Genomic DNA, 72,089 nt, shown 5'->3' with positions numbered 1-72,089 from the left:
GGACAAATTAAAGGTCCCTTTGCAGACACATCTAAATCACCCCTCTCTCCCTGCCTCTATCTTCATCTCCATTTTAGTCTCTCCCGATGTTGGTACAGAAATACTCCCCAGCTCCTTTGGATAATGCATCCTGCCCCATCCCCCCCCCCCCCCCCCAGCACAAACCCAGTGACACTAACAGGCTGCCCAACACTTGTCCTATCTTGCCAGTGACGGGCCTGGCACAGTAATAGGATTTACTGTCCAAGCGAGCGCTCGTTTTGGCGATCAGTTGATGTGATCACAGTAAAACACTCAAATTGATCCCATGCGGTGATGTATGTGACCACAATGTCCCAGTCCCACTGGCACAGGGCTGTACAGCATACATCAGACAGAAACCCTTGGAATAGATACACTGGCAAACAGCACATGCCTTATAAACTGTTTAACGTTTCTGGACATTTTTCCTGAAGTAATCTAAGGTCTGTTTGAACATTTAAAAGCCCCTAAAATTTTTATTCTGATCATTCCTGGTCACAAGCCCAGGACGGTAACTCCTGTTCTGCTTGTTGCTCTGTAAATCTGGGCCCGTAATTCAAAAATATGAAGTGTGCCCATAATTAAAACCGCGCGTTAACAGCCTTGGTAGGGTCGGGTGATATTCAAGGTGGGGGGGGGTGCTGCCGCCTCCATGGGAGATCTGCAGCTTTGTTGGGGCGTGTGTTGATGATGTCATATCGACTGTTTGTGGGGTCTGCCTGGTGGGGGGGGGGCAGCAGTTGCATGCGTTGGAGTTCTGCAGTTCCTCTGCAATGCATCAGAGGCTCCACACTCATTTCCCCTCCCCCTACCTCTCAATCTCCCCTTGCTCGACCCCACCCCCGACTAGCCAGGAGGTCACACGTCGGCAGCACCGAATCACAACATCAACGGTGTGTCAGGGCCCCTGGGGAGGGGGTTTCAGTGTGAAGCGAGGAGGGGAGCGGCGAGGAGAGAGAGGACTGCGTGCGCCTACCATAACTCACCCACCAGCTCCTGCTGCGTACCCAGAGACCTTTGCCAGCCAGCAGGCACAGGCCAGCGGCTGCTCCTCTCACAGTGATGATCCTGGATTGAGGATCCTGTCAGCTACGCTACGCTACGTTAGTCAACAAATATTCTCCAGTCGTTTGAGCAAAAATGCAGGGAAATGGTTGTACAGATAAATACCCATTTCACGGCTACTAATGTTTGTGTTACATCTAAATTGGTTCAGTTACACGTGTCACCAAATCAAATAAGTGTAAATAAATGTAAGCGCATCGGTTTCCAGAAAACTTACACCCAGGATATTAAGTAGCAGAATTTGTTAATGCGTGTGTGACTCATACCGTATCGCCGCTCTTGTGTGCCGAGGAGAAACATTTGAGGAGAAGAAAATCATGACCCAGGGGGTTTCCAGGGGAAGACAGGCGCCCACCCCCCACTGAGGACAGCGCTGATATTGCCCTCCCGCTCTGTCGAGATTGGAAGGACAGAACAGGCTTTATTTATTTATCATACCTGATGGATGTGACCCCCGTCGAGGGGAAAATCTGCAGTACAGAGGGGGCTGGCAGAATTTACCAGCTGGAGAGTATGGCAGTCCTCAGGGTGATACCACATCAGCGGGACCCGGCACAGCCCCCCCCCCCACCTGATGGGGGCTTGGAGGCTCGTCTGGGGAGGCAGCTTCTCAGCATTCCTGTCAGCCGCGACCCAATCGCCTCGGGCTCTGGTTCTATGCCAAACGTGGCGCTCAGCGGAGATCAGACCGCAGTCCCGCCTCTGGGGACCACTGGGCGACCTTCTAAGTCTTCCGACTGTTGGACCGTGCTGGCATCTCCTGTAGCATTGCGGCTTCTCTGGCACCATTCCGGGCCTCCAATAGCATTTCGCCAGGGGGGGACAAGAGGTGGAGATGACCCTGGCCTCACTCAGCTGTGGTGGGCTTAGAGGGCCGACTGGGTGAGTTTTTCCAGTGGCTTAATTTAGAATGTCGAGGTCAGCTAAGGGGGAACGGACAAGGCAATCAGCCCTCGCGAAACCTCAGACGCCAAACGGACGCTTGACGTAATAATTTTCTGTCAGTGCCCTCGTATGCAGGATGGATAGGCTGTCCCGCCAGCCTGCGCCACAATGCGTCGGCATCTCTGTCATGTACGGCTTCAAGGTTACAGGGGACAAAAAGATGCTTCTGCAAAGCGTGAGCCGGTGTGAAGCGGGCATGTTCGCATGACTGTAAAATGGTAAAAGGAATGAAAGGTGAGGTCTGTCGTGCAATGATCAATCTTCCATATGGCCCTACTTTAGAAGGCGGGGGGTGGTCAGTGTATTTTTAAAAGCCTGGTCCAGGAAACAGCATGGGGGGCACAGAGGTCGTGAGAAAGGCCACAGAACACCACAATGCTCTTGCAAACCGACTGGGGAGTGGCTGGACTATGGGCAGAGAGACAGATATGCAGTTCCTCTCTGTTGTCCTTGTCTGTGGGTAGAGACACAAATAAACACAGTCACAGATACACACACACACACCCAGTTACATACAAACACACTCACAGACACACTCTGACACACAGACACACACCCAGTTATAAATACACTAACAGACGCATAGTCACAGACACACACATGCACACTCAGAGTCACAAATACAGTCACAGACACACACGCAGTCACAGACACACAGTCACATACATAGAGTCACAGACACACACAAAGAGTTACACAAACACAGACACACACATGCACACTCAGAGTCACAAATACAGTCACAGACACACACGCAGTCACAGACACACAGTCACATACATAGAATGACAGACACACACAAACACAGACACACAGTCACAAACATAAACAGACACACACAGGCACAAACACGAACGCACACACAGACTCACACATATGCGTGAACACACACACGCGCACGCACGCGCATACACAAGCTTAAAAGCTTAAAAGTGAAACGTTTTACCACACTGTGGGGACATTTGCTCCCCACAATGTGGTAAATACAAACCCCTACACACAGCCAAACAGACACAGAAACACACAGACACACACACACACACACATTGTGTTTGTGTATCTGTCTGTGATTGTGTGTCTCTGTGGGTCTGTGTCTGTGTGTGTGCCTGTCTGTGTGTTTGTGACTGTGTATTTGTGAGTGTATGTGGCTGTGTATGTCTGTGACTCTGTATGTGTGTGACTCTGTATGTGTGTGACTCTGTATGTGTGTGACTCTGTATGTGTGCCACAGACACGCACAAACACCCAACTACCCCTCTCACCTCGGCCCATGTGATCAGTACGCTGACATTACATTACATTACATCCCGCAGACCCCCCCAGCCCCACCCCCACACGCTGCTGAAGCAGAGCCCACATTAGTGTCGGTAAATCACGGCAGCCCGACGCCTGGCTCTGCTTCAGCTCTGCACCAAATGCTTCCTTTTGAGAGGCCAGTGGCCGGCCTGCACTCTCAGCCAGCCTGCCCTCCCAGCCGGCCTGCACTCACAGCAAGCCCACTCACAAAGCAGGCCTGCACTCCCAGCTGAGCTGCCCGCTCAGCTGACCTGCCCTCCTAGCTGGCCCGCCCTCTCAGCCAGCCTGCCCTCCCAGCTGCCTCTGCAGCCCGCTCTGCCTGCCGCACCTCCACATTTTTCTTTGATTAACAAGCCTCACTGCTAAGAATGCACACACACACACACACACAAGCACAGACACACATTTGTGCATTCAACTCTTAGCAGGTGCTATGATATAGGGTGCCAGGTCTTACTGGCCAGGTTTCTAAGCACTAGTGGAGATCTGGATTACAGTGTCTGCTGATTAACATGGCATTAATATTGCAACCGACGTGTGCTGTGTTCCTTTAATGCTTGCTTACGTAACTCACACTGCACAAAGCCCCTTAACTGCAGCTCTACCACTTGCATGCTATGATCTTAGCTCTTGTTTCCCTGCCCTTCTCCGTTCAGTTATAAACCACTTCAGTGGTGAATGACTGAAACGTGAAGCCAGCGGCCCTTACAGCATATGTTTCTGGGTAGGTATGAACCACAGGCTGCAGGAAAAACCATGTCAACCTCCATGGGAACAGAGCCCTCACTTCCTGTGTTTGACATGAACACTATGCACTGGAGGCTTTGGCGAGGTCTTGTGTTATGCTGTATCGCAACGGGGGGATTGATTCAGGCATGGTTTAGCATAAACACATATTTCTCAAAGACAGATGCTCCCTGGGTTTTGATGGGGTTACATTCTGCTAAAACTATCGTCATGCGAAAATATCATAAGGCAAAAATGCATTTTAATACATTACACATAACCTAACATCACACATCATTGCAGAGCATACGTTAAACATGCTTAGAACACTTACATTGGCCTACAGTTGGGCAGAATCATTAACGCAACATCGATTTTACAATAAAGTGTTGAATATCTCATGTAATTTATTGAATAATGCGCTGAAAGTGAAAAAACAGAATGGAATTGCAACACTCGTCGTAAAGTCGAAATGTCATAACGCAGACCATTGTAACCCGGAGAGCGTCTCCAAGTCCATTTTCATCAATATGCATTAGAATATTTTGGGATTTTTGGTCAAATTAAAAGTGAAGGTTACTCCTGGCCGCCCCTGACAGGGTGCTGAATAATGAAACGGCCCTGCAATGTTAAATCATTCATACAGATTTCGATGGGGCCATTCTAGCAGTCACTGTGCGCTCACCATGTGTCAGGTCTCCCTAGTGGGCTTTTGGACACAGACATCAGCATTTCTCACTGCCGTGTGGGCTGATCACAGTCCTGCTGATGATTTTCCATGACTGACTACAAAGCTTTTCGGACAGTGTGGGCTCCTAGGGGAACAAACACCCAGGCAGGACAAACTGAGGAGGAACTACAGTCATTTCAGCCTCATGGGAGTTTTACTTGTGATTGGCTATCTCTCTGATTGGTTATCTCTCTGAACCAATCATTTTTTGTTCTGCCCTCAGAACTTCTTTGTGTAAGTAAAACTCCCATGAGCTCATTTCAGACTGTGTGTGCACACTGGGGGGGGATGTTATTGTCAGTTATATCTGCTGCTTGGCAGGTGTCTGTCCTCTGGAGGTGACATTGTGCACTTGGCCGTTCTTCAGGGGACGTTGTCGCGCCTGCTGGCCTGTGACATCAGCACAGGGTGGGGGACCCTCTGCAAAGGCAGCGGGGACAGACTTCGACGGGGGCACGGAGAAAATGCCTTGTCAGTATCAACGTCACACACAGAGACACAGACACACACACCACATACATGCTCAGACAGACCCTTCCGGTTGGTTAATAAAAGCCACACTACGCAGACCTTCAGAATGAAGGCCGTTAAGCTTTTTTCCGCTGGGGAAGCAAGTGGCCCCTCCCTGTATCTTCGCACCCCCCCCCCCTTCACACCAAGCCCTCACAATTAGCTGAGGCCAAGCCAGCACATCGCATCCTGCTTACGTCTATATTTGGTTATCGCTTTGCTTTGCTGATGCTTTTCGCGAAGCTGCTTACTTAGTAACTTGTAACTTTATAAAAATTGTACGTATTCGCAGCCGGGTTTGTTCCAGAGGCGGCTCATCTCAGGCATGTCACAGTTCTGCTCCGCCCTCTCGCTACATCACCGAGAAGCCCAGTCAGGTGTTTCAGGTGAAGCCCACGCTTACCTTTCGGCCCGGAGGTAAAGAAACCCGCAGAGTTGTGTGTCTGTATGACAGATCTGGTCATTTGACAGACTATGGAATTCTTCTATGGGCCGAATGTATGTCTGAGGTGATCGCTATTCCCGAGTTGAGTTACCTTTCTCTAAATTACTTTCATCTTTTCTTTCTGTGAGCCGCCCACCAGCTGGGTCAGCAGATCTCAGCATCTCTGATTAGGCCTGCAGTGCGAGCACCAGGAGAACAGGAGCCCAGGTCACATGGTTGAAGGGTCCATGGCACGCAAAAGCGTTTGTTTTCATTAAATACTCTTGCAGTCAGAGACGCCGTCCTGAGGAAGGACAGCCGAATGGGATACCCCAGCCTGCAGGGAGATGCGGGTGTGATGTGTTGCTAATGGCCAGGGCCCTAATTAGCAGCACCATGGTGGGACATCAATCCGGAGACGCCCCACGACACACGAATGATTAGTGATGAGAATGGAGGTCTGTCCTTCTCCTTGGTGAGGAAAACTGAGGTTTTAGTTGTAGGTGGAGGTTACAGGAATGGGAAGAAGAGAGATCATGGCGTTTATAGGGGCGTACTGACAAATTCTGAGCCCCCTTGATAAAATGTCACCTTGGGGCCAGTGCTCAAGGCTCCTGTGACGTGCCAGGCCCCCTGAATCTGCCAGGGTACACATGTCCCTCTGACCTCCCTGGGTGTGTGTGTGTGTGTGTGTGTGTGACAGTGTGTGCTTGTACAGCTGCAGATATGTACTCTCCATCATAGAAAGGAACAGGTTTGGACGACCTGTCAAGACGGAATGAAACTCCAAAGCCTGGAAACATACACACCTCCAGCTCCTTGGCATGTCGGTTTTGCAGTTGATGTTCTCCTCAACATTGTCGCTGGAGTGAGACTCTGCTCGATTGCCTTCCTGAGTTAAAGTGGGGGAGGGGGATGGGCACCTTATGGCACCTAACCCAGGCTGCGGGAGAGTGCCGGGACTCCACAGGGGGGGTTGTGTTCAGGCCGTGTTCAGGCGTCAGCCTGCCAGCCCGGCTGTGCGGGCAGAGCAGTCGGAGCCAGAAGCTCACGGCCTGGACTCGGCACTCGCTCTGGTGCCCAGAGTGATTCTCCACTCGCGTTAGACAGAGACGTCCAGCTGAGGCTGCAGGCTCCTATCGATCATCCATGAGGTTATTAGTGGATGAGCAGCAGCGTCTTTTCCCGCGGGACATCCTCTCCCCAGCCTCTATTTAAAACATGTAATTTATTCAAACCTGTTTACAGCCATTATCTATTTACAGTGCTGGCAGTATCACTGGCGTGGCAACTCAGGTTAAAAACGGGGCTCAAACTGGCAACATTCAGGTCAGGAAGCCATGTTTTTAGCTAAATTAAGAGGATAAAAAAGGAATTAAAATCACAATAGAATTAAAATCACAAAAAAGTGACACAGATAAAGAACTGCAGTGTGATGGCTGCGTTCTACACTGCAGAGAAGGGAGTTAACCAGCAAGATTTCTGAGCCGTGGGTGGGGTGGTTCCAAAGAATAGTGCAGAGGCCACATGCTGCCCTCTGCTGGATGTGCACTGCATAGACAGGTGATGCAACCCGAAGCTCCTGCCACTGTAGACTCCTATGCCCTATGACAGGTGCTGTCAAACTTTACAGCATCTCGTTACTTTATGCTCAGACTGACAATTAAATTCAGAGCAAAATATTCCTGCAAAATCCCTGCTCTAATACCGATTCATAAAAAAGCCGTTCCGAGTGATTAAAGCAGCTCTGCACTTTGCAGTCAGTCTCCATCTCTTCATGTACACATTGCCTTACAGGACTTGTGATATTTTTTAAATTCTGTATTCACAGTTGAAAAGCAGAAGATGCCATTGTTGCACTCAGCCAGTTTGGAAAAGAGATACAAGATATAAATAAAGATAAAGATTTTTTTCCTCCACTCGGCAACCTCCGGTGGGGATATCCAGGTCCTCTGGGGATGCCTCGCCCTACTTTTCCCCAAATTCTCGTCCCAGAGGTGCTAGAGATGCAGGGTGAGTTGGGGTCGGTAGCCATACCTCCATCACAGAAGCTTATCAAGTATCTTCATGGCTGCAGGAAACGGAATAGTGGACCAAAGCATGGAAAGCGAGTCACCGATTCACAGATTCTTGTTCCCCGGTAGTGCTTTTGTGGTAGAAATGGTTTCAAAAGTCCATGTCAAATGTGGGGAAAATTATGCAGCTTTAAACTCATCCAGGCTGGAGGGCGAGTGCCCTGATGCTGCAGTGAGATCAAACACTGGTCTCAGCTCCAGATGGCTGCATCTGCATCCAGTCGCTTAACTGATTCTTTGATGTTCATATACTGATTAAGTCGGTATTAACCTTGAACATAATGGTTTCCTTTATTATGCCAACATAAAAATTGAATTTATAATGGCTTCAAAGAAGAAAATAGAGCTCAATAACGCAAAGGCATCCTCTGATGTGGATTACGAAGCTCACCCACATGCATGCCTATTGTGTTGTTCTGGTTCAGGGCTGACCGCCGTCCCCTATACCTTGCTAGAGAATCGCCCTGGGTATCCGGTGTGCGATCCGCTCCCGGCTGCTGCATTGCTGAAGCCAGGCCCGGCAGGGCGGCCCTGCTGAGCCGGCAGCGTCTGCGTCCCTCGGCCGGCGGGCTGCCAAGGCCTTTCATCAGAGGCTGCGGAACAGCCCGGCTTTGAATCCCTGCCCGGCACGGCAGAGGGCCCAGAGTTCGCGAAAGCTCCGCTGCAGTGCTGACCTTGCGCGGGCGCATGGTGCGTACAGGCTGCAGAGCACACAGAGACTCGGGCTGCAGAGCACAGAGAGACTCGGGCTGCAGAGCACACAGAGACTCGGGCTGCAGAGCATACAGTGACTCGGGCTGCAGAGCACACACAGACTCGGGCTGCAGAGCATACAGTGACTCGGGCTGCAGAGCATACAGAGACTCGGGCTGCAGAGCACACACAGACTCGGGCTGCAGAGCATACAGTGACTCGGGCTGCAGGGCACACACAGACTCGGGCTGCAGAGCATACAGTGACTCGGGCTGCAGAGCACACACAGACTCGGGCTGCAGAGCATACAGTGACTCGGGCTGCAGAGCACACAGAGACTCAGGCTGCAGAGCAAACAGTGACTCGGGCTGCAGAGCACACACAGACTCGGGCTGCAGAGCATACAGTGACTCGGGCTGCAGAGCACACAGAGACTCGGGCTGCAGAGCATACAGTGACTCGGGCTGCAGAGCACACAGAGACTCGGGCTGCAGAGCACACAGAGACTCGGGCTGCAGAGCATACAGTGACTCGGGCTGCAGAGCACACAGAGACTCGGGCTGCAGAGCATACAGTGACTCGGGCTGCAGAGCACACAGAGACTCCTGCACGAATGCTATCATTCACATTCACTTATTTGGCAGCCACTTTTTTTTCCACCGACAATGGAGGGGCAGTCGGCCTGCAGAAAATTGTCACTCTGCTAGTCACAGGTCTCGAACCAGCGGCCTTCCGATCACAGGTGCAGAGTGCTAACCCACTAACCCGCTGTCTCATACACACCCAAACACGTTAATTTGCACATGGCCACACCCATCCTGTCACTCATCTAGCCTAAGAGATCCGGAGCTCTCTCAAGTCGCAGCCATGACGGATGACCGTGCCAGAATCCCTTGTCGTCCTGGTCTTATTAAGTACTGAACATTTGAAGCACAGCAATTAGTGCGTGAAATTTGCTGTGCTGTTCCACCCAGCCCCCCTGCTCCTTCCTCCTGCCACACCGTCATTATTTTAAGGAGTCCTTTTGGGGTGTGACAAGGAGAACATGAGCCAGCTGTAATTAAAGTGCCATCCTAATTAACATAGCTGTATGGCTAAACAGCAGTGCAGAAACTGTTCTGAGCCGAAGCCCACCAACAGGACACGCCCCCTAGTGTTCTCCTTAAGCGGAAGGGCTCACCGTCTGGGAGAGGGACAGTGCATGGATGAGCGGCTGTGTGGAATTCGACCGAGTAATGTCCATATTTATATCCCTGAGACATCGCCCGCTCTACTTTCTGCTAGCTAGTTTAGAGAATTTAGTTAGATCTGATCCCGCCCCCCCACCTATAAAAAAACCTGAAAAATCTGGAGTCCATGAATACAGGAAGAAATGTCTGAGGAATTACTTGGTTATCACTTGTGCGTGTGTGTGCGCGCGTGTGTGTACGCACAACTGTGTGCGCGTGTGTACGTGTGTGTGTGTGTGTGTGTGCGTGTGGCAGGCACCAGTTCACAATGCCCTCTGTATCCTGGAAACGAGCAGATTCTCTCCCCATTTCCAGCTCAGCCTTATCTCATATCTCTCCTTGTACTATGCTCCCCTGGCACTCCGTGTTAATATTTCATATTGCATCAAACATTAACACTGTACGATGGACTGGTATCACGGCCAGGATCTACTCCAGCGCCCTGCTGCCTATGCAACCCGGGCCAGACCACCCCCCCCCCCCCCCACCACCAAGCCCGACCAGGAAAGGTGGATGAAGATGGATGGATGGATTAAAACAATGGCCAAGCGAATTATACTGCCAAGCAAAAGTGACACCAACAGACACTTAAAACATAAATTTGGTGTTTTATGAAGCTACTTTGACAACTATGAAAAACAAGCAAAGTCACAACTTTAAATGGAAAAATCTGTTGCAACATTTATCTAAGAGCAAAAATTAACTGCACGGAAAATTCCAGATGTTAATAAAGCTCATCTGGCCAGCGTTTAGGCCAGGTTAGACACTATATTAGTCAAAATTTAAAAGGGGATTTTACACAGAAAATAACTGTTAATGTTTAACGACAACATAAACCACAAATTCAACATAAAACACGGTTGTACAGTGATATATTTTTTCGAGTGATAACTCAAACACTTTTATTTTTCGGTTGGTATTGCTAATATGTGTATTGCTTCTATTCACTATTATCCAAGAAACGCCAGGAGAAGGAATTGTTCATCCGATTCTGTGGGGCTTCTGACTCGCTGCTTAACCCTCAATGGTTCCTTGGGGTGCGTTCTGCACCCCCTGCCCATTTCTATGGCTACTACCATGTTGTTATTAAAATTACAGCAGTTATCCTCTAGGACATTGTAAGTGCACCAGTTTTACATACGGTCATGCAGAAAATGATAGAAAAAGTGTTGACGTCAATTATCGCTGGCATACTTTCTTCGGGGGTGCAAAATGCACCCCAAAAAAAACTTAATTTATGACAGATGTCTGTGGAGATTCTCAGTTATCCAGGTCATGGTTATCCTAAAAAAGGGTTATGCAATAGCAACTGGACTTTGTTTTTCATAGAAGAAGTGTTGCACTCCATCCAGAGTGCTTTCTCAATTCTGACTGACTGGTTGGCATAGCAGGTTGATGAACCCTGTAGAATCCTCAAGTCGTTAGCACTAGATGGTCACCTGTGGGTTGTTGTTGTTCCCCCTGGCTTTCATGTGTTTCACTGATAGCACCTGAGGCTGAGCGTGAACGACTGTGGAAGCGTCTGGGCAAAGTTGAAAGAACTGCATTGTAGGTAGGTGATAGACGTCTTAGGCCACCTCTGTTCAACGACGGTCGTTCATTTGAAGCAGTTGTCCTCCCGGTCCACCTACAATGCAGTTCTTTCAACTTTGCCAAGACGCTTCCAAAGTCGTTCACGCTCGGCCTCAGGTGGTATCAGTGAAACACATGAAAGCCAGGAGGAACAACAAAAACCCACAGGTGACCATCTAGTGCCAACAACTTGAGGATTCCACAGGGTTCATCAACCTGCTATGCCAGTCAGTCAGAATTGAGAAAGCACTCCGGATGGAGTGCAAAACGTCTTCTATGAAAAACAAAGTCCAGTTGCTATTACATAACCCTTTTTAGGGTTAATTTATGACATTGATATGATCGACAAATTCAGTTAATTAGTGATAATTGCTACTATAATTTTTTATGTAATTATATTCTAGAACATTTTCGGATATTAAAAAAAGTCAGCCATTTTGTTTTGTTTACATTTCAACTGTTAGAAAAGATATAACACCATGGCTAGGTATTCCACAGCTGAAGCTCTTCGACACATTCTGCAAGAGGATACAGTCGGAATGTGCATTATATGACCAGTCTCCTCTGCTGCCCCCCCCCCCACTGCCGCAACCCCTTTAACTGCACTATCTCACTGCGTAAGCTGTGCAAGCATCATGCAGTTAACTAATAAATGTATCTTAACTTTAGTTAATTGAATTTGAGCTTGGTACCATTGAATTATATATGCCAATGGATAGGGGTGCAACTTGAACCCCAAGGACCTGGAACGTAACTTTCTGACAAGGACCCATTGAGGGTTAAACTGTACCAGTGTGAGGGCATCACGCAGCCTGTCTTTAGCATAATCGCCCTTTTCCACCCTGCGCTCTTTTGCACGCACCCCGTCGCAGATCCGTACTGGGGCACCGCCCTGCACTTACAGCCCCCCCTGCTTGTCTCTTCTGTCTGCAGCGGGGGTTGGGATGAGTCTGCGGATATACGTGCCCGCTAGTGACATTTTTCAGCTTGCTGCTGCACCGCGCCCCGGTCGCGCGCACGCACACGCAGACCCGCCCCCTCCGCTGCAGTGACACTAATAACCATCGTGCGCACAATATCGGCAATAGTGAGCATTCGTGATTTAAGGCGCAGTCCTTGGCAACATCCAAGAAGATACTTTACAGAGTTTATATGTAATAGAAATAAATAAATAATAATTTCAAAGGCTTAAAACCTGCCTCGTCGTGGATTCATAATGAAAAATTGCAGAATCGCACGTGCGAATTAAATGGCAAAGGCTTTAATAATAAATTCTGAGTTTAAAGCACACTCCCATTGCAGGCCCAGATGGATCTTGTGCTTCAGGAACTTATAAAGCGATGCAATAGGCGGTGGTTTTCATCCGAGGAGGTTTAAAATAAGCGTGAGGATCCTAGTCTCTGTCGGCAAATTGATCATTCAGTATATAACAGGCGTTGTGATTTTGCTCCCAGATTGCACACACATCTAAACGCTGCTCCCAGATTACACACACATCTAAACGCTGCTCCCAGATTACACACACATCTAAACGCTGCTCCCAGATTGCACACACATCTAAACGCTGCTCCCAGATTGCACACACATCTAAACGCTGCTCCCAGATTGCACACTCATCTAAACGCTGCTCCCAGATTGCACACACATCTAAACGCTGCTCCCAGATTACACACACATCTAAATGCTGCTCCCAGATTACACACACATCTAAACGCTGCTCCCAGATTACACACACATCTAAACGCTGCTCCCAGATTACACACACATCTAAACGCTGCTCCCAAATTACACACACATCTAAATGCTGCTCCCAGATTACACACACATCTAAACGCTGCTCGCAGATTAAACTAAAATTGACAATTTAAGGGATGAATGTGTTGAATGGTTAAAACTTACCATATTTGTTTTTGTGCACGGCCTTATTTATTAAGTTACTTTGCTTATTTATTTATAGCTATTTGTGTGTTTGTTTTGTAAACCATGGGTCCTTAGACGTAACTTCGAATTCTTTGAATTAAGTATAACTTCAGACTCTACTTAGCAAGGACTGCTCAAAGAATGCAAAATACCATCACATCATAAGATTGAAGACTATGGGTTTGTGCTGTAGATCTGGGATGGCAGATTAACTGGATTCAGTTTCCAGATGGCCACAGCGGAGTTGCCTTTACAGTAAAAGAAGGGGAAATAAGGCTGATGTGTGGAGGTAAGGCGATATTCCCCAGGCTCTGGGCTCCTTTTACCTGGGAATTGGCTGCTTACTGTACTCTCTCATTAATGAATCCTGGTCAATATTGCATACTAGATGCTGTATCATGTTCGGCTATCATATCGGGGTAAATATAGTCTTCGGAGGAAAGATACGTATTGCTCAGTCAGCTACTCAGCAATACATCCAACTGGACTTGGGTGGAAAAAATTAGGTTGACGTGAGGTAAAGACAGGCCATCACATGTATGCAGATTCAAGTGAAATTCAATTGTCCAGGTAAATGAAATCCAAGCTCAAGATAAATAAACCAGAAACAAAAGGGCAATATATTTAATTACTGTCTGGAAGGCTGTGGTGCCTGTGAGCCTTTGCTGGAAAATGTTTGCAAAATGAACGGATTGACATATGATTCTTATGGTTTATTTAATGTACAAAAGACTGCTTCTGCTGTTTTAGCAATGTGATTCTTATGAAGAGAACACTCAGGATTATTGACCGACTTGTACAAGCATATTAAAACAATTGGATATTTACACGTCTTACATGGTAACAGTACAACAGCTCTACATCAGTATATATGTTCATTTTGAAGTTGGGGAGGGCAGATATATAAATAGCACATTACACGCCTGTGGGATGATCATTAAGCACTGAGGTGGGAAAAACTTCCTCTAAAGCCTTTGAATTTCCTTCCTGCACCCCAAGGCTCGACACATTGCGGCACAGTGGCTGTAACAGCAGCACAAAGAGAACTGAAGGAAGAACCCTGCGTGATGGATGAGATCAAAACCTGAGACCCAGAAGTCATGTTTCTCAGAGGCAGAGATTTATTGCTTTGGGAAGACGACTCTGAGCAGCATGTGTCAGTCGCAGGGCTCACCGTGCTCGCGGAATCTGATGGAACCTTATGTGGAATCACTGCAGAGTTACGGTTCTAGGAGAGGCCCCGGTGACTCAGTGACAGGACGGCTGTCTGCCGCGACGGAACCGGAATGCACATCCCCCATGTAGGCATGTAGAGCTGCCACCTCTCCTGCAGTCATGCTGGTGAGGAACGGAGGAGCTTGCGGCCCGTCTGCCTGTCGGGATGCCGCGGGGGAACTTGCCAAGAGGCTGTGGAGACAGGCTCGGGGGGAGGGAGGGCTGCGGCAGGGTGCGATAACGGTGCTCTGGTGTAGGTCGCGCAAGGAGACCTCCAGGGTTAGCCCTGTCAGCGAGGTAACAGTGGGATAGGGTTCTGTTCACCTGCTTTGACCTAATCCAGGTTTGAAGGGGTTCGACCCAAACAGAAAGAGAATCTCAGAGGGTTGTGTATACAGTCATACCACACTACAGGAGCTTGACACGTGACCAAAAAAGCTACAGGTTCCAGTCCTAAGAAGGATTATCCTGGAGGGGAACGACACCTGTAGTAATTTCTGTTAAGGTTTGTGATAGTATACCCTGGGTACTGCCACCCCTTAGAATCCTTAGGTATACTGGGCCTCACGCTCAGAGAGAACCGCCGGAAGCGGGTACCTAGACATCATAGGGTCGACAAAGGTTTTCCTTTGATGAGGTAGGGGGTGTAATAGCGTAATGGGTGTGAGAATTGTTCAAATATGAGAATTCACCCTTCCTTTGATTAAACCAAATTTATCCATTTTCCAGCCGCTCTGTCAGGGCAGGGGACCCCCCCCCAGTCCATCACAGGGGGCACACACTGCATTCACACATACTTTGGTGTCATGATTATATCTCTGTGAACCTCCACAAGTATCGATTTGTACCTGAAATGGGAGAGATCACCGATTTCAGCTTTTCGCTTGAAAATAAAAATGGCTGTATATGAAGTTATGCTTTTTGACTTTACTGTAATCACAAGTCCCCAACATTTGCTTTTTTCTGTTTTTTTTTTTTCTATATATAGCAAGTGCATGAAACACTTGTAAATATGCACGGCGAAATGCTCTAAAGATTCCCGTCTGACCACCTTGTTTGTACTATATTCCAAGAAGCAAGTCTCCACTCAGCTGTGTACATTAGATTTTTGGGAGATTAAGAAATACTCAGTTTGAAAATGGCAGAGGAGGTGGAAAGGATGGACGTGTCTGCTGCTCTCTTCTGGCTTAGATTAGGTTTCTGGTCACGCGAGGAAATAATTGCAAAGATGTGTAAAAGTGTAACAGCTTTAAATCAATATGACTTTAGAATTACTTTAAAAAACAACCTGCTGAGTAACAAAATTATCCCAACGTACGTGAGTAATATAACAATGGAGTACATATTCTATTTTCGTTCCAGGAGAGAACTGATCCATCCATTAATTCATCAATTCCAGTGCTGGGTTGCAGGGTGTCTGGAGTTCATCTCAGGCACTGAGAGACAGAAGGCAGAAGTACCCGGGCATGGTGCCAGTCCATCAGAGATACCACACACACACACTCAAACACACACACACACACACACACACACACACAAACACACACACACACACACACAGGTTTGTAATTATTTCTTTGTCGGGACTCTCCATTCATTTCTATGGGGAAAACTCTAATCCTAACATGACGGCCTTAACCCCTACCCAGCCCTAACCCTACCCATAAGTAACCACACAAAATACGAGACTTTTGCCGTTTTTAGTTTAGATTTTTATAAAATTTGCCTCTTAGGCCCCTAAAAATTACCTCACATTCTAGGGACATTTAGTTCCCACATAATATACAAGTGACCACACACACACACACACACACACACACACACACACACACACACAAAAACTCTTGTATTTTGTTTGGTTACTTATGGTTATGGTTAGGGCAGGGTAGGGGTTAAGGTTGTCATAGTTAGCGTTAGCATTTTTTCCATTTAAATGAATGAGCCGTCCCCATAAGGATATGTTTACCCTACAAGTGCGCACATGCTCGCACACATGCACACACACACACAATGGGGGTGGAATTTAAGGCTCAGCCCTGGAGGTGTGAGAAACCCACTGACCTCCCCCCCCACCCCCCGCAGAAGCTGAATCACACCAGTAAAAGCTGTGGCTGTATGAAACATAGAACTGTGAAGCAAGTCACTTTTAACATAATTTGAACAAACTTGTTTGATAAGCAACTAAGAAAGGACTTCATCGTGTAAACAAATCCTGCTGCTGACACTATAAAGGAAATCGTGGATCACAAGTAAATCAAACAAATCTACTTATCTAGTCTTACATTATACTGTTTTATTATTAGCATTAACAGGAATATAGGGGTAAGACTGAAAGTGATTACCTCGAAAGAAGTACTTTGTTAATATCAGGTATCCAGGTGTGGAGGTAGGCATCACGTCCCCCTTTGGGCTACCCCCACCCCTGCCCATTCCCAGGCTCTGGTGTGGCCACTCCCTACTGTCATCAAAGAGCCAGTACTGATCTCCACGTGGAAAGTATGTGTTAAACATGGATCACTTGCTCCCTCTGGTGGCGAGTAGGCCACATTTCCCGGCCAAAGTCGGTGTCAAAGGAGCTTTCGCACTGGGCTGTGGGAAACCCAAAGGTGTGAAATTAAAAACTCAGCGGGCAGTTTATAGACATCTAACTTCGTGTCATTAGCCTGCAAGAAGAAACCATAGTACTGACAGGAAACTTGCGCGATGAAGGGAGAACGAGCAACTGAACACACAGGTGGAGTTGCAAGGTTATAATGCTACCCACTGACCCAGCGTGCCACTTTAATGTTTAATTTTTCCTTCTATTATTTATGGGAGGAACAATAATCTCATAAAAAATAATTATTATAAACTTATTTACTTCTGTTTTAGTTTATATTGTTTTAACTGTTCACCATACTACACTTTGACTTGGTTATTAATTTTATTTGTTTCTATTTTGTTTCAGATGGCTTTTCACATCTTTTTTTCGAATCCCATTTTTAAGAACTGAATGAAAATGCCTTAGGAACATGCAGCAGGTCGAGTCCCTGGGGGTGGGAGTGCTGTAGCGTTAATCGCCGCAGTAGCGCTGGACTAGGGAGCCGAAGGTGCTTCACCACCCCCTATGGTTGTTTGTGGTATTGCAGTGCCAGTTTTTCCTCAAAGAAACAGCAGCGTTTTGTTAATTATCTCGCAATTCAATGAGAATCGTTGTAACGAACGTTGTAATGGTGTTTTCATGCTTGTTGCCTTGTAACTGTTGATAGCCACCGATGTATTTCACTACACTAATCGAACAGTGTACAACTGTATACGTGACACATAAAACTTGGTGAAAAAAGATAATACAAAAGAACTTCAGTAAAATGTATTGGTCATTCCGACTTTCAGCACTCTAAGCTTAAAACGTGTCCCGCGCCTATGTGTTATCGTCAGGTGTATTTCTGGTGTGTTGAAAAATCTCTGACCCAGTGGAATGAGTTAGGAGCTAAAACACACCAGTCTATCCTTGTGATTGTGGAAAAAAAATGTGCTAAAAGGGAGGCGAAATTGTGCTGTTCGCAGTCCGAAACATTAAAGTAAACACTGATCATCAGAGGAAGAGCTGATGAGTAAGATCTATTTTTTTTTAATCGATTACCATATTTGTCGTGCCAGTCTGAGGGGGATCAAGAGCGCCATCTGGTGGCGAGAAGATGACGGCCGAAACTGCCGTTAGGGAAGAGACACCCAAAGGCATGTCTTTATTGTCGAGCCGACCTGTATGCTCTCCACAGTGCTGCTTGCCCTGCTGAAAGCTGATTGGCCCCAGTCTGCCCCCTCTGCTGTCACTCGCTGATTTTAACACATCATTGGCTAATCAAGAGATTATGCCCCTGCTTATGCCACCCAATCTTACACCCACCAATATGAATGTTTTAATCACAGTGGCGCACTGTGATATGGCACTGAGAAAGTGACGTGCCCTCAGAGAGCTGCCAGTGGAAACAGACCCATATTGCAGCTGGATTTAAAGCAAAGAACCAGGGCAGGATCACAGCCAGTGGTGTGCAGAGCTAGACTAGTGATAACAGAGGTAATAATGCAGGGGTGTCCATTCGGGGCCCTCTGGGCCAGAAGCCGACCAGGAGCCCTCTGTCTCAATGCATGAGAAATATCACGTGATTGCTAAAACAATGAGTAACACAGGATACATGGAAAACATGCACCTTAGAATCATTAATGGGAATTGTTTCAATGATCATCTACCCATTTTCCTTAACTGCTTTTCAAGTACAGTGTCACAGTGAGCATAGGATGGGATGCCAGCCCATCACGAGGTGCACACAACCACAAACCATGGGCATCAAATCCAGGGGCAGAAATTCAGCCATTTTTGAACTGCGGGAGAAAAGATGCATAAACACAGAGAGAATATGCAAGAGGATGCAAATAAACCCAGAGACGGTGATGTGAGCCCACTCTGCCAGTGACTGCAAATTTCGCTTCTCAGGTGAATCTGGTGCAGATTTATGAAATCTGTCACCCCACTGCTGTCTGGAAACCATTACAAAGATGCTGTGGATCTTCCTATCTACATGCAGAATGCAGTGATTAAGAGTCCTCACTTGTAAGAATATGGGCCTCTCTTTTCCATATTTCTGTACTGCCCTGTGTTGTTGTTGTTGCTCAATAATATTATATTAATTTGCTTAATTTTCACCCAGTATCAGAAAATTACAGAAAAGCATTGATGACTCCTGGAGTGCTTATGAACAATAATCAGAGGTGATTCTGTGATTAGGTCTTTGTCTATGATTTAAGTTTCTGTCTATGATTTAGGTTTCGGTCGATCCCCACTCCCCTGCTTGGAAAATTGTATTGTCGGGAGTGCCCCCCCCCCCCCCCCCCCGGGAAATTGAATGAATGAATGAATGAATCAATGACTGAATGAACGTCTACATGTGCAATTTCAATAATTGAATAGTCACTGAAAACAGCAGTTAACATTCTGGACATCGATCTGAACATTTGATTCATCGCCAGAATGACAATTTCATGAGAATGGGTATCTGTATATCCAAAAGGGAATATTAAGGTGTAGCAGACAGAAAGACGGGAGCCACAACGTTTTATAAAAGAAAACAAAGATCAGTAACCTCTGCATAAAAGATAATGACGTACACAGTAAAGCATTTTCAAACAAAATAGGCACAAATGCCTCTCTTACATATTTATTTTGCTTCAGCCGCAAAACATTTGAGCAGGTTAAAGCGCTTCAGTTTTATGGTAAGAAACAAACTGCCATTTATAAAGTATTCTAAGAGTAGAACAGGAACTCATGCAAGGTAGGCTGTGACTTGTGCGGAAGTATACGTTTACCTCTGAGGACGAGATGAAAAGTATTATTGAAATATGTGGAACTATTGTTTTCCCGCGAGTTAACGCCCCTTTGAAGTTAAAAGCCTTGAAGCCATAGTTAAGTTATCCTTTGGTTTTGGAAACGCTGCAAAGATCAGTTTGTGTAATAGCTGGTTTATCTGCATCGGATTTATATCCTTCCCCACAGTTTGTTCTTGAAAGGGTCCCCAATTAATGTTTGGGAGGGGACTCACTTTCAGAAGATCACAGGATCGACTCTAATTACCCTTCTCTAGAGGAAGGAGTCGCGGAAGCCCGACAAGCCGCCAAAAACAACGCACAGCACTATTCTAACAAAACATTGTTAGATATTTAAAGCAGCTAAATATTTAAAAATGTCAGCATACTTTATTTTACCAGGCCTATTTATAAAAACCATTAATTTACTGTTTGGGAAGCAGAGTAGCCACGTGTGTTGAGTTTGCATCTCCTCTCTTCCTTGAGTAGGCCAACTCTGGTGGGCTTCCTTAACCCAAACAGGTGAATTAGCATCTCAAAGCTGCGCACAAGGTGTCGCATGACCTTTATCCTATATCTCCTGGCATAGTCTCATGCACCAAGGTCCCGTACCTGCAACAAATGGAAGATGCATCGATGTGTGAGTTCAAAGTTATGCTGGACCACTAATATAGTTATTATATTACTTATTTGGACACGTTTCGATAACCGAGCTGATCCCTCACATGTTTGGGTGGGGAAAGATTTGGGGCCCTGGCCGGCCACAGGCGGACCTTAACATGACACAGGTCCAGATGTGCCATGAATGGATGGGCGTTGTCTTGTTGAAAGACATGTGCAAACAGATAGGCCTTCACTGTCAGAAAAGAGAGTACAGTCCTAGTACAGTTTTATACCCTACGGTACAAAAATGTTCATCAGAAGCATTATCTGTACCTTAAAAGGAACATTCACATACAGCTACTGTACTATTGGCAGGTGCATGAGGATACAGTTCCAGTGGCAGTGCCCTCAAAGGTACAAACTGGTACTTTTTTTCTGACAGTGTAGTTGTGGAGATTCACAGAAACATATTCACAGACGGTGACTGAAACAGATTATATGTGACTGTTGGGTCTGCAGCCACAATCCCTAGCCAATACACAGTACTGTGCAAAAGTCTTAGGCAGTCAAAGAAAATGGCAACTTAACTTGAGAAAGTATGCAAATTAGCAGTGACACAAGAAATGAGCGAGAATATCTCCTGTTCTCCAGAAAGTTACTGATATCTTCTTAGATGGCTAGATGAACATTGCTTTGGTTCCCAAACCTCTCCTCAGGGTGCTCCCAACCATGTATTTGTTAAATTTCACAAACAGCTCAATTAATTAATGAACTTAATTAGTTCACAAACTATTTGAGTTATTGATTAGCCATACGATGTGGGATAGTGGTCCAGTCAAAAAAAAACTTGGTGTATTGGATGGTTGCTGCAGACACTGGGGTAACCTTAGGAGAATGACTAAGCTGACACACTTTGGCAGACTTAATATAATAGTTTTTCACCAACATGAAGTTCATTTAACCATCCTTTTCTTTGACTGCCTAAGAATTTTGCTCAGTATAGTATATAGTACTGTATAATTAATGCAAGCAGTTCAAAGTAAAATCTACATAAATGATTTTTAAAAACTTTAAATCAGCGTTCTTTTGGACACAGGATATTCCATATCATAATTACTGTAGGTTTTTTTTCTCTCAGCCTCCCTGAAACACATTTTTTCAAATACATTTAACAATTTGTTACATATTTTCGTGCACATTAAATTCCCCCCCTAGCTCTAACTCATTTAATTTTTTTTGCATATAACACTGTTTTAAGTTAGAGTTTTTCCAATCAACTCCTATGTTCATCTTGAAGATGTTCGTGCGCCTCCCTGTGGTCCATATCCGCTAACACTGTTTTCTGACTTTTCTCGCGTTGACACTTGACACTTCTAAAATTATTGTTAGTTATTTGATTTTTTTTTTAACAGGTAAATCCAGAATGTGATCTTCAGCTAGTCTATAATTATGATATAGTTAAAATAGTATGGCCTACTTAATGCGAGTGTCTTAAAAACTATAGTTGCTACATATACATTACCATTTTTACATTTATAAAAGATCTAAAAGAATGTAAATGTTAAGTTTGGAAATATAATGCTTAAATTTATTAGCAATTGAAGTAAGTACAATTTGTACAAATCAAACTTTCAGTACTGGAGGTGGTCGTGAATCCTACAGGTAGCGCACTGTGAGATTTGAGATGCCTTTTAACAAATGCATCGACTCCTGCGCCGGTTTCCTCGTACCCGAAAGCGCGCGCCGTCCCGCTGCTGATTCACGGGACTCTGGCTGCCGGCGCCTCGCGGAGCTGCTCGCGTCGGACCTGCCGCGCCTCCCCTTCCCTCCCCCCCCCCGCCAGTCATCATGGCGGAACTGTGATGTCCGAGGCGAGACACTCCGCGTCGGGACCAGTGTTATTTATTTATTTATTCGCCCACCGAAGCCGTACGCCCCGCGATGACCCGCTGGATCCCCACCAAGAGGGAGAAGTATGGCGTGGGTGAGTGGTTTCACGCCGCGCCGCGTTGAGGCAGCGGCGGCGGCACTTCGCCTGCGTGCCCGTCCCGTCACGTCCCCCACCGAACCTCGGCGCTAGGTAACTTCAGTCACACCGTGAAACTTTTCTGAGGGGGAGCCGAGAGGTACGGCGCCCGGCCCCGACTCCCGCTTGCCAGTCACGGTGCGCTGAACACGGATTGAGCTCCGGTCTGAGGCGCCACTTCATAAACGGGGCTCCTGGCGGTGAGTGAGGGGGAGCGGGGGCGGTGCGTCGGCTCGGCTCCGGCGGGACAGCCGGGAAAGGGCGAGCCCGAGAAGGTGCCGGCCGCTTGGAAGCGCACACGGTGACTTTTTTTAGAGCAAAAAACTTTTTCTCCTCGCTCAAGTTACCGATGTGGCCACGGCGTGCTTTTGGTAGTTAGCAAATGGATAGAAACACATTCTTTTAAGCAAAAGAGTTAATTCAGTGAGGTGGAGACGGGGGCGCAGTGTATGAGGAGTGCGCTCCGCAGCTCCGGCACACCCAGAAGGTAAACGCGGCGGGCGACCGGCACCCGTCATCGGGACTGCACAAGTCGACGGCACGCCGCGCGGAAGCAGACTCGTAAAATCGGGCTCGCAAGTGGAAAGTCCCATCAGAAGCGCCCGGTACCGTGTCACGTTAAACCCCTACATCAAATCCCATTGCATGTCCCGGGTAGCAATCCCACGATAAAATTCGTGGACAAACTCAGTACATCAATGCAGCAACAGATGCATCTAATGTGTCGTTTGATAAATTGCTTTTTTGCAAGGTATAGCATAGAAAAAAAATGCGTTTTAGAGGTATTTATTGTACTACAATTTTATTCTAAAGAACATCATCGCAATAAATCCAACCTTGCGCTGTTAAATCTGTTTGAATATAGACTGTTTTGAGGGAGAGGCAGTCCTTGGTCTTGAGCAGTGAATGCCATACTCGCGGTAAAGCATATCCCTAGGCTATACACAGCAGGACACACGTGGAAAGATAGACGGGTTTATTTCAAAATGTCTATCACGCCTCTCAGTGAAGGTGAGCTGAGGCTTTGCTCTGCAGGCACGCAGTGGAGGTGACTGAGCCATGACCTGCGGGGTGACAAGGGGCAATCCCCTCCTCCCCAAGTGTGACACGTCCTTTTCCAGGTCACCCCTGAGCTGCTGCCCCTCATAATTAGCAGAGCTGCCCTGTTGTTTTTATTAACGTCTGTTCGGGTCATTTCTTCTAATCATTTTACTTTTTAATTTTTTTAGAAGCGTTTACTTCTTTTTTTTTTTAAACTACTGTCATGACTGGTGCTTTCTGATGGCTATAATTGTTTGCAGAAGTAAACATGTTTCCTGCTTCCCAGGTCACTGCACTGTGATTACACATGGCCTCTGCCCCAACCCCCATCCCAATGCATGTCAGTTTGATTCGTACACGCATGCTGTCACTGCGTGGGACAAAGCATCTCTCAGGAGCTGCCCGGCGTAGGGTCTGTATGATGCTTGGGGTGGGGGGCGGGGAGGTGCAGACAGAAAGACCTGTTGCTTGCTGAGATCGGTGACGCGACGCGTCGGCTCGTGCCTTTCCAGGCAATGATGTCAGAAGCAGAGAGGGAACAATGCCTCGAGTGACCCATGTTGGCCCTGTGTGACCAGCGGGGGCGCTGTGGAGTCGCTGTCAGCAGGACACTGTGGGCGTGGCCTGGTCCTTCTCTGGCCTGTGAAGTGGTCCATTGTATCTCTGTGTGAGTGCTGTCCACAATAAAGGCTGTTGTTTTCCCCGATTTTGTGTGTCGATCTCAACCCCGAGGTCTTTATAGGACAGTCAGAAAACTGCTGGTCACTGGAAGAGGACGGCCTTCCATCTTTGAGCTTCTTGCTCTCTCTGGTTAAGCTGATCCAGAATCGCTCGCCAGCCCCTGCTTATTCATAAGCTTACGAACACACTTTTTGGGTTTTTATTTCAAAATGTCATTTTTTTTTTTTTTACATTTAGCTGTTTTTTTTTTTTTTTTACCCAAGTGTAACTTCTCATTTTTGTATAACAGGCGTGCATGATGGGTGATGTGGCTGCATATCAGTGTTAGTGATTTTGGCCGGCATGGCGGCTGGTTTGTTAGGAGGTTCTTTGCTTCTCGTGTTTTTGTGGATATTATTTAGGTGCTTTATCTTCCTTCTAGAATCTGGAATCTGGGCGAGTTGATGTCCACTGGCACTGTCTGCTTAGGGCGTGCCTGCCTTCTCTGTGACGGATGGGAGTTCTGTCCATTGTGTTCACCAGTGCTCCTGGATTATCAGGATCCTGCCATTTCGTGTGAATGACGATGGTTGCTAGGCCGGGAGTAGCTGCACTGGACTCTGATGATTTAGTTCCAGCAAGATGGAGGTGTCTTCGTTTGGCCAGAGCATGGTGTGTGCAGGGTAGTCACACCGCTGCGGGTGGGGGGGGAGAGAGATACTGATCGAATGAGCATGTTGCAGAATTTCCCCAGAGCCCCCCCCCCTCAAGTTCCTGGCCCCCAAAGCCTCTTCCTCCTCGGCGGTCAGTGTTGGGGCTTGATTGTGGCGTTACTGCGTGGTAAACCAGCTGTGCCAGGGACTGATAACGAGTGACAGGACGCGTCTATTTCTGCAAACGGTCTGTATAAGAAAAATAACTTCTTAAAAAAAGGAAGAGATAATTTCCAGTTCTCGGAACAGTTAAGCTGAAGCGCAGCTCGTGGGGTGAAGCTGCATGACCGTACCTGCAGGAGTCATACACGCACTCCAGGCCCCAGGATCCAGGCGCTCCGCACGCTCGGCGCTAGCTGCCTCGGCACGCGGGCGTGTTTGCCCCCTGGCAGGCAGGACTATGGCAGGGCATGTCTGGACAGGGGCTGTGCCTGTGTGTGCTGGGGGCGGGGGATGGAGAGGGAATACCGTGAAGGAAGGTGGCGTGGGAGGGGTTGGTTGGAATTGACGCATAGTTTTACTGCTCTTTGACTCCCACTCGTAACCTTCAGGGGGAGACAGGGAGTCAGGCCGGGGTTCTTGTCTGGGAAAGCTGCACGGGATCTTAGATGCCACAGGGATACGGCGGGATTCCCTGGGAAACGCAGAGGAGCTGCTGACTGTGGTACCAGTTAAACCCCCACCCACCTCCCCAGTGTCCAATTGAAGGGAGATGCCCCCCTGAAATTAGCAGAGTAGGGCCAGTGATGTGGGCTTACAGCCAACACCCAGCACATCCTGTGGTTTGTGACATGTCTCAGCACAGCCAGTTGGCCTGTGTAAACGGGTCACATGGTTGCAAACGTTGCTGTCAGATATCGGCTGTTGTACTCTTAACCTCAGATTTTCCCATAACATGTTTTGGTACAGTATTCTCCTGCATAAATGAGGTATTCTAAAGATTTTTTAGGAAACTTTGAAAATAGCATTTTATTAAAAATTTCTTTAAGATGTCATGTCTTTTAAATGCAGGTAAATATTTTTTTCAAATGACAGGTGTGGCTGCAGTTCATTTTTCACATTCCTAGTTACGGTAATTACTCTTTGGTATGCTTGTGTGCATTTTTGTCCAGTTAGAATTCACCTGTCGCTTTAAGTTACACAAAGCAGGAAGGACTCCTTCCCCCCCCCACCCCACCCCCCTCATGGTCTGAGGCGCATCACTGTCACATAACCCTGCTTGCGGTGTAAGTGGCGTTCACATGCCATGGCTCGCCAATATCTGTCACTTCTTTGTTTCTGAGGTGAGGTGTAAGCTGCTCAGGCTGCGATCAGGTAGGGGGAACTCCATTAGTTAGCTTGTGGGGGGGGGGTGGTGGTAGGTGAGAGCCCCCCCCACCACACACATACACACACACACACACACACACACGCAACCAATCAGAAATATCTTTTAACTTCCTTTCTGATCTTGCTCTTCCTGTCCACTCCCTTTTTGTCTTCCTGTTTTCATTCAATAATGCTCCCCCCATCATGCCCAAACATTATTGTGGGGCACCCCATCACTCACCATGGCTTCCCCTCCCCAGCGATCTACAACTATGACACCGAGAAACCACACGAACTCGCTCTGCAGGTGGGGGACACGGTGCATATCCTGGAGACGTTTGAAGGTGAGAGCTGGGACTCGCCTACATGCCCCTCTCCTTGGGAACACTTGTGCTGGGCTTGCCCTGCAAGATCACACAAGGTTGCTTAAGTTCGCCGCAGTTACATCTGCGGGAACTGGGGGATGGTGATTTCAGCATCTGCATTCTGATGGGGAAGTTGAGTGCTGTTTCTCACTGGTGACAACATGAAGTTCACTCTGGTGCGTCTCTCTTTTTGCCCCACCCCCTTGGTGCTTGCCCAGACTGGTATAGAGGATACACCCTCCGGAACAAATCTCAGAAGGTATCTACGTGACCTTTATGTTCACATAGGTGCGTACTAGACATGCAAGCAGTAACTGACCACGATTTTTATATTCTTTCTCATAGGGCATCTTTCCAGCCACCTACATCCACCTGAAGGAAGCCAGAGTTGAAGGCATCGGGTAGAGTGGGGGGGTGCTGGGCCTCTCAAACTCCTCCTGGGGCTCCAGGGCGATGCTATTTATGCAGCCGCTTAAACGCTCACTTTAAAATGCTCAGGGTCAGCGGTTGGAGGGAGAGGATGACTTTTCCTTTTTTAAGCCAGCAGGTGGCAGAGTGGTTATGGAGCTGGACTTGTTGGATAGGTGCTCAGGGCTCGTGTCCCAAAGACTGATGTGAGCCTACCATCCAGTTATATGAACAAGTCACATCAAAAAATAATGCATTGAAGGATCAGTCTTTGTCATCTAAAGGCATGATTATATGCATTTTCTCGATAATTATTATGGGTTACTTTAATCTTTCAGTCATGTTCAAGAAAGTTTCAGTGTTATTATGAACCTGGGAAACTTGAGGAGACCTGAACAATGTAGGGCTGGATTTACATTTGCTAATGTAAAATTATAATAATTGATGGCCTAATTAATTAATGAATAATGAAGGCAAACGAGCAGATAATTTCACTGTAATGCTAATGTAATGGGCAGATATATATTAATCACCAGTATTGTTCAGCGACTTTTATGTTACAGAAAAATGAAAGCTTGTCCTCCGCTAACCTCTTTCTAAAGCGCCTTTAACTGCTCGACTCAACAGCTCGATCAAAGGAGAATATGTAGGCGAGAGCCTAGTGGAAATACAGTAGTATGAGTGGGTGTGAACTTCATGTACCTGCCACGGAAACACTAGTGCGGGTTAGGGTAGGGTGGAGTGACCTCGGGAAACCATCAGGCCTTTTGAAGGTCACCGTCCTGTAGAGGTGTGGATTATAGCTTTTGAAATGCCTATCTCACTGGTGTGGGTTGGTGTGGTATGGAAATCCTTGCGCTAATCGTGTTTCACGTTCTCTTAATCCTGCCTCTGACTCCACCCCTGACCCACTGACTCTGCCTCTGACCCACTGACTCTGCCTCTGACCCACTGACTCTGCCTCTGACCCACTGATCCCCACCCCTGACTCTGCCCCCTTCTGTGCCTTGCAGCCAGCAGGAAACCGTTATTCCAGCAGATCTGCCTCTAGTACAAGAGCTGGGGGCCACCCTTCGGGAATGGGCACAGATTTGGCACAAGCTCTACGTGGTGAGTACGTCCCCCGCCGTTACAGGAGTGTCTCCACGGTAAAGTGGTAACTGACCCTCTCTTAGAGGCTTATTTGTAGAGTGAGTTCTGTGTTGGATATTAGTGAGCTATTAGTTCAAATACTCCAGGTCCATCGGGGCCTGGGTCTGATCAGCCCTGCCAAAGCAAGGGGGCTTAATGGTCGACGTCGATGTCGTCTTTTCCGTTTGTTTTCCTTGGCAGACGAACCAGACCGCCCTGTTCCGCAATGTGCAGCAGATGGCCTACAGCCTCATCGAGTACCGCTCACAGATTGTGTCCGGAACGCTGCCCAAGGACGACCTGATCGAGCTCAAGAAGAAGGTCACGGCCAAAATCGATTATGGAAACCGGTGAGATGCTAGTTTTTACTTTGTCTGCATAAATGTTGTTACTACATCTTCTGGGACATGGTAACGATTGACCTTAATGGCTTCCTCTTTGTTTTATGGGAGATTTTTTGCTAATTTGTGGTATGGCCACTTAAGATTTTAAACCTTGGCCTGTTCCAGTTCATAGTTGTACCTGTTTTCTTGTAATTGGACGTAGGTCACCTCTATGTTTGGGCAATATCTAATTTTTCATACTGGCATACCTCCCATAGCGTATTTTCAACAGCAGTACTATTCCTGTATTTTGAAATCTTGGCAATAAAATTCTCTGAAGGGGGGTGAATTATGCGATTTGCCAAGATTTCAACATACCATGGTATTTTGGGTATATACTGTTTTACCTTAATATTGGCCAAGCCTCGTCATGTGGTGTACACTTGTTGTCGTGAAATGTGCTCTTTAAATAAATATTACTTACGAGATACTTACTATCTCCTGGTTAGTTCAGTGGTTCCCAAACTGGGGGGCGCAGAGGTATTGTGGAGGGGCGCACCAATGGGATAGCCTCAGGGGCATGTGCCACCCTAAAATAATCTCTTCACAGACTGGACGATTAAACAAATAAAGCAGCGCAACATTACAGTAACTAACAATAAATAAACCACTAACTTACGTGTACTATTAGAGCGTTTGGGAACCACTGGGTTAGTTGAAGGTACCGATACTGCTTTTGAGTTTGTGCATGCTGTGGTTTATATGACCCCCACCACACACACACACCACCTCTCCTCCTTTTTGCTGGGCAGGATACTGGGCCTGGACCTGGTGGTCCGGGATGAGGTGGGGAACACACTGGACCCGGACTGTACCAGCACGATCAGCCTGTTCCGGGCACACGAGACGGCATCCCGCAGCATCGATGAGAGGATTCAGGAGGAAAAGGTCAGCCGTGGGGGAGTTAATCTCTTTGGGCGTTTGGCCAAAGGGAGCTGGCTGTTCCAGAGGCTCGTGCATGGTGACGCTTTCCTTCATGTTTGGCTGTGTGAGGGGTGTGGAGTTTGGGTTAGGTTTTGAGTTAGGGTTAGGGTTAGGGTTAGGGTTAGGTTTTGGGTGTTTCTTCAGGTGGAACACAGTGCTCTGGTGAAGTTTGCAGAAACCAGAGCTGGGTATCGATTTATAATAAAACTGAAACCTTCAAGTAATCTCATAAAGGACACAGTGTGTCCGTCATGCTGTGCTAAGTCATCTCTCTACCTACAGACTCGGCTGCAGAACCTGGACACCCGTAGACAATCCCTGTTCAGCACGGTCCACACCTACAGCCTTTTCATGAACCTGAAGAACTTTGTGTGTAACATTGGGGAGGATGCCGAGCTGCTGATGTCGCTCTATGACCCCGACCAGTCGGAATTCATCAGGTCTGCTGTTGGGGGGGCGTGGTTTCGTAAAGCTCGGCCACCATGTGTCAGGTGCAAGGTGTTGCTCTGTTTCTGAGTGACACTGAGACCCTGTCTGCTTGCTGCAGTGAGAACTTGATGGTGCGCTGGGACAGCACAGGCATGCCCAAGGAGATCGAGAAGCTCAACAACCTCCCCGCCCTATTCACGGTGCGTCAGCCGCCCTCTGGCCCTCTCCAGCCTCCTTTATTTTCTTCTGACAGCCTCCATTTCCCTGCATCAATTGGCTCTTCATCCCCCGAGCCCCTTTCATCCTCTGTTGAGTCCTCCTCTGCATGGTGCCAGTTCATTCCTCTGTAGCTTGCTGCATTTCATTAATGTGCACCTTATCATAAAGCTAGATATTCAAGAGAACAAGTTAGGCATGTGGCTGAGCCAGTGGGAGGCTGAACCTGACCTTCTGCCCACCTCAGACTCTGTTTCCATCCCCAGGACCTGAGCAGCAGTGACCTCATCCGCCAACGACTCTTCCTAGTCTGTCAGATCGTGCGAGTCGGCTGGTTGGAGGCAAAGGATGGCAAGAAACAAACAGCCGGCCTACGCAGGCCCTTTGGCGTGGCTGGTGAGTGCCTCCCCCTTCAGGCAGGGCAGGGTAGTACAGCTGGTTGTCTTGCTAGCATGTAGTCTGACATGCACCATGTGTTTTCTTTTGTACTACACCACGTCATCTGCTTTCCTGTATGCCAAGTGTGGTGTCTGGTGGTCTGTCTTACATATAGTTTAGAAAATGTATTATTTGACTTGTGCTTGTTCAGCGTGTGGTTCATTTAGTCTACCATGTGTTTTGGTCAATGGGCAGTTTGGTGTAATTTTGTTAAACATTGGCTTCAGCGTTTAGTCCATCGCCCAGCATGTATTTACGTGTGTGGTGCAGCCTGATTTGCGTCCAGCATGCGTTTCGGTACATGCTGTAGCCCGTCCACTTTCATCGTCTTTTCTTTCACTAAAGAAACTGTGTTAATGTTTTTGCAAGAAGATGACGTGGAGTTTTAGTTTAGCTTTAGTCACATGCTTCTGCTTTTATGGGCGATGAAGAGGCGGAAGTCACAGTTGTTCTCTCCTTTGACCCTTGGAGGCCCTGAACCCCCCCCGTCCCCTAGGGAGAAATTTCTGGAAATGCGATAAATGGCCCCCTGTGTTCTGAGGGGAGGATCGGATTTCCGTGTGTAGCAGGCAGCTGACATTACTGCCACCACATGGAGGGGGGGAGTAAGTGGACAGAATCATGATGTGATGGAGAGAGCGAGAGCATGATGCTCCCCCCAATGTCTTTCACAGTCAGCCTGAGGGATGTAACTGATCCCAGATCATGTTTGATGAGAGGAGTCACTCGCTATTGTATTTGCCTCCTTTTGTCATGGGTCATGTGACCGCGTTGTTGTAGAGCCTTCTGTGCAGGGCGGCAAAGATCAGCGGTGCAGCTTTGCTCAACTGCTGTAAAACCATTTAGCTGGGTGAAAAATGATCTAAATGTGACTGTGCAGTGATTTGTATTGAGTTTCAAAGGTTCAGTGTGAAAAGATGTTCCCAATTCTGCTCTGTAAGAAACGAAAGGCGTTTTCATGCGGGAACGAGGAAGCACAATACAATACAATGCAACCCAACACAATGTAATACAAAACACGCAAACAAGCCAATACATGATTAACGCAACAAGCAAAAATCCCAATACGGTAAATGTTCTCATATTTGGCAATGCTGGGACCAAACCAGTGCTGAAAAGTTGAGTTGTCTAGATAGTTGTATTCTGTTCTTGAAACCCACTGAAGTGTAACGTCATTAATGAAATTGAATATTCAGTAGAACACAAGATTGCGTGGTAAACAATGGAGTAACAAATGGAGAGACGACTAAAGTATGTCGCTCTGTAGGCATGCACAGGAACTGCCATATGTATTGCGCAATGCTTATAGAGTGGTACCTCAGAACTCGAATTTAATCCGTTCAGAACTTCGGATCGAATCCTAAAAAGTTCGAGGTGTGATCGAATGTTCCCCATAAGAAATAATGGAAAACCAATTAATTGGTTCCCAGCCCCAAAAAATTACACCTAAATGTTTTTTTTTTTTTTTTTTTTTTAGCATATAAACACAAAATGAACCGGATAAAACAAGAACTGTACTAAACACGTCTAAGCACATTTATCAAAACTGTAATTTGTAAAGTATCCAGTGCATCCAAACAATGTGTAAAGTTAAAAAAAAAAGTGTCCTGCCCCGATCGTCTGCTCCTTCCGTGTGCCACGCCCCCTCGTTAACCCTGTGTGGAATCCCCGTGTGGAATCCCCATGTGATCAGCTGTTTGTGGTTGTTGTCATTAGTCCTCTGTATTTAGTCTGTGTTTCACTTTGTTTCCCCATCCATCCATCCATCCATCCATTATCTTCCGCTTGTCCGGGGTTCGGGTCGCGGGGGTAGCAGCTTCAGTAGAGGCACCCAGGCCTCCCTCTCCCCAGCTAACCCCACCAGCTCCTCGGGGGGGACACCGAGGCGTTCCCAGGCCAGCCGAGAGATATAATCCCTCCAGCGAGTCCTGGGCCTGCCTCGGGGCCTCCTCCCTGTAGGACAGGCATGGAAAACCTCCCTGGGTACCCGCCCAGGAGGCATCCGCACCAGATGTCCAAACCACCTCAACTGGCTCCTTTCGACGTGAAGAAGCAGCGGTTCTACTCCGAGGCCCTCCCGGATATCCGAACTTCTCACCCTATCCCTAAGGGAGAGCCCAGACACCCTGCGGAGAAACCTCATTTCGGCCGCTTGTATTCGCGATCTCGTTCTTTCGGTCATTACCCATAGCTCATGACCATAGGTGAGGGTAGGGACAAAGATGGACCAATAGATCGAGAGTTTGGCTTTTTGGCTCAGTTCTTTCTTAGCCACGACGGACCGGTTAAGCGCCTGCAGAATTGCAGACGCCGCTCCGATCCGTCTATCCAACTCCTGATCCCGCCTACCCTCACTCGTGAACAAGACCCCGAGATACTTAAACTCCTCCACTTGAGGCAGTACGTCTTCCCCAACCCGAAGAGGGCAAACCACCCGTTTCCGACTGAGAACCATGGTCTCGGACTTGGAGGTGCTAATCCTCATCCCTGCCGCTTCGCACTCGGCTGCGAACCGCCCCAGTGCCTGCTGGAGATCCCCAGCAGATGAAGCCAACAGGACGACATCGTCTGCAAAAAGCAGCGAGGCAATCCTGAGGTCACCAAACTGGACACCCTCAACGCCTTGGCTGCGCCTAGAAATCCTGTCCATAAATATGATAAACAGGACCGATGACAAAGGGCAGCCCTGGCGGAGCCCAACACGCACCTGGAACACGTCCGACTTATTGCCGGCAATGCGGACCAAGCTTCTGCTCCGTTCGTACAGGGACCGGATCGCCCACAACAGTGGACCCCGGACCCCATACTCTCGAAGCACCCCCCACAGAGCACCTCGGGGAACCCGGTCGTAAGCCTTTTCCAAATCTACAAAACACATGTAGACTGGATAGGCAAACTCCCAGGCCCCCTCCAGTACCCCTGCAAGGGTATAAAGCTGTTCCACGACCAGGACGAAAACCGCATTGTTCCTCCTGAATCCGAGATTCGACTATCGATCTCACCCTCCTCTCCAGTACCCTGGAATAGACATTCCCAGGGAGGCTGAGAAGTGTGATCCCCCTGTAGTTGGAACACACCCTCCGGTCCCCTTTCTTAAATAAGGGGACCACCACCCCAGTCTGCCAATCCAGCGGCACTGTCCCTGACCTCCACGCACTGTTGAGAAGGCGTGTCAGCCACGACAGCCCCACAACATCTAGAGCCTTCAGGTACTCCGGGCGGATCTCGTCCACCCCCGGGGCCCGGCCACCACGGAGTTGTTTAACCGCCGCGGCCACCTCAGCCTCAGTGATGGGCAAGCCCCCCCCAGCACCCTCGGGCTCTGCGCCCTCAGATGTCGCAAAGGCAGTATGCGTAGATGTATCGGAGGCAGGGTTGAGGAGGTCCTCAAAGTATTCCTTCCACCTCCGGATAATGTCCCCAGGTGAGGTCAACAGCCCCCCCCCCCACTATAAATAGTAGGAACCAGGAGCTGCTTCCCCCTCCTGATACTCCGTATGGTTTGCCAGAACCTTTTTGAGGCCGACCGAAAGTCACTTTCCATGGCCTCACCGAACTCCTCCCACGCCCGGGTTTTTGCTTCTGCGACCGCCCGAGCCGCGTTCCGCCTGGCCCGCCGGTACCCGTCAGCTGCGTCCGGAGACCCCCGGGCTAATAATTCCCGGTAAGCCTCCTTCTTCAGCTTCACGGCCCCCCTCACCTCTGGTGTCCACCATCGGGTACGGGGGTTACCGCCACGACAGGCACCAACCACCCTGCAGCCACAGCTCCGTACGGCCGCTTCCACAATGGAGGTCCGGAACAGTGTCCATTCGGACTCAATGTCCCCCACCTCCCCCGGCATGCAGTCGGAATTCTGCCGGAGGCGCGAGTTATAGCTCCAGCGAACAGGAGCCTCTGCCAGACGTTCCCAGCAGACCCTCACTATACGCTTGGGCCTACCAGGTCTGACCGGCTTCCTCCCCCGCCACCTGAGCCAACTCATCACCAGGTGGTGATCAGTTGACAGCTCTGCCCCTCTCTTTACCCGAGTGTCCAAGACAGAGGGCCGCAGATCAGTTGATACGATTATAAAATCGATCATCGACCTGTAGCCCCGGGCATGTTCGTACCATGTCCACTTATGGACACCCTTATGCTCGAACATGGTGTTCGTTATGGACAAACCATGCATTGCACAGAAGTCCAATAACTGAACACCACTCGGATTCAGATCAGGGAGGCCGTTCCTCCCAATCACCCCCTTCCAGGTCACACTGTCATTGCCCACGTGAGCGTTGAAGTCCCCCAGCAAAACGATGGGATCCCCCCGCGGCACACCAAATAGCATACCGCTAAGGGAATCCAAGAAGGCCGGGTACTCCGAACTGACATTCGGCGCATAAGCGCAAATGACAGTCAGAGACCTATCCCCGACCCGAAGGCGCAGGGACACAGCCCTCTCGTTCACCGGGGTAAACTCCGATGTTAATGCACCGAGCTGTGGGGCCACCAATAGCCCTACCCCAGCCCGGCGTCGCTCACCCGCCGCAACTCCAGAGTAAAAGAGCGTCCAGCCCCTCTCCAGGAGATTGGTTCCAGAACCCAAGCTATGTGTTGAGGTGAGCCCGACTATATCTAGTCGATACCTCTCAACCTCACGCACAAGCTCAGGCTCCTTCCCCACCAGAGAGGTGACATTCCATGTCCCGAAAGCCAGTTTTGTCAGCCGGGGATCGGACCGCCAGGGCCTCCCTTGGCCGCCACCCGATCCACAATGCACCGAACCCCTGACATTCCCCTTGCGGGTGGTGGGCCCACCTGGGGACAGTCCCGCGTGCCTCTTTCGGGCTGCGCCCGGCCGGGCCCCACGGGCCAAGGCCCGGCCACCAGGCGCTCGCCAACGGGCCCCTCCCCCAGGCCTGGCTCCAGGGTGGGGCCCCGGTGACCCTAGTCCGGGCGAGGGAAACGGGACTTTGATTGATAACTTTTTCATAGGGTTCTTTTGGATTGCTCTTTGTCTGGCCCCTCCCCTGGGACCTTTTTGCCTTGGGAGACCCTACCAGGGGCTATTGCCCCCGACAACCTAGCCCCCAGGTTCACGGAGGCACACAAACCCCTCCACCACGATAAGGTGGCAATCCAAGGAGGAGTGTTTCCCCACTACGGTAACTGTATTGTCCGTCTGCGTTTTGCCTGCCTTACCTGTAATTAAACACCGTATTCCCCGATACCCTGCCGTCTGCGCCTTTGTCTCCGTTCCGTCCCCGCTCGGCACGACAATATTATTATAATTAAATGTATTAATGGTTTATTAATAATATTAAAATAATTAATATGTAATCTTTATTTTTAAATGTATTTTATTATATAATAATTACTGTTACTGTCTATCATTGTCTAAATGTATTTTTACTGTGTAAATATATGTATTCAGTTAGTGTAAACATGCACGGTGCTATCACAGCGAATGTGAGACTGAGACTGAAGTGTTACCCTTTGTTTCCGCTGAGAGACGTGCCGCGTGACTCATTTCCCCGCGCACAAGTTATCTTAGGTGGCGTTCACGGTTTGACTTCTGAGATTCAGATCGAGTTCTAGGTAATTTTTTTTTCGAACTGGTTGATTTGACTTTTAAGAAATTCGACTTATAAGTTCGAGAACTGAGGTACCACTGTATTTTGATATCTTTACTTCGTTTTATGTACATTTTTAATTGTATAGTGTTGATATTATGAGTTTTTAATTTTTATGCTGATATTTTATAATTCAGTTATTTGAATACCAGATACGAGAGCTTCCAGTGTTTAAAAAAAAAAAAAAAAAACTCACCGATGGGGAAAGCTGGTAATAAGGCATGGGTGAGGTTATCCTGGGTGATGATTACCTATAAGTCCTTGCTTCTGCAGTGATGGATGTCACGGACATCGCTCACGGCAAGCTGGACGACGAGGAGAAGCAGCACTTCATCCCTTTCCAGCAGTGAGTGCCCTCACCGCTGCCTCGTTGTGTGCATGTCCTCATCCAGCGTGAATCACCTCCACTTCTGCTTCGCCCTGAAGAGTCTGCCGAATTTTACCATTTTTATAAAATACCAGTGAATGTTCTGTGGTTTGCTCGGAATAAACTTTAAATTAGTTGTGGGAGTTGACTATGGGAATGTAGCTGATTGTTCACTGACAGTAAGGCCGCAGCTGACATCTGTTTGTTACATTTTTTCAGGAGTGTATACAGGGGCAGGGCCACAGGGGCACTGGCATCACTTGAGACCTGATTTCCCCCCTCCTCTGTCACTCACTGATTCAAAACAAATCATTGGCTAATGATAAGGGTGACCCCTCGGTATAAATTATGACCCCATCTTGAATAATAATCCTAAAATTGCCCCAGTATATTATTTTATCCTAATTGATCACATTATTGGGTGTGGCTTTGGTGGTGTGTGTGGCCCTACATCTCTCCCTTCCTGCCTCAGGATTGCCATGGAGACCTACATCCGTCAGAGGCAACTCATCATGTCGCCTCTGATGCCATCCCGGGCGATCGGGGAGAACGAGCCCCTCACTGCCGTCTTCAACAAAGTCATCTCCACCCGCGAGGTCAACCACAAGGGCCAAGGTGCTGCCCCTCCCCCCCACGGACTGCATCTTGCCAGCGTAGCCATGCTTTGTGTCATCTCCCTTTTATCTCTCTCTGTGGGGAGGGGTGATTGTGCTGTTGAAATTGCTGATGCAGTGGTTTTTGTACTTTATGTCTGCGTGACATCTGTGCTTTGCTCCGAGTGTCTGCGTGCCAGCCTTAGCGCCCCCCCCCCCCGCCTTCTGCATTATCAGGCCTGTTCGTGACCCTGAAGCTGCTCCCCGGTGACCTCAGCCAGGTTCAGAAAGACTACCCCCACTTTGTGGATCGCAGCACCGTCATCGTCCGCAAAATGGGCTTCCCCGAAATAATCCTGCCAGGTTTGTATGGGATGTATTACCCCACACGCACCATCCTGCCCGGCCTCTGATGGTGGTTGTTAGAGGCAGAGACACTTTGTTTCTCATTTTTACATATTGACCTGTTACCTGCCCCCCCCAGGAAACGTACGGAATGATATCTACGTGACGCTGCTGCAGGGGGAATTTGACCGGGGCAAGAAGAAGGCTCCAAAAAATGTGGAAGTGACGCTGAGTGTCCTAGATGAGAACGGCATGCCCATGGAGGTAGGCCAACTCCGCGCCTCAATGCCTGGTCTCTCCACTCCCACCCTCCTGGGCGCTCTCCTCCTTCCGGATGCCCCTGTCCCTCACCCCATGCAAGCAGAGGAACCGCCCCCCCAACACCATCCCCTGAACACATCTTTTGAGGGTGTTTAGAGTCTGTCGCTATTACCTTTAATGTTCTCTTCCCGCTGATGTTTGAGTGATGTTCCTTTTCCTCCTCCACAGAAAGCCTTGTTCCCTGGGGCAGGCTGCGATGGGATCACAGAGTACAAGTCTGTCATTTACTATCAGGTTAAGCAGCCTTGCTGGAATGAGACGGTCAAGGTAAGCAGATGGGTGCATAAGGACCAGCGGCGGTGTTCCGAGGAGGCGGATGCGGGAATGCACGCCAAATGGGATCCCCCGCGTTTTCAGACCCAGTGCTCTCCCGCCGCAGGTCGCCATTCCCATTGAGGATGTGTGCCACTCTCACCTCCGGCTGATGTTCCGCCACCGCTCATCCCAGGACTGTGAGTTGACCGTGGCTTGGAGATCCAGGTTCTGCTTGTGGTCATGCTGAGCTGGCCGGGAATGGATACGGGGGCGGGGTCAGAGGGGCACTGACCCCAGTTGAAAGCCGATTGGTCCAGAGTGGCCCTTCCCCTGTCACTCACAGATTCAAAACATGTCATTGGTTGGCCTCTCTTTGTGAATTATGGCCCCTCTTTTACCCCATCTTAAAAAATTATAGAATTACCTGTGGAGCTGGCGGTGTTTGGTTCTCTCCTCCTGACTGCCTCTTCTCTTCCAGCCCGGGACAAATCGGAGAAGCCCTTTGGTATGGCCTTCGTGCGGCTGATGAAGGCAGATGGGACCACACTGAGGGATGGCAGGCACGATCTCATTGTTTACAAGGTACTGCTGCCTTTGGCACCTTACCGTATTATGTGTCTCTTCTGCTGCTTCTGAGAACTGGAGATGTTCTGAAATTTATCTAAACTACTTTCAGGTTTTATTGTCACGTATGTTCTGAGGAATACTGTGAAATTCTTATGCAGGGTAGAGCATCGGGGAATAGGACAATGCAATACAAGACAATGCAGTGCAGTGCAAGACAGATAGCAGTGCAGTACAAGCCAAGACAGTGCAGGACAAACAGCAGTGCAATTCAAGACAATGCAGGACAAAACAGTGTAATATAAGAATGAGTAAACAATCATTACTATAGTATAGACCTATAACCGTCTGCAGGGATGATGTCACCGGCTGCAGTTTGAGCAATAATTTTGAGCAATAATTTCTCTTGGGCCTTTTAGTTTAACAAACACATGAGTATCTGAAAATGTGGAGGGCGATTTTGTTTTGTTGAGTCAAGCCAGTTGTACTACTCTCTGAAGGTGGATGCAAAGAAATCAGAGGATGCCAAGACTTACCTAACCTTGCCTGGCACGTGCACGGAGGCGGAGGAGAGGGAGAGGCAGTCTGGCAAGGTTCCCCATGTGGGCTCCGTACCTGCGACCAAGGACAGCTTCCAGATCGCCACACTGACCTGTTCCACCAAGCTCACTCAGAATGGTAAGGATTGGTCTCAGCATTGTCTTGATCATGCAGTGCGGGGGTCCTGAAGACATCCGGGGGGCCACAAAGAGTGACAGCACTAAGGACAAGGCCCATCACCATATAGCAAGCTATTGCATCCACCCACCCAATTTTTACTGCTTTTCTGAAGCTGTTACATCAGGGGTGGGCAGTCTTATCTGCATAGGGCCAGTGTGCATGCAGGATTTTGGGATAACCTTTAGGTCAGCTGTTCAAACCCAGGTGTGAGGACTCTTCAGCCAATCAGTCCTCTAATTAGTAATCCGATTAGGGAGTTGCAGTGAGACCCTGCATACACAACAGCTCTTTCTGGATAAGATTGCCCACCGCTTCATTGAATCATTTAAATCATTTTATTCTTCAAGATGTGATTTCATCCTAAACTAGTCCCTTAGCTTATGGATTTCTCCTTGAACTTTGGTAATAAGTGCAATCTAGCATGTTTGCGCTAACTGGCATCTGCGTAAACTTCCTGGCTTTGTGGTGTATCTCAGTGGATTTGCTGGGGCTGCTGAACTGGAGGTCCAACCCCCAGGACCTGGAGCAGATTCTGCAGCGCCTGATGGAGGTGGAGGGTGGGGAGATCGTTAAGGTGAGGACTGCGAGTCTGACCGGCTTGGCACAGGGCAGTTTATCGCATAGCTTTCAGGATGTCCAATGAAATGACATGTTTGATATTAATAATGTCTTTCATAAGATCTTCCAAGAATGTAGCAATAAGCAACGGATGTTTTTCACTGATACACAAAATGAGTTTCATTGATTACAAAAGAATATCATTAAGCAATACGTGCTTAAAGGGCTTATTGATTGGAACTGCATTTCTCTTTTACAATGCTATGTATGATGGATTTAAAGTCATTCATGAAAACAAGCGGATCTTAAGACAGAGGCATTGATCTCTACATGCCTTTGGGGGAGGGGGGACTGAATGTAACAGATGATTGGTAGGTTGGTTGAAAAAAGACTGAGGATAAGCATGGTTTACTGAATAACATTGTGAGGCCATAATATTGCTTTTTTCTGTGAGTGGGTGTGGAGTGCCGTTTAGCACTCTATGCAGCGTAGAGTGATGAACATGTGATTTGGCATTCATAAAAATCATAATGAATAATGAAATTCAAATTCAGCTTTGAGAAAAGGGCCTTCATGAATATGCATCACATCCCCGTACGATCCTTAGAGAGCTGTCGCGGGTGTGTGTGTGTTGTATTCTGTCGGAAGGATAAGAATGACTGTCCTGCTTCTCTTGCCTGAGGGCAGTTTTTGCAGGACACGCTGGACGCCCTCTTCAGCATCATGATGGAGAACTCGGAGCAGGACACCTACGACATGCTGGTGTTCAATGCCCTGGTGAGCGAATCAGCAGGCTCGCATCATGAGGTGGCTGGTCAGGCTCACTTCAGCCAGATGTTACCTTTTAGTGCCCACTTTATTACATTCTAATAAGTGTTAAAACTTTCAGAAAGTTTTAAAAAAGCTTCTCTGCTGAGTAACGAGTTTCACATCTTTGTGTCAGAAATATGCAAATTTTTCACATCTTGGAATAGAGTCCCGGCCCACCGAGGCTCAAAGGTCTGTTGAGTTTGATCTGCTTGGCCTGTGAATTGGTTCTTGGCCTTGACCTGCATGGATCTGAGCTTCTTCCCGCTGATTGAATGTCCTTCCTGCTCTGCGTGTGTCCACCTTCAAGCTCTCTCCTTGCTCCCTTTTGGCAGGTGTTCATCATCTCGCTGATTGGGGACATCAAGTTTCAGCACTTCAACCCGGTCCTGGAGACCTACATCACTAAGCACTTCAGTGCCACGCTGGCGTACACGTGGGTGTCTTCTTCGCTTTACCAATTTGACGAAAGGTCCTCTTTGGCAACCCTGTTCCTCCTCCTAGTCATGTGATGCTTTCAATGTTTCAGCGCATTGTTTCCCAATCCGGTCATCAGGAACCCACAGTCAGTCCATGTTTTTGCTCTTTCCGAGCTCCCTGCCAGACAGTCCACATTTTTGCTCCCTCACAGCTCCTGGTTGGACGTGGAGAAACTGTGGGTCCCCGAGGACCGGATTGGGAAACACTGTTCCAGATCTGTTCTAGTCTTTGTCTTTGCATTCTGTCTGAACCTGTTTCTCCATTTCCTCTGTCATGAGCCTCTTATCTTTAACGCAAAGTTTATTTGTAGTAATAAAACGCTATGTTAGAGCAACTGATATGAGGGAAATGCATACTAATGGAAGGTAATATAGCTATGCTATCTATGGGAGCTTCAGGAAGTGATGTAAGCCGCACAGACCATCCTCCTCCACCTGACAGGAAGCTGACCAAGGTACTGAACTTCTATGTGGGACATGCTGAGGACGCTGGCCTCAGCGAAAAGCTTTACTCCGCACTCAAGGCCCTCAAGTACCTGTTTCGGTTTGTGGTGCAGTCGCGGGTGCTCTACCTCAGGTGCGTCTCCGTACACATTCAAGGGGGCTCAGGGTGAGGCTTCACCGCCCATTCCATTCCACGGCCGCTCCCCTTCATGCATTTGATCCTTTCAGATTTTACGGAAGCAGCGAGGACGGGGATGATTTTTTCGACTCTATCCGGACCCTCTTCCTGTCCTTCAATGCGCTTATGGACAGGCCGCTGGACGAAGGCGTGAAGATCAAGGTTAGTTTGGTTGTGCTGGTCAGCGCTGCGCTGGTTCTGGTTTCCCTGCCTCTGCCCTGTACTTCCTTCTGATGGAGAAGAATGCGCAGAGTTATTGGACTCTGTGTCTCTTGTTTTGTCACAGGGAGCAATACTGAAATATCTCCCCACCATCATCAACGACATCCAGAATGTCTTTGACCCCGTGGAATTCAGGTGAGAAGACCTGTGGATCATGATGGGTGCCGTCCTGGCTGTTGAGATTGGCTGATAATCTCGACCCATGTCTCTGGCCGGGCTGCGCGAGAGAGGTTTCCATCCGCCAGGTTTCCACTCAGGCGAGCAGGAGCATCTCAGAGGTTGTCTCTCTTGCAGCGTCCTCCTGACCAAGTTCATCGAGAGCATCCCCGACGCCCAACTGGTGAGGCAGAAGCTGGGCTGCATGTGCAAGATGGTGGAGAGTGACCTCTTCAAGCAACCGGGTGAGGACAGTGGAGGTCTGGGAAGACCATGGAAGAGCAGCTCCGATGTGCTGAAGGAACTAAATCAGGGATTCTTTAGCACAAACCTGACTATTCATCATTTACGTTTGCCGACCCCCTTAGCTGGGGGGGTGGTTTGGGCTTGCGTCTGTGGTGTGGCCCCACTACTGACCAAACCCCGACTCGCTCCTGGGCCTTGGACCAGAGATTGAGTGCCTTAGTTACAGTTCTGTAAGCTGTCAATTCTTATTATTGTGCACTCAAGCTTTTACCTGAAAATGCCATGAAATATGCAGGTTCTGTTTACTGTTATCCCCCTCCCCCCCCTCCCAGAATGCCGTGACGTGCTGCTGCCAATGCTGACAGACCAGTTGAGTGGCCAGCTGGATGACCACTCCCACAAGCCGGATTATGAGGCCTGCGCCCAGCTGCTAAGCACCATGCTGGACTGCCTGGATCGTAAGGGCGTGGTAAGTCACCTGGGAATCTCTGTTCTCATTGACTCGGGTACCTTGTCATTTATCCTCCTACCCTATTGCGTACCTGCTCCATGACCTTCGACCTTTTTGCTATTTCACTAAAGCAATTAAGGCCCATTTTCTTGTCCATCTATACTCCACTGGGATCACCAATGGTGTATTTACAAGTAAAGATTTTGGCCCAGTTCTACTTATTGTGTGAGATCTCAGTCTTTGCTTTCTTTATGTACATTGCTGATCTGATGTGTTTGTCTGGTTGGACCAGACATGGGGTTATACGCTGAAATACAAGGAGGAAATTTATTAGTTTGTGACTAATGGTCTTTTTCATTTTGAATGCCTAGATAGTTAAAGTGTCTGTTGAATTGATATTAACAGGATTAGCTGTTAGGCGCTATAATTATCCGTTTAATTATTCCATGTAAAACTTTTTATGCGTTTGTCGAACAGATTTATCCTGTTATAAGAATGTGGAAGCTTATCTGTTAAATGGTGATTAAGCTTAATCTGGTAATGGTGATCAAACAAATTGGTTTTGTTACAAGTGCTCCAAAACTGCCTAATTGTTAATTCTCTGTAGGCTCGCAGTAAGATCAAAATTTCCTTTAGAGCAAGAGCGCCTGCTGTCTCATGCTTTTCCTTGGTGTTATGGGATGAGGGGGCGTGGCCTGTTGCCCCCTGCTGCTCTCACAGACCCCGCCTCCTCCTGCATTTCTCCCCTAGGGTTCTACCAGCGCACACGTGCAGATGATCATGGAGCGCCTGCTTCGCCGGGTCAACCGCACCGTCATCAGCATGAGCCGCACCTCTCCGCTCATTGTAAGGCCTGGGGGGAGCGGCTTGGACAGCACCCCCTCTTGCTCGCGTTGGCGAACTGCGTGGTTGTGTGTGTGCTTCTACAGAAGGGCGCTCCCCTTGTCTTTCAGGATCACTATCTGGCCTGCATGACGGCGATCCTGAAGCAGATGGATGACGCGCACTACGCCCACTACATCAGCACCTTCAAGACCCGGCAGGACATCATCGTGAGTCTGCGTCCGCTTCCCTGCTCTACGTTAGGGTCCCAACAGGAAGCCTTCATGGTCATAAAGGGTGTTTTTTATTGCTGTGGTTTTCAAGTAGATACATATATACACTGCTCAAAAAAATTAAAGGAACGCTTATTAATCACAGTATAGCATCAAGTAAACTAAACTTCTTGGATATTCATCTCGTCAGTTAAGTGGCAGAGGGGGTTGTTAATCAGTTTCAGCTGCTTTGGTGTTAATGAAATTAACAACAGGTGCACTAGAGGGGCAACAATGAGACGACCCCCAAAACAGGAATGGTTTAAGAGTTGGGTGCCACTGACATTTTTCCGTCCTAATCTCTTCTGACTGTTTTTTCACTAGTTTTGCATTTGGCTACAGTCAGTGTCACTACTGGTAGCATGAAGCGATACCTGGAACCTACAGAGGTTGCACAGGCAGTCCGACTCCTCCAGGATGGCGCATATTGATGTGTCATTGCCAGAAGTATTGCTGTGTCTCCCAGCACAGTCTCAAGGGCATGGAGGAGATTCCATGAGACAGGCAGTTACTCTAGGAGAGATGGACAGGGCCACTGAAGGTCCTTAACCCATCAGCAGGATTGGTATCTGCTCTTTTGTGCAAGGAGGAACAGGAGGAGCACTGCCAGAGCCCTACAGAATGACCTCCAGCAGGCCACTGGTGTGCATGTCTCTGACCAAACAATCAGAAACAGACTTCATGAGGGTGGTCTGAGGGCCCGACATCCTCTAGTGGGCCCTGTGCTCACTGCCTGGCACCGTGGAGCTCGATGGGCATTTGCCATAGAATACCAGAATTGGCAGGTCCGCACTGGCACCCTGTGCTTTTCACAGATGAGAGCAGGTTCACCCTGAGCACATGTGACAGACGTGAAAGGGTCTGGAGAAGCTGCGGAGAACATTATGCTGCCTGTAACATTGTTCAGCATGACCGGTTTGGTGGTCAGTGATGGTCTAGGGAGGCATATCCATGGAGGGACGCATAGACCTCTACAGGCTAGGCAACGGTGCCTTTACTGCCATTAGGTATCGGGATGAAATCCTTGGACCCATTGTCAGACCCTACGCTGGTGCAGTGGGTCCTGGGTTCCTCCTGGTGCACGACATTGCCCGGCCTCATGTGGCGAGAGTATGCAGGCAGTTCCTGGAGCATGAAGGAATTGATACCATTGACTGACCCCCACATTCACATGGCCTAAATCCAATAGAACACCTCTGGGACATTATGTTTCAGTCCATCCGACGCCACCAGGTTGCACCTCAGACTGTCCAGGAGCTCAGTGATGCCCTGGTCCAGATCTGGGAGGAGATCCCCCAGGACACCATCCATCATCTCATTAGGAGGATGCCCAGACATTGTCAGGCATGCATACAAGCACGTGGGGGCCATACAAACTACTGAGTACGATTTTGAGTTGCTGCAATGAATTTTCAGCAAAATGGACTAGCCTGCTGCATAATTTTTTCACTTAGATTTTCGGGGTGTCTTTGAATTCAGCCCTCTGTAGGTTTGTAATTTTAATTTCCATCAAATGATGTGGCATCCTTTCACTCTTAACACATCACCCAGTTCATATCAGTATAGATATCCAGCAGGATTTTTCCCCCATTGAAATCTGATGCGTTTTCAAAGTGTTCCTTTAATTTTTTTTGAGCAGTGTATTTGGTTTGGGAACTGAAGCGGTGTTCATATAGCCATCCAACAAGATCAGTGACTTTTGGAGAACAGAAGAAATCCCTGTTAGTTTTTATTGTTACCCTTAACTTGCATATAATCTAATCTTAAATAATATTTTTTGTATAGACTAAATATACGCTTACTGCCCAGATAAATAGCTTTGACTGCCGAAGACTTTTGCACAGTACTAACTCCTTAAACAGCCACTTTTACAAGCTGAATATACACTGTGTCAAGAATTGCGCTTTCACTACAGTTCTGCGTCTGTCTTGTTGATGTTAATTAAATGAGCACCCTGTTGAGGTTCTCTCTGTCTCCCAAACACAGGACTTCCTCATGGAGACTTTCATCATGTTCAAAGACCTGATTGGCAACGTCTTCCCTTCCGACTGGATGATCATGAACCTGTTGCAGATCAAGGTTTTCTTGAGGGCCATCAACCAGTATTCAGAGGTCCTCAATCAGTACTTCCTGGACCCAGCTCATTTTGAGCTGCAGGTGAATCAGTAGCACCAGTCATTAAAAATAGGGTAATTGGGTTTTGGGTTTGTGAATCTCTTGTCTTTTATGCCTATTTACCCCCCTTCTGTGCCTCTTCAGCTCTGGAACAACTACTTTCACCTGACTGTGGCTTTTCTGACCCACAAGTCTTTGCAGCTAGAATCTTTTTCTCAAGAGAAACGCAATAAGATTCTGAACAAGTAAGTCTTATTCCCGAGGCTCCTGTAAATCTTTGCTGAAGAGTTTAAGCAGGTATTGAGCTGATAATCTAAAGCCAAGTTTCAGGCAATGGTTTAGTTTTATCATTTGAAAAAGGTTTTAATTTGACTGAAACCCATTTTGGAATTCATACAAAAATTCTAAAAATGCTAATATAAAGAAGATACACATTTATCTGGTTATCTAGTTCAGTTTTGAAAGATGTTTTCATGAATGTAAATGGGTATCGGCAATGACCACAACTGATATGTTAACTGAAGCGAAATCTTAATTAAAACTAGAATTAGAACCACGACTAGTCATTTTACAGAATAGCTTTACAGAAACTTAAACCAAAAAGTGTACAAAAAAAAGAAGAAATCTGTAGTAGTAAGAACTGAATATAATAATGTTGACTCACTAGATTTAAATGTTGATTGTTCGTTCTGCATGGTGTGTTAATTGATGTCCTTTTTAAATGTAGATATGGTGACATGAGAAAGAACATTGGATTCAAGATACGTGAGATGTGGTACAACCTTGGTAGGAGAATTCTCTCTTGTTCTTATTTTTGTAGCAGAGTGCAGCAAAAATTGGACATACAGAATGACAATAGGCTGTCACTGCTTATAAATGAATTTAAACTTCTGATTGCTTATTAGTTTGACATGCTTTTAGCTTAGACTCATTTGCCACTTTTATTATTTATGTATTTAATGTCCTGGCAGCAGACTTTGCTGCCTTTTACATTAGTTTTTAATTTATTCTCCTAGACTGATGTGTTAATTGAATGTGTTTCAGACTCGCATCAAATGGCTCCCACATGTAGTCAAATTGGTTTTGTTACTGAAAGAATAACTGTTATGTGTAATAAGATAAGCTGTTTACTTTTTGTCCATTAGAATGGATAATAAAGTGCATATTGTTTCAGCCACTGAGCACTTAACAATCATGGACTGATTAACCTAAATTAAGGTAGTCCAATCTCTGTTTGATTTCATTAAATTTCAATTCAAGTTAAATTAAATTAAGTGGACATATGTTATTTGCACGGATGTCTGTAACACACTCTTAATCTTTGGACCAAGCCACGTGTCTCTTGACAAAGAAATCTGATTTGTGATCATTAATTCCCCAGAGTCCTCAGCACGCTTTTGTGATCCTTTTAATCAGCAGCTTTGTCAGGACGTTTCACTAATAGCTGAATGAGAATTAAATCTAGCGTACTGAATTGCTGCTGGGACCTCGATTGAAACGGCTGTAAACAGAGTCCGTTCTGATTGCGGCCCACATCTCCTGCCCCTCTTACCGTTTGATGATGAGCCTGGGTGGCAGGCACTGATGCCTTGCGGGCGGCTGTGACCCCTCCATCCAGGCCCCCACAAGATGAAGTTCATCCCGGCCATGGTGGGTCCAATCCTGGAGGTCACGCTGGTGCTGGAGCCGGAGCTGCGGAAAGCCACCATCCCCATCTTCTTTGACATGATGCAGTGTGAATACAACTTCAGCTCCACCCACACCTTTCAGACGGTCAGTGTCCGTGGGCCGACCTTTGACCGAACTGGGGTGACCTTTGACCTTACCGTGCACGTGCGTGTCATTGGCAGTTTGAAAATGAGCTGATCAGTAAGCTGGACCAGGAGGTGGAGGGCGGCCGAGGGGACGAGCAGTACAAGATACTCTTGGAGAAAACGTGGGTTGCGCCTCCTGGAAGCTGCGTACGCCTCCGCCACCTGCCCCCCCCCCCCGGCCCGTGACACGCGCTCTCCTCCTCTCCTCCTCTGTCGCAGGTTGCTGGAGCACTGCCGACGACACCGGTACCTGTACCAGTCCGGCGAGAGCCTGGCGCTGTTGCTGAGCAGCCTGCTGGATCACCTGCTGGCGTACCGCACCATCACCCACGACGAGAGCCCCGAGCTTCGCATGAGCTGCACCGTCAATGTGCTGGTAGAGTGCCTTATCTATCACCATTACGACCATGATGATATCCAGAAAATTCATGCATGAAGGTTATAAGGTCATACACAGCAAGCTTATTAGTGATTGTTGGTGTAATTAGCGCCAAGCCAATTGCTGTATTTCCCAAGAATAGAGAAAGTGTGAACAGTAATGGTACGTCTCTGATATCCGTATTCACTGGGCAGATCTGGCCCACCACTGTTTGGTCCCTTGCATCACCATACAGTTGAGAGTTTTTTTATTTTCACCAGGGTGGATTGAATAATGCTCGCTCCAGTGCATTCTGGGAAATGCTAAGTAGCATATTGTCGCCCTGTCCCGAGCTCACTTGCGGGTGACCTTGCCAGGTGTCTCCAAAAGCCTTTCTGGATGTAGCTTCAGGGTTAACGGCAAAGAACAAAGAGGGACACCGTTTATTGTCAGAGCAGTGGAGCCCCATAAACCATAAGTGCCTGGTGGTTTGAGATGTGCTTGGTGGTTACGGGTGACAGGAGTCAACCTGTTCCTGTGCACTTAAGAAGCCCTGCTTGTCTTTGCAGAATTTCTACAAGGAGAAGAAGAGGGAGGACATCTACATCCGGTGAGATGGCTGTTTTTACAGGAATATGAGCCTAGCAGCTGAACGGTTAGATAAATGGATAAACGAATGAAAGCCTCTTGGCCTGGGTGACTGTGTGGCTGAGTAAGTGTCCCTCTAGCTTCCTGTCGTGCCTGTCCTGTCCCTCAGGTACCTGTACAAGCTGCGGGACCTGCACCTGCACTGTGAGAACTTCACTGAGGCGGCATACACCCTGCTCCTCCACGCTGAGCTCCTGGAGGTGAGTGACACCCTCATGAGAAACTGCGCTTCTGCTTCCCCTGTGGCTCGGAGGAATAGCCTAACCCCCCCCCCCCCCAAAACAGTGGTCCGACAAGCCTTGTGCCCCCCACTTGGTCCCGCGCGAGGATCTGCGTGGCTGTACCCAGCAGGAGCTGAAGGAGAGGCTCTTCCAGGAGATCATATGCTACCTAGACAAGGGCAAGGTCAGCTGCCACCTTTGACCTTTCACCCTTCATCCTGGAAAGGGAAAGTATGCAGGCATTATCAGAATGCCTATTGGACTCTTCTAACAGCTGTTATCATTTCTAAGGCTACACATTAATATATTGTATATTTTTACAGTACTCGATATTAAATGAATATTACCGACTATAAGTTAACTTTATGTTAATAATAAAGATCATCAAAGCTTATAATTTTTTAAAAGAGCTTTTATTGTCAGAATGGTGAGAAGTAGTGTAGTCTCAAAATTCATGGAAGATATTCAGTTATGTTCACTAAACTATGAGAGCAGCTCTGACCTCAGGACTGTGGTTTGGTGGCCGCGGGTCTGCCTGAGTCCAGCATGCAACGCATGCGATGATGCCCTTTTCTGGCTGGGGTTGACGAGGCCGCATGTCTGCCGCTTACAGATGTGGGAGAAGGCCATTGAGATGTGCAAGCAGCTGGCCAAGCTGCATGAGAACCAGATGTTTGACTTCGTGGAGCTCAGCCAGCTGTTGGTAAGGCGAGGGCTACACTGACAAGACGGTACAGTCTGTGCCATTTAATTTGTTGTCCACCTCTGACCTGATTGCTGTGTTCCACATAAAGTGCTTTGAAGCTGCCTGTTTGGGAAAGGCACTGTATTAGAATACATCACATCTGATTCATAAGGTTGGTTGTCTCAGTGGGATTGTTCTGGGGGGATCGTTCATCACCTAAAAATAAGTCCTGACCTGTTATTGTGCCCAAGTCTGGCACAAAGCGTACAAACCACACAGTAGCCAGTGACGCTTGTCTGCCTGAGTGACCTGCTGCATGTCTCTGCTCGTTTCCAGAAACAGCAGGCCCAGTTCTACGAGAACATCATGCACGCCATGCGCCCCCAGCCCGAGTACTTCGCCGTGGGTTACTACGGCCTCGGTTTCCCTTCCTTCCTCAGGGTGAGGCCCCGCCCAGGAGCACTTGTAGCTCCTCCCACTCAATGACATCATTGGGCATTCGTGGGTAGCTCCCTGCCAGGCCTGTGACCTTCTCTTTGTTATTGCTGGTGTAACAGCAGGCCTGATGACAGAGCATTCATCACTTCACGCTAGGGCAGGAAGCATCTCTTCCTTGTGGCCTTTAAAGTCGCCATTTGGCACCAAAGACTGTATTGAATACGAGGTCAAAGTGCACCTACTGACTGTTCTGTATTCATAGAGTTTTGTGTGTTATGGGACAGTTCGGTAATCAAACAGAACTCTCTGCTCCCTTGTTTCAACACCCTGCTGCTGAATCTCCTTTTGGGGCCTTCAGCTCCTCACTCGCAATAAATGACGGTTTGTTTACCTTCAGAGCGAAGCCTAGGGTTTAATATGTTGCCATCCGAGCCACTATTATTTTTAACGTTTCGGTGACCTTCTGTCATTTCAGAACAAAATGTTTATTTACCGTGGTAAGGAGTATGAGTGGCTGGAGGATTTCAGCTTGAAGCTCCTATCCCAGTTCCCTATGGCGGTACGGATGACCAGCACGGCGCTCCCTGATGACAGCATCTGCAACTCGCCAGGGCAACGTATCTTTTCCCGCCTTTTTTCCTGGGGGTGGTAGGCAACTTGTGGGTAGCTTTTGCTACTGGTGGGTCTCAATGGAGCATGTCTGGGAATACAGAGCAAACAACAAAGATGTGACTACACTGCTAGAGAAGTGTACACTGTGCTGGAGTGAAATGTGAATTTTAGAGGGAAATATGTTGGAGTACCTCTTGGCTACCTTGATGAATCAGAATGGGATTCACAAAACAAATGGGGTAAGCTCAAACTGTGACATTTCAAAATGTCACCATTAAACCAAAATGGCTACTGGACTCTCAGGAGGAGCATCAACACCGCAAAACACTCGTTTGATCCTTCCTCCAAAACAATTCCCCTAATCTCGTTATCGTCAGGGTCGCTAGAAGGTCAGTAAGAGCTGTGATCTGTCAGGGCTGAGTGGGGAACAGGAGATGCACGTTACGGGCTTCCTCTGACTGGCATTGACCTTAGCCAAGTCCCACAGACATCCAGTGTTTCACGGTGAAGCCTGTTCTGAAGCTGCCTCATCAGTTTAAAGACAAGGGAGTACCAGAGCAGGTCCTCAAGTAAGCTGCCGCCCAGCCCAGCCGCTGTCTGGTCGCTGGATGCAGAGCAGAGTCGCTCATTCTTTGCTTCTGACTGTCTCTTCCTCCCCAAGTTACTACAGGACCAATGAAGTGGACCGGTTCCAGTACTCCAGGCCCTTCCGGAAAGGGGCAAAAGACCCAGATAACGAGTTCGCCGTGAGTACGCCTCCTCTCTCCGTGTGATCTCGCAGACCGCCGGTTCAGCAGTCCCCCACGGTAGGCGGTCCCTCATTAGGCGCGTTAAAAAAAAGTGCCCCTCTCTCTGACCGCTCGCAGACCATGTGGATCGAGAGGACCACCTACTTCACGTGCTACCGCTTCCCTGGAATTCTGAAGTGGTTTGAAGTGAAGTCGATCTCTGGGGTAAATTCTGTCTCTGCGTTCCCTTTGCATTTTCTTTGTTGAAAGAGAGCCAGGCTTTGAGGACCTTCTGCTTGCAGAGCACCAGGGCCCAGAGTGTTGGTTATTCAGCTTGCATGCCTTGCATGGTTACTGTTTTATTAATGTATGTGATATATGAAATGCATTCATAATGGGGCCTTTTAGTCACAAGTCCAGACATGTAACCTTTATCCTATCAGACAAAATAATTTGAAATACCAGTGGATATGTGTTGCATTTAAAAGGCCTGCTTGCCCCCATGGCTTCAGTCTCCACTAAGCCCTGCCCCCTCCTTGCATGGCAGGAGGAGATTAGCCCTCTGAGGAACGCCATTGAGACGATGGAGATGGCCAACGAAAGGCTGGGCAACCTGGTGCAGCAGCAGGCGTGCGACCGCTCCCTGCCCGTGCACCCGCTCTCCATGATGCTCAACGGCATAGTGGACCCAGCCGTCATGGGAGGCTTCGCCAACTATGAGAAGGTCCGTCTAGGCGACCTCCTGTCTGTCCCTGATCCCTGAGGCTTGTCCACTTGATTGTTCATGGGGTCCAATCTTCAATCCATTGCAGTGGTGCGACTCTCAGGGCTTATCTTTACGCTAAAATTCAAGGTACCTGCCTAACAGTAACATTTTTATTCCTATTTTACTGTTTTCAGGCATTCTTTATAGACACCTATATCAAGGAACACCCTGAGGACCTGGAAAGCATAGAGGTCCTCAAGCACCTAATTGCCTTGCAGGTGATTCCACATTTCCGCTCACCCCGTCCTTACGTTCTCAGCTTTCTTCAGAAAACACTTGTCTCTTAATGTTTCTGTTCTCTGAGCCCAGATTCCCCTCCTGGCAGACGGAATTCGGATCCATGGTGAGAAGTCAACGGAGCAGCTCATGCCTTTGCACAAGCGCTTAGTGACCTGCTTCCAGGACCTGCGGGAGAAGGTGGAGAAACTCTATGGAGTCATCACCCTGGTCAGTCCATCATTGAGTGTATGTGTGTGTCTCTGGTCTGTCAGTGTCTGCTCTTTCTCCGCACCCTGTACGCCCCTCTGGATCTGTACCACCGGCCCCAGAGGGACTCGAACTCACTTCTCTTACAGCAATCAGTCAGAATCATTGCTTTCTGTACTTGTCAGCTACTTTTCACATATTAGTGAGAGGTTGGCTTTTGAATGTCCAAAAAATAATAATAAAAAAAAAACTTCATTAAAAAAATGTATCCTTGGTTGAGTTTCTTTAGTACTGGATTTGACCATACAGGTGAATGCCTGTCCTTTATTCCTCAGTTAAATGTGTCAGGGTTTATACAGTCATGCGGTTTGATGTATGGGCTGCAGCACCCAGGAGACCTTGATGACTGAGCTTATATCTCCTTTAGATTAGGCCGTCTGCCCTCCAAAGACACTGGTAATTGGTTTATTCATCTGAAGCGGAGGTCGTCGGCTGGTTCGCCGAGCTCGTCGTCCAGTTTTTTTTTTTTGTGTCGCTGATCATTAGCTGGTTAATTGGGGGGGTCGTTGGCTGCTTAACGAGGGTCAGCGATGTGTGACCGTACCATCTGCGTGTGCCGCCGCAGCCCTGCTCGCTGACGGAGAGGAAGAAGAGCCGCGTGGGCTCTGTCGTCATGCCCTACATCATGTCCTCCACCTTGCGGCGCATGTCCACCGTCTCCACCCTGTCCACCGCCTCCTCGGGCCTCTCCAGCGGATCGACGTCCTCCGAGGGAGGTCCCTCCCGACCCTGCTCCCAGGAGTCAGTGCTCGCCCTGCTCCGTTCTGGAACCTTCCTCAGCCCCACCCAAAACACACCCCATCAGTTTTGTCCATCTTTAAGGCTTCCTCTTGACTATATCTTCGTATAAGTTTTTTTAACGATTTTGATAATTGGAAACATTAACGCTGGTATGTGGGTATACTGGTGCGTTCACACACTTAGGATATAGATGTGCCTTATTTGGTGCCTGTGTAGCTGGTCTTACAGTCCTTCGATTACTGAACATTAAAACACTCCTCTATCTCCCCTCCTCTCTTCCCACCCCAAGTTCTCTGTTGTCCCGAGCCAGTGACCGGCGGGCTTCCGTTTTATCCCAGTCCGAGGAGGACAACCGGATCAGCCGCAAGAACCGGAAGGAATGGAACGTGAGCAAGTCGCAAGTTCTGCCGGAGAGGATGTCGGACCAGGATGAGGTGGGAGTCGTGTGGGGGGGGGGGGGTCTTTGAACCTGGCCTAGCATCAGGTGACACCATGTTCATATCGGGGGTCCATCAGACCAGTATGTGAGAATGAAACCTTACCTGTTGCATTATTTGTATTATATTTGTATTGCTGTATTGTAGCTTTACTCCCGGTCTGTGACTGTGTTGCGGATCGGTCCTCACGTCCCACCCTCACGTCCCACCCTATCTGTTTCTCCCACAGACCGAGTCCACATGCTCCGCCCCTCACACCCCTCCATGCCCCGCCCCCTCACATCTCACCTTTTCATGCCACCCTCACAACCTGCACTCCAAGTCCCACCTTTACATATCTCCCCCATGCCCCCCTCACGTCTCGCCCCCTCATGTTCCCGCCCTTTTACATCTCTGCCTCCCTCGCTCCCGCAGACCCCCCCGGAGAAGCAGCAGAGGCCCAAGAGCCTGCAGCTGGGGGACCGGCGCCTCACCCTGGCGCTCTTCCAGGGCGCCTCCTCGCAGCTGAGCCTGTCACACCCGCTGAGCCCCCTGCCGGCCTCGCCGCACACTCCCCGCAGCTCCAGTACGTGGCCTGGCGGTGGCCCGGCGCACGGAGGATGTGCCACTACTGACATGTGCTGTTCCCTTTACAGTGAATGTTTCATAGGCGGGCTGCTTTGTATTTATACTCAGACATGTTGTGACAGTAACGTCATTAATGTAGAGAGTTTCACGCTGGGTTTCCTTTTGAGGCTGCCTGAGGCTGACTCCCCTGTTCTCCTACAGGTTATACGTCTATCCCGAGTGACAATGACGCAACCCCTGACACCCCTGAGACACCCCCACCCATGCCACCCAAGAAGCACGTCCATGACAGCGAACTCCGCTACAGCTCTGTCGAGGTGACGGTCATGTTGGTTAACGCTCTCTACACACACCCCCCCCCTCCCGTCATACTGAAATGTATTTTTCACCTCTATCCTTTTTTCTTTCCCTTTTTATAGTTCACCCCCCCACTGCCAGTAAAAGGAAATGACGTCAAGCCTCCTCCTCCGCCCCCAAAAACACGCAAGTCCATGCTTCCTTCGTAGTACCAAGGACTGCGGGTGGAGGACCAGGCTGGGCCTGACTGGGCCAATGCACTTCTGCTCCAAGAAGGGGCGCCAGATCCAAGTGCCACAGTGATATCAGCATTCCCGTCCAAGTGCTATGGGAAGGGTACGTGCTCGGACTTTTAAGCGCGGAGGGGAGTGACACCCAGCTCTCTTCAGCTTTCTTTGGCATTCTGTCTGAACATGGACCACTGACTACTTGATTCTAATGTTTAATTCGTTTTGGTTTGCATTCCAGAGTAGTTTTTGTTTTGGACAATAAGTCGTAGTGTGAGAAATGGTTCAGATGCACACTGTAAATAATGTGGCGAAACTGTGTGTTAGCTCTGCGTGTTTGACTACTGGGTATGGGCACAACCAAAGCTTCTGCAGTGCCGGGTTTCACCCCAGGGCCACCCATGCTAGGCATTCGTACCACAACTGATTGGGAGCAGCTGCCTTAAAAGATCTGCCATATCCTTTTAAAAAAAGGATCGACCGACCTAACCGAGAGTTAAATTGTGTTTTTATGCGTAACGAGCTCATAAGGCTGTCTGACACCATTAAATCGACAGCTTAACCTGAAGCACAGTAACCTTTAACATGACTAGTTAAGGTAGTGTGAGTTTACTGAATGAGTGAGGTTCTTTGTGCAATACATTTGCAGAACTGCTTTGTTGACACTAATTTTGTTTTGGGTGGTAGGCAAATTCACTTCATAAGAACATATTGACTATCAATGGCAGGAAATATTTTAAGATTCAGAACCTGTGTTTCATAATTATTATTTTTTTGAATCAACGTATTTTGGGAAGAACAAAATTTATCTGCTACCGGTCTCTAGCTGTATTTTGTGTAAATGGACTGTTTCTGAATCATAGGTGTGTCCCAGCCATGCAGGATGCTGTCATTAATACAGAACTGTGGCTTCACTCTGCACATTGTGGTGCCCCAGGTTGCTTGTGAATGAGGCTGGGCTTGTTTGCTTATTTGATTGTAAAGTATTTTGACTGACTTGCCAGTGATACTCTGATGCTTCAAAATTTACAGCTGTTTTTTTCCCCTCCTTCCACACTCTGTCAAATTGCTCCAGAACCACAGCCACTTTCGAGTTTGCTGCGAACAAATCAGTTTAACATGGACTAATCCTGTTTTAATTGCTGTTTCATTTTAAATAAAGTCTCAAGTAATACAGGAAATACTTTTTGTAAGTCTGCTTTATGTGTAATTTTTCAGAAGATGTGATACAGATGATGGTTCGTCTCTGTAAAGTGGCTTCAGTATTTTCAGGGACCAACAGTGAAATCTGGAAGGGGGGTGGGGGGTCTTGTAGGTTTGGTTCTGTGTCGATAGTGGGTGATGGGATGCATTAGCATGAAGACGTGTTAAAACACAGAATTTTTCAGTAAAATGTAATAACCAAGCGAATAAAATAATTAACAAACAATTGCTTGATTGGTGAATTTACCTATTTTTAAAAATAAAAATTACAACCTAAAAAAACAACCTAATCCAGGTGATATACTGGCAGTGTGAGATATTTCAAAATATCGACAGAAATGCATAGTCTGCAATGCAAAATACTGATGTAACAGAAAATAATAAAAAATAGTTTGACTAAATGTCAACATTTAAAATCGGAATCTATAGTATACGTCTGTAACCACAATGCTAGTGATGTTTCAAGGATGGTTCTCCACTGTGTGTTTATAAAACAAGGTAAATTGTGTAATTTTTCTGCATCTGCTGTAATTTTAGGTTTGTGTTTTACATTATTGGCATTTGAGACATTACAGCAACAGGTGGCTCTCTACCCAAATGACTTTAGCAAAACGAGGATCACCTGACACCAGTCACACTTAACACATTTGTGGAATGACATTGCCCCGGTGTGCTAGGTGGCCGTTTCGGAAATGTTCATTCTCTTTTCACGTTTTGGTGTGGTTAACATATGGGAATTTTGGTGTGGCTCCCTCTGTTGGAGGTTTAAGGTAATACCATAGCAGGTGCGACCCTTTGGCAATCTTTCTCTTCATCCGGACAATCTGTCGCCTCTCAATAGTAGTATCTTGGGTATATGTAAAGGGACAATACCTGAAAGCCCTGAGCACGCATGGGGGATCCAGGACTCTACAGGAAGTAAAGGCCAGACTGTGAGGGGTGAGTTGAACAGACCCTGGGGGTTTGCTATGCGGTGTAATAAAACAGGGCTGAGATGTGCCAAATTATGTTAGATTCTAGCTTTTGTCTGTACGGCAATCAGCTTGAGATGGATCTGTAGAAAAGGACAGGTTGTTTTTTTTTTCCTTTTTTTTTTTGAGTTTGCCGTAATAGATACCTCAAGACTTGCCGCATATCTCAGCATTTATCTGCAGTTTTCCCTGCTGTTCCACTTCAGTACTGAAGGGGGCAGTATGCAATTCTAAATTGCCACATATCTTTCAAAGAAATAAGCAGAGGACTGTTGCGCGGAGCTTGATTTGCTGCATTGCAAATGGAATGATGTAAGAAGCGTTATAAATGTAAACACCTCGATGCTAAAAGTCTGGATTACAGATCACATGGTGCCATAAATGTCATCACATAATGCCTATTTTAGTGATGTTATCCAACCACCGGGACCGTTCTGTGAGTACAAAGGAGGCTCGTCTGAGTGACAGAGAATTTCCCAGGCTGCTGAAGTCGACAGACACGCTCATTTCTTCACAATGCAATCGTGAGTGAGATGATTCACGGTGACACATTGGCTCACACTGCTTCTCCCCAAACAATATGACACGTCTGAAAACTGATAGACATGTTAGAAATATCTCGCCTGGCTTGTGTGGTCAAGAGACAAAATATTGATATGTCTGCAGCTTTTGAATAAAGTTTTAATTTGTAAAAAAGCACTTGAAGCAGTAAAAGCGTAATCAGCATGATAAATGCTCAGCACGACATGCTTATTAATAACATGGTGGCTCATTGGGTACCACTGTGGTCTCACACCTCCCAGGTTGAGGATAGGATTTCTGACCTGGATCTGTGTGGAGGTTTGTTTGGGTGTCCTGTTGGTGCTCTGACTTCCCCCTGCATAGGCGGATATGGAGATTCTGTCGTCTCTAAATTGCTGTCAGTGCGCAGTTGTGTGTGATGGCAGTGAGGGACTGGCATGCTGTCTGGGGGTGACACTGTGACACTGTGGCCTGTGCATTCTGGCACAATTACAGGCTCACTGTGGCCCAACATAAGAAAAAAACAGCATGGCTAATTCTGAAAGACACCATGATGAAAATGCAATTTTTACCACAGTCATGGTATGTAAAGACGTAGCCTACGGGGTTGTTTTTTGTTTTTTTCTTTCTTCTCAGTCATGACATCTTGCCATGGGCAGGCCTGTCCAGGTATGGAATGTTTGACGATCCCTGCCCGAAAGTGAATCAGTGCTTGTGGAAAGTGGGAGATCGGTGTGCTCCTCCGTGCCGTCATTTTAGAGGTTTGGAGTAAGCAAAACTGCTGACATTAGAGGGAGCTTAAACTCCAGCGATTTCAAATATACTCCCTGCCACGATGCAACGATCAGGGCAACCAGTGCAGGAGAAATATTGTGAAGGAAGGATTTATTTTTGTAAGGTTTGCTTAACAGAAAGAGGCAGCTCTTCCCGAGGAGATCATGACGCACAGTGATGATGTCATTACTTGGGGGACCAAGCATGTACTCTTGAATGAAGTGAGTGCTACCCATGACTTAAGATGTTTTTTTTTACTCCTCATACTTAAGAGTGCTGGAAATTAAGCATAAAACCCTAAATAAATCATCCAACACTTCAGTTTATTAGGCTGTAAGAAAAATACAACTTGGCTCCCTCATAAACAAGGACCCTGAATTCAGGTCAGACCACACTTTGCATGTAAATGGTGACACTGAGCTTAGACACAAAGCAGAGGCCGTGTTGGATGACACGACTCATTTCTGTCGGCCCATCAGCAGGATGGCAAGGCATAGATGCTATCGTAGAAGCAGAACGAAGCCAAAACTGACATCCATTCTTCTTCCATAGCTGTGTATCTGTATCCAGTCCAAGGTCAGGGAGAATCTAGAGTCTATCCCAGGAAGCACTGGGCATAAGGACATGCAGCTCAATTAATTCATTAGCTTAATAACTCAACCAGGTATTGATTAGCCAAACAAGCTGTGCTAGTGGCTGAGTAAAAGAGTCAAAAATACTTTGGTGTATTGGATGGTTGCTACAAATACTGGGGTGTGGGGGAGGTGAGGTTTAGGAATGACTAAGATTGCTAACACTTGGTAACACTTACTATGAATGCCTTTAAGTACACATTCATAACACATTATAATGTGTTCATAAAGCTTAATACACATGGCTGTAAATATTCATATAAGGTATAACACATTATAGATATGTTTATTATGCATTATGAATGCTTTATGAAGCTGTCATCTATAATGCAGTATAGATACCTTCATAATGCAGTAGATAGCAGTAATGCAGTAGAACCACTAAAGATAGATATCTTTAGTGGTTATACCAACCATTATAATGCATTATGAAAGCATCTATAGTGCATTAAGGATAAGAGCTTCATCGGAGCTTAAGAAGTAATATAATCATTAATATAATGCCTTATGACTGCCAATAGAAGATGCTGTAAAGCTTTATCAATTCTTATACCGACCATTAAAATGCATTATGCAGGTATCTATAATGCAATATAGATAACAGCTTCAAGTATAGTGTTGCCATCATAGTTTTACACCAAAACGAGGATCATTTAAACATCATTTTCTCTGATTGCCTAAGACATTTTCAAAGTACAGTATCTTGGACAGGATGTCAGTCCAAATGTAATAGATAACCATAATTTTGCAGCTAAATAGAATAAGTGAATAATGACAAATGTGGTTTTGTCATTTGTGTTAATTATTAAAAAGATTTTATGGAATTTTTATGGATTATGCATTATCTGTAATACTGTCAAATAATTCACAATAGTAATAATGTGAGTTTGTATAGCAAGATAATTACGTATTCTCTCTTTCGTAGTGGCAGTACATCTAATGACTAGCTAACGATTTTAGTTACTGAGCAACAACATCTAATGAAAAATTCAGAGCAATATCATTTTAAATACATTCATAAAATTTATGGGTTCAGGATCAAAAGACAGCAATCAGTTTACTAGCTCATCTGATTTTTATTCACAAAAGAGAAAAAAATACAATATATATCTGTTATGTTCTTCTGGATTACCCTTAATGAGAGAGTTTTTAACATAACAAGTGGAATGAGACACTAAAAATGCAAAGCATAAAATCCCTTAATGAATAATCCTTTCTTAAACCTCCCACACAAACAAACTGAAGTGGTGTTAAATGAAAGAGTCCATGAAGAAGTTCCTCTTTGGTGGGTGGGTCTGGGTATCGTTCACGCTACTCCTGTTTTGTGGCTATTCTCCCAAACCTCTCTGAGGTACTTCTGGAAAGATCCAGGGCCCCTCGAAGGTCTGGTCCAGCCCACCTTTCTGTTCTCCTCTTCACTGGCATGACTTGCTGGCTGTGTGCTTGTTTCATTATAAGGCCTCTTGTGGCTTTAAGGCAGTGTGGTGACATCATTTCCAGTGTCAACCTGATCTGTTTGCCATGTTCTTGATGTGTCAGGCTGCCGCTCCTTGGATTTCTGGGCTCTGTGTTTTTGTGGCCCCAGTAACTGGGTGGAGCCCTGACCAGTGTGCGCTTTTCCTGTCTGAAACCCAGTTGATCTTTCCCGTCCCCTTCTGGAAGGTGCTTTTTGTGTTTAGCTTGACACCTGCTTTCCCTCCTGTTCCTGCCGACGCTGTTTCCACAGAGACGGACGCCCCTGAGGAAAGACCCTGTTACCTGCCCTGTCATGTGGCCAGTCACCGTGCCGCGTGATAATGTCCGGCGCTCTACCTGCAGCCTCTTTCACAGGGTCCCTCTCTCTTCTTGCCGTTTTATAGCTAAAATCATTGTGACACTTGACATTTTTTTCCTTGACACAACCAACACTTTTTTCTGCCTGTATGGCCAGGCACTGAATTTTTCTGTTCAGCTGTTCTGGATATAATTTGCTCACACGTTGCACCATTAGCGATAGTGTTACTCAGGAAATACCCTGATTTAGAAACCTCTACATTTAATGATTTAGCTGCTATACTATACCTTTCTTCCCTGCTGTCAGTCACCTTCCTCCACAGTTTGTCTAGGCCAACATGGTCATTTTATGGATATTAAACCTGCCTTATAACAATCATTCATTTTAAATAAAGATTCTCTTTGGAATCATTTTCTGGGGCCTCCTTTCGGATTTTGCACAAACAATTCCTTATCTTGCCTTGTGCCCATGGCTTCCAGGAGAGGACCCTGTGTGGGACAAGCAGGTATAGATACCGTATGGATGGGTGGATGAATGGATGGATGTTTCTTATCCCAGGAGAAATTTTTGCAAGGGTACAACAGCAGTTCCTCTGGGTCGATCCTCAAAGACCAGGTCATTTGTAACCCTTGCTTGTAGACTTTGATCATGCTTCTCTTCAAACAGATCACTCCCACATGTGTAACCTGTGTAACCTGATAATTAACCCATCCATCCATCTTCCATAATCACTTATCCAGTACTGTATATAATCTCGACAAGCCTGCTGCCTATTGCTGATGGCACAAAGTGTGGGTTCAGGAACACCAGACCATCAGGTAGTTTTTTCCCATCAATTTTCGTTTTTTCCCCATCAATTAAAAAAAAAGTGTTCATTATGTCAATGATTTTCTTGATAATCTATCCATCCATTTTCGATACCCGCTTGTCCTAGGCAGGGTCATGGAACCTATCCCAGAAGCTGCGGGCACAAAGCCGGGAATAACCCAGGAGGGGGTGCCGGTCTGTCGCAGGGCACACACATGCTCACATATACCATATAGACGCCCATGTATACCTACGAACAATTTGGCAACTGCAATTCACCGTAGCATGTTTTTAGATTTAGAGAATAAAATTATATTATTTATTATTTACGTAACTGTTCATTCAGATGCTCAGTCAGGACTGATTCATTAAAAAAGAAGAGTTTCCACAGCAAGACCAGGTCTACCACCCACAGGTCCACTGAGTGACTGAGGACACATTTCTTGCATAATGAGATGGATGGCAAATGGAAGTGACATGTCATTTTCACTTGTCATTACCTCCCCTGACCCCCTGAATCACCCGGCAGTTTTATGCTTCCTCAGCTGCACAGAGCCCTATGGCGGCTACCTGGCGGATCTTCTCCAGATGGACTGATCGGCCCCTGCATAGAAGTGCCTTCCGTTACTGTTTTGTATTGTAGTTGCTGCTGAACCCGGGGCTGAATTCTGTGTGCTGCCTCTCTGCGTAATTCTGCATGAGGTTTTCAGTCAGCTAACAATGAGGTTTGCTCATCAGGTAATGACACACGCCACACTGACAGCCTCTTATCCTTTTAACGGGCCAAGAGAATCACCCAAGAGTTTTGGAAAGTGCGGCGCTCCCTAACAGTGCTGCTCATGGCGCCGTCCGAGCACCGGGCTGCCTGGTCTGTTTGCATCATTTCTCTCCGTGTTTACGTTTGTGGGAGCAGTCTCTTCCGGGCTATTTTAGACCCCCTCCATGGTAAGTTTACTGATCCCATCACTCAGGCAGTGGCATTTTTTCCCCCCACTGAGTGTAGCTTGCATACTTGCCACCACCAGCTCTTGAAATCGCTCAGCCCCCGTCTGCTATGTCAGGGCTGGTATATTATGGTTAATTTGACTTTTCTTGGTGAAATACAATGGAGTCTCAGGGTGTCTGTGGTAATGTGGCTTTGAGTGTCTGTGGGGAGTTTGCTTGCTCCCCCCTGCACTCCGCCCCCCCCCCCCCCCCACCACCGTCAAGCCAGGCCTCTAGGTCACCCTGAGTAGGCCTGGGCTATATCAAATTGATTTTGTACCATGCATACGTAATAATCACCAGGGCTTCAGATGACAGGTGAACCATTTGGTTGGACGCTGGCTTTCTGGTACTAGACGAACATTTATTTACGCCCACAATTTAGTAAGCAGTTTAATAGTACGGCTTAAATATTAATTAGGCATTTTATAATTCCCAAATGTTAGTAATTAGTAAAATCTGCATATCCTTATGTTTAATAAATGTGTCAGACTTTTAACTGCAAACCACCAAGTCTTTTTACCATGTTGATCCACAAGATCTCCTCTCTTAAAAGGTGTTGTACCTGCTGTGCTGTTCCTAATTTCTTCACTGCGACTTCAGTGCATATCGCATATCGCACTGAAGTATACCAAACCATAGTATACCAAAAACCGGTGCAATGTGCTCTGCCACGTTTGTCCAGGGGGGTGGTCCTGTGATCTGTTTGGCACTGTTCTGCTTGTTTGTTTCCAATGCTGAGGGTCTCCCCGGCCCAGCTGCCAGAGCTCTGGTGAGTTTGACCATCCCCAGACCAAGTGGCAGGTGTGGCACCCAGTGAACGATGGACACCTGGCATGGCGGATCGCACAGTCTGAGGCTCCACCTTCCCTGGCTGCTGTTGCCATTATCGCCATCGGAGCAGAACAGGGAATAACAATAAGACACACAGACATGTGTTATTATTATGGGTGAGACTTTCCTTTTGTTGAAAAATCTCATTTTCTCTTAATGAGGATCCTTGGGAACCGGCTGCCAAAGTGTTTGCACTTTCTGAAGGTGTGTCTTTTTAAACAGGCACCTCAGGAAATAATAAGGCATTTAATTGGACCTCTGTCTTCAGAGCCATGCTATACAAATGAGGCACTGGATCTCCCCCCCCCCCCCCCCCCCCCCCCCCCCCCCGCAGTACAGATGTGTACTTTGATTATGCATCACGCTGAATGAGAGCGTCATTTAGACGACGTCAATATCCCCGCCCCGACTTGTCTTCCCTCCTCCCCAAACGCTGCCTGATTCACATTCCCCAGGCTGTGAGCTTAGAAAATGTTTTCACCCACAATTCAGTGTTTTACAACACGGATGACACTTTTCACTTCTACAACAGACACAGACACACTCACAAGGAAGAAGCAGGAGACCGTATAGATGGAAGGTTCTGGTGCTGCCTGAGATAAAGGATTCGTCTAGTGATGGCCAAAGGAAGCTTCATGAACCAATTGCTGTATTTTCTGACACCACTAGATGGTGCTCTCTGTTCAAAAAAGGGCTCAATTCATGCCCCAAATTAAACCAAAGGCGCTGTCTAGTGTAGTGGAGTGGGCAGTGGTGGCTTGATGGTTAGGGTAGCGCACTTGTAATTGAACGATTGCAGGTTCGAATCCTCCACCAGCAAGTCACCTCTGAGGTACCCTGAGCAAGGTACCATCCCCAAGCACTGCTCCCCGGGCGCTGAATTAGCTGCCCCCTGCTATGTCACGAAAGTCACATATGGGTCAAATGCAGAGGTCACATTTCGTTGTTGCGCACTGTGTGCTGTGGTGTGTTGACAATGACCACTGATCACTAAATTCTAATTCTAATCACTAGATCCATCATGTAGTATCCACCCCCCCCCACTGGTGCTGTCCCTGCTTAAGGTCACCCATGCTGACTCAACGGAATGAATGCAATTTGGGATGCCATCCAGCCAAAAGCCCTCTCCCATGCACCCTGCAAAACATTGCATTACTCCTAAATCAGCCTTAATTTTACTGTACGAGAGCTACTGTGACATATATAACTATAAATACTGGCAAGACTGAGAGCGAATGGACAGTCCAAACCTATGGTTCTGCAAGGCCTTCAGGATTCCATCCAATGTGCAGCCGACAGTGTCATGTGACATGAGCCACAGACTTTGGGGGGGAAATCCATAGGTGGGAAGAATATGGAGATGCTGACAGCGTGAGATGGATTATTATTATTAGTATTTCATTATTTAGTGGCTCAGCATATGCTTTTATCCAAAGTGACCTGAGTAGTGTGTAATTTCTCTCTTTTAGATGAGTATACACTGAAGCGGTGCAGGTTATCCGCCCACCCACGCAAGCAAACTGAATCTGCAGGAATTAAGTCCAGGGTTCTTAGCCTCTTGGAAACACACTGACTTTGAGATTCACACAGTTGGGTGCTCTGACTGGAGCAGCTGGATGCAGGAGCTTGCAGTCTTAATGTCTATCTATAGACCATCTTCGTCCAGGTGTAGGTAGCCTTGTTCAAGCCAAGCATTAGATGCGAGGACCTCTGCACCCAATCCATTAGGCTCTGTGATCCGTGCAGCTAGAATGGGCTATTTGCGGCGAGATCTGCCAGCCGCGCCAGAACTCTCCACCAGCCTCGCGAACACGCCCAGCACTGAGGTGGCGTGAACTTCAGCCCCAGCGCTTTTAATTTGCCACGTGGGCCCCGCGGAGGCTGCCATGATGGGAGTGGGTCCCGGCAGCCCATTAAAAACACCAGCTGCCACTGATTCAGGCTCCGACGCCCCCCCTCTCGCTGACGCGCTCCTTGTGGTGAGTGCCTTTCAGTCATCATACTAAAAAAACCCTTCATTTAAAAATTAAATCAAATTTAAAAATAACATAGGTGCAGTATATTAAGTTTCTGCGATATATATTTTAATTATGGAGACATAAATAGTGACCATGCATGCATATTTATTCAGCTATATAATTCATATCCTCAATTTCCTCACTGAGCAGATAATATTAGACAGGGAGCAAAACACAGAATGTAATATTTAGTGCTTGTCTTCATTCTACTGAACACTAAATTATGCAACAATTCAAGTACTCTCGTATGTCTATATTCCTGCAATTAACTTCATTTTGGAGGTGAATTATGTAGCTATGACGACGCCCGTGACATCAGTGATGATGTCAGCCGTCCAGTTCGATTCCATCGATGACTTTTGCGACCACACAGACTTCAGCCCCAATGGTAGCCGGGATGGAGTCTGCTGCTGTAGTATTTCACCTGCAAGGGAGCCAAGCCAGAGCAGGTAAGACCCAGAACTCTCCGTTTGCCTCTGACATGCATCTTAATCACTGGGGAAACAGCAGCCGTAAGAATAAGCCGAATACAGTTAACTTTATTAACCAAACAGTTAACTACCAATCGCCAGTGATCCTTGTCATTACTATAAATTGTTTCTTCATATTAGATTCTCTCTCCAATAAATTTCACTCATACAAACAAAACCTTTATTAACATTATTAATATTAAAAAACGAAAATGAAATCTGAAAATAATGATTCATATCCTCCGCTTCCTCATGGCTAGTACAACACGCGCTCCTTAGAAACTCTCCATTGCTGCAGGACTGATGGAAGATAAATACAATGATACAATGACACCCTGTAAGTGCACTTTAATACAATTTAATTTTTCATTGTGACAGAAAGGAGTGTCACATTGTTGAAGATACTATCTTCTTTGCAAACTCCACACAATAAAACCCAGGTCCCAGTGGTGTGAGGCAACAGTGCTAACCACTGCACCACCATGCCGCCCCAACATTTTGAATATATTACATAATCATAATGCAGCAATTACTGCTTTTTAACTTAATCCATAGAACATGCTAGACAGTGTAACCGGTTGCCTTAATGTCTGTCCTTCTCTCTGCGTACTGAATCCCACTTAGTTGGGGCGGGTAGCGCAGGGTTTTAAAAGCAGTGGGAAAGAGTTTCTGCATGATCCAGTGCTATCTTAAGGTAAGCTAAGGCATAACACTGGGAGGGCCACTTCAGCACATTGTGGATTCTGAGGGCAATATAAAACCAAAGGAATTGCTGGAAGTCGTTACTGAGTCACAAACAAAACTGTTCTTTGAAGAAACACAGGTTAAGTCCAGTTACTGAGGAAGTTCATTCAAGGAGTGGTATACAGATTTAGCAATGTCTGACTTAAAATGAATCATCCATCCATCCATCCATCCATCCATTTTCTATACTTGTTTGTCCTATGCAGGATCATGGGAGCCCAAAGCCTATCCTGGAAGCTACAGGTGCATAAATTGATAATAATAAACTACATCTGCTCCCAATAATAATTGCTGACTTCTTAAGACGTCAATGGGAGTACGCCTAACGCATATAAACCATTTATAACTGTTCTCTATATTCAGTCAAAACAAAGCAGTGTAAACTCTACTTAACAGCCAGGCTAATGTCAAAACTTAAACCAGCACAGGACCCTGATTCCACAGTCAAATAATTGCTGTGGGTAAATAGTTTGTTCTTAGCTACGTGCCTCAGAATTTGTATGCAAATTCAGATGTCTCTCATAAAAAAAATCATGTTGCAAAAAGAGTTGTGAAACGCATGCATTTATTGCTATCGTTTATTCTGTATATACACTTCTTAATATACACAACAAAGACTGGGACTTGTATCACTAGATCAGGGCTCTTCAAATCTCGCCCTCGATTCCAAATCCAGGCCTTGTTTTGAGTTCTCCCAGGTAGTTAGTTTAATAATCACTGATTCTGATTGGTCAGAGACTTCACACCTGACTGACAGGTAAAGGGAGGCTGGAAAATCAGCAGTGCTTGGCCTTAGAGGACCGTGATTGGAATAGACCTGCACTAGATGTTCACCACACACACACACGCATATATATATATATAGAATGAGTTGGTCATTCTAAATTAACCTCAATGGAACCACACATAGCTCTACATTAGGGTTCTTTATGCATCCGTATAAAACAACAGGACAATTTGTCCGTTTCTTCATCTGTGTCTATGTTCACACAGCTGCCGCGAGGAATTTTTACAAAATGCCTGGACTTTTCTCCTGAACGGGAACCACCACCCGGGCCTTATTCAGAGGATGTTTGTGGACTTCGCCCTCGTTAGCTCGTAGCTGTCAAGTCTCCCGTATTTTACCCCTCTTTCCCGCCGTCCTCCCGTATTAGTTTTTTCCCATAAATCTCCCATATTATAATATCTGTAGGAATTATTAGCTCAGGTAAATTTTAATATCTCTACCAATATGTTTTGAAATTAGTTAAATTTTTATTAATTATTATTTAATACTGATTATTAAACAATTGTTATGCCGCATGGTCGGCTCCTCCAAACTCAATTGCGGTATCCCCGTAAGTCTATTAATGCGAGACTTAAATGGGATTCGTTAATTACCAGTATCGCTTAGTAACCTGAGTTAGAAGGCTCGTCCAGCAAGCTGCATCACCAGGTAATGTACACGATTGTTAGCGAAGCTCCCCTCACGGCCGATGAGAGAGAGTCTCGCGATATTTCAGGTGAGATTGAGGTATCTGAACGTGTAGCAAGATCGCACAGAGGCAGGGAATATTGTGAGCACTCAATGAACGGAGGCTGAAGTTATGTAAAAGACATGCATTTATTCCTAACTAACACTGCAACTAACATAAGACAGACATTACACTTAACACAAACAAACAAACACGAAATTACAGAATAGAAACAAACAATGTAATTATGGAAATGCGATGACCGAATTTAAATGAGTAATCTTAAAAGGGAAATACTGTTCTGCAAAGCAAGCCCCGTTTGTGGAAACACGACCCTAAAGTTATATAGCAGGTTAACAGAACAGCTTAGGTTGTTAGAATGAAAGAAAGTTGGTTTACTTGGTTGCAGAGCAAAGGTGTGTGTGTGTGTGTGTGTGGGGGGGGGGGTCTTGGCAGCTGGTTGCAGAGCCTGATGAGCTGATGGGATGATGGCACTCAGGAAGGCGCGGCCTTTGGAGCAGTTATTGGAGTGGAGCCCCTTGGATTCTCTCTCCTTGTGAAGCTTTGTCTTTGTTGTAGTTCTCTGTTCAGCTGGGCCTTCACCGGAGGGCTTCTTGTGGGCTTCTCTTCTCCTGGGCTGATGGGCTTTTCTCTGCTCTTGGGCTGATGGTCTTTCTGCTCCCTGATGATCTTTCTGCCCCTTTGTTCTGAGGTGCCAGGTTTTTATGGTCTAAAGTTCATGAATAGGGATGCCCAGGAATTCGACTCCTGGACCAATGGCTGGCCATCCATTTGACAGGCTTTCGGAACGGGGTCCGTATCAATCCTTTTGGGATCAGGAGTGATTGTCCATCAGTTTGACACCAAACATGCCATACCAGCTTCACAGGTTCACACCTCATACCATCTGTATTAATTGATTAATAATTCCTTATATTATGTATGTGACTGACTCACATCAGTATATGATGCAGGTGTTTTGGGTTGCACCTCAACAGATGTTACACTTTGTACAGACATTACATCACATATTCACATTAAAACAGCACATCTTATCCATAGATAGGCGTGGCCGTTAGTTTGGGGTAATACCAATTTAAGTTGCACATCTGGAAACAACATATTTTGTTTGGTGTGGCTTATCCCAATTGATCTTCTCCAGAATGGATAAGGTACACCTTAATTCAGTTCTTTTAATATAGCATGGTAGAACACAGAAAGCTTGGTAACGGACTACAAAGATCAGATAAGGACCACAAAGGAATGTCGGAAGAGAAGGGGGGGGGGGGGGGGTTGTTAAACAAAGAAAAAAGAATCTCTGAAAGTTAGGACACACTACGATACCTGGTTAGACCATTCAACTTTCCAGATTCTTCTGGTATAACCATGAGAACATATATACAATGGTAGCTATACCTATGTGTTTATTCAAATTTATATGTGTTCAAGTGTAAAGGGGTAAAATAGGTGATACTCCGTGAACATGGTTATAAGGGTGGCACACAAAACACTAAGATTATCTGAGGACACATACAAACATAACCTATCTGTATATTGAGACTAGTAGTCATAAGTAAATCAATATACAGGGTATACAAAAGCCAAACTTAAATGAAACTTTCTTTAGGGTTTTGGTCTGTTGGGTGAGTGGTATGTAAGGAAGGATGTCTGGGGAGGGAGTTGTGTGCCAAGTCGAGGGACCCCTGTCCTTGAGGTCCACTCTGCTGTCTGTAGGTCCCTAAATCTTTGGGCAATAAAAGTTGGAGTGCTGGCCTCCCTTGTTATCTGTGTGTCTGTGTTTATGTGTGTAACCCCCCTTTGGTGCCTCTCGTACCAGGCTCGCCTTGTCTCAGGGCACCTGGAATTTAGGCCCTGTGATATGTGCATGTGTGATCCTACATATCATTTAAAAAAAATTCATCTGTCTCTCCAAACTGAACTGTCAGTAGCCTCGTGAGAACTGCCACCTGCAGTAGTCTGCAGGTCATTTACAACATTAACCAGGTCATAAATGCGGAGGTTAAAATGGCAATGCTGTGTGCCAAAAACAACGTTACTTTCACCTTCTGTGATGACTTCAACAAGGATACAAAGTCTGCAACAAATCTGTATAACAAGTCATTAGTGAATGCAAGAGAGTCACATGAGTGAACATGAGAAATTAAAAGAAAATGTGTAATGAAAATAAAATGTCATGTAAATGACAAGTGGATATTTTAGATTTCTTGCACACCTGTCTTAAAATGTAAGGGATACTGGAGCTTGGTTGGGGTGGTAGGATGGCTCGCGGTGGGTGCCGGAAAATTTCCCTTATTTTCAAATCCAAAACTTGACAGGTATGCGTTAGCTACCTTGACCTGTGCTATGGCTGTTCCCGGTGAACACCAAGGCACTCGCCGACAGGAGGACCTTGCAGCCCCTGCAGGTTACGCAGCATCACTACATCCTGCAGGCCGGCTCTCTATGTGCTCCCTGAGCTCCGCCTCCTGCTGATGGGTCCCATCCAGGAGCAGACCCTGAATAGTCTTCTTTGACCTCAGTAACTCTAGGCTGATCTTCAATGTCATCAGGAATTTGACATTTGACAGTCTCAGGCTCTGCCCACTGACCACCTTTGAGATATATCAGTCGGCCATAAATCTCATTGATGCCTCGGTCTTCTCTGACATATCAGATGTCAATTATCAAGTCTTTTATAAGTTCAATCAACCATATTGCTTTTGCTACACTCAGAACCCTTCAGGGCTCGAACATGATCCACTGTGGTCTCAAGGAAATCCCCCCCGGACTTTGGATTTGCTCAGTACCCTGCAGCTGCTGAACTGTAAAGGCAGCGTGCTCCAAAGTCTGCACCCAGACCTTTTCAAGTACAAAAAAGACTTCAGCACGTTGACTTCAGTCACAACCACCTGCTGACCATTTCTGGGTTCCTCTTCAGCTCCTTTTCCACAGCCATTCACATGAACTTCTCCTCCAGCTTCTTCACGTGTGACTGTAGCCTGGTGTGGTCCACATCATGGGTCGGATCTCCCGAAGACAGTGCTCTGCATTCAGGGTCTTCTCTGGGAGGACCTCTGGTCTGTGTGTATACCTGAGTATGTCTGGCATGTTCTGTCTGGCACCCTGGGGCTTCAGATTTTGGGCGGAGCAGCTGACATACTCTACAACAACCAATGGAAGATCTACTACCAATGGTATATCACGTTATCCAATCGGAAGAGCCGGTGGGTCCTAGAACCCATAATCCACAAGACATCTGATGGTCCCACCACCTCTAGTTGCTTGGAGTCACCTCCTCTGCAATCTGATTGGTTATCTCTCCAACCCAATCATTTTTCATTCTGCCTGCAAAACATTTTTGTGTAATTGAAACTCCCATCAGCGAGCCAGGAGGCCTCGATGGATCAGCCTAGGTTCACCTGTGCTGCATTAATGACGTAGAGTCGGTATGACTTCTTATGGGTCGTGCATGAGCTCATCCCCCATCTGGAGGAGGACGTGGAACCCATGTGGGTGTGGCCATGCGTCCCGGACTGTGACAGGGAGGCCAGACAGCAGCCTGCTGGACAGCGTGGAGAGCAGCATCTAGTGCAGCCGCAAGACACTATGCATCATCTCCGGATACTTCCTGCGGAGTGACTGGTGCGGGCTGAAGCTGGGCCTGGCACACATGTAGCTGTTCTCAGAGAACCGTGACGTACTGGCCAGGAGCGTAGTTAGAGATGAATGGATAGGGGGGCTGAGTCTTTACTGGGGGGGCAATGACAAACTTACATATAATATAAAAACGATTCAAGACTTAAGCCAATAAATGCACATTTATTTGGGTGGGCTAAAAAACATTTTAGGGAGGCTAAAGCCCCCCTAAATCAGGTATAATGACACCCCTGGTTCGTCTTCTTGTAGGTGATGCCCTCCACGTCCCCTGTTGCAATATCAGT

The 72,089-nt window shown here is 47.1% G+C and overlaps 1 protein-coding gene across 2 annotated transcripts; it reads left to right on the top strand.

The window, feature by feature from the left end:
* Window positions 1-22,116: 22,116 nt before the first annotated feature.
* On the top strand, window positions 22,117-56,142 carry dock5 (dedicator of cytokinesis 5). Of its 2 annotated transcripts, XM_072705749.1 has the most exons (52): window positions 22,117-22,348; window positions 26,373-26,456; window positions 26,696-26,736; window positions 26,823-26,878; window positions 27,899-27,995; window positions 28,218-28,366; window positions 29,152-29,287; window positions 29,606-29,763; window positions 29,871-29,952; window positions 30,235-30,364; window positions 36,295-36,367; window positions 36,861-37,003; window positions 37,219-37,344; window positions 37,466-37,590; window positions 37,816-37,914; window positions 38,027-38,099; window positions 38,381-38,484; window positions 38,628-38,762; window positions 38,967-39,144; window positions 39,663-39,760; window positions 40,432-40,521; window positions 40,887-40,987; window positions 41,473-41,607; window positions 41,703-41,814; window positions 41,939-42,009; window positions 42,169-42,275; window positions 42,609-42,745; window positions 43,478-43,573; window positions 43,681-43,779; window positions 45,808-45,978; window positions 46,081-46,181; window positions 46,664-46,722; window positions 47,555-47,709; window positions 47,787-47,872; window positions 47,970-48,126; window positions 48,678-48,718; window positions 48,866-48,956; window positions 49,042-49,161; window positions 49,591-49,680; window positions 49,999-50,103; window positions 50,576-50,717; window positions 51,200-51,281; window positions 51,374-51,458; window positions 51,579-51,665; window positions 51,988-52,164; window positions 52,341-52,424; window positions 52,516-52,653; window positions 53,258-53,433; window positions 53,723-53,867; window positions 54,285-54,435; window positions 54,639-54,754; window positions 54,857-56,142. In XM_072705749.1, exons 1-52 carry the CDS (start codon window positions 22,306-22,308, stop codon window positions 54,941-54,943), a joined length of 5,724 nt encoding a protein of 1,907 aa, XP_072561850.1. In that variant the 5' UTR covers window positions 22,117-22,305; the 3' UTR covers window positions 54,944-56,142. The 2 variants fall into 2 exon arrangements, with proteins under 2 accessions (XP_072561850.1, XP_023682787.1); XM_023827019.2 differs by lacking the exon at window positions 38,628-38,762.
* Window positions 56,143-72,089: the final 15,947 nt, after the last annotated feature.

The sequence above is a fragment of the Paramormyrops kingsleyae genome, chromosome 2 (assembly GCF_048594095.1).
Source record: "Paramormyrops kingsleyae isolate MSU_618 chromosome 2, PKINGS_0.4, whole genome shotgun sequence".
In the NCBI taxonomy this organism is placed as follows: Eukaryota; Metazoa; Chordata; class Actinopteri; order Osteoglossiformes; family Mormyridae; genus Paramormyrops; species Paramormyrops kingsleyae.
Note: the sequence above shows the minus strand (reverse complement) of the source record. Positions and strands in the feature narration are given on the sequence as shown.

Bases quoted from the DNA above. Each gene is read 5' to 3' on its own strand.
- dock5 (XM_072705749.1), top strand. From the start codon at position 22,306: ATGACCCGCTGGATCCCCACCAAGAGGGAGAAGTATGGCGTGG. The intron at 26,737-26,822 runs GTATCTACGTGA...TCTTTCTCATAG, and splicing joins TCCGGAACAAATCTCAGAAG to GGCATCTTTCCAGCCACCTA. The intron at 54,755-54,856 runs GTGACGGTCATG...CCCTTTTTATAG, and splicing joins TCCGCTACAGCTCTGTCGAG to TTCACCCCCCCACTGCCAGT.